Source organism: Vicia villosa, linkage group LG1 (assembly GCF_029867415.1).
Source record: "Vicia villosa cultivar HV-30 ecotype Madison, WI linkage group LG1, Vvil1.0, whole genome shotgun sequence".
NCBI classification, from domain to species: Eukaryota; Viridiplantae; Streptophyta; class Magnoliopsida; order Fabales; family Fabaceae; genus Vicia; species Vicia villosa.
In genome coordinates this window covers 127,456,035-127,528,123 of record NC_081180.1, presented here as the reverse complement: position 1 = coordinate 127,528,123, position 72,089 = coordinate 127,456,035, and the positions used below count along the sequence as shown (strand labels likewise).

Below are 72,089 nucleotides of genomic sequence, written 5' to 3'. Positions count from 1 at the left end.
ATAGCGACCAAGATAAAGCGATGTCCGTTGGAGGCAGTAGGTTTGATTTCTCCAATCATATCAATACCCCACATTGCAAAAGGCCAAGGAGCCGTCAGGACGCTTAATGGAACTGGAGGTACATGTACTTTGTCAGCGTATATCTGGCATTTGTGACATGTTCGGGAGTGACGATGGCAGTCTGTTTCCATGGTAGACCAGTAATAACCTGCTCTCAGGATCTTTTTAGCCATTGTATGTCCACTGGAATGAGTACCGAAGGCACCATTGTGTATTTCTTCCATGATCTGTTCTGCTTCCTTCTTGTTTACACAGCGAAGTAAAGTCGAGTCATGGTTGCGTTTGTATAGGGTTCCATTGCTTAGAAAGAATTTGGCAGCAAATCTCCTTAGAAACTTTCTGTCATTAATGGATGCCCCTTCAGGGTACTCCTGAGCTTCGAGATATCTTTTTACCTCATGGAACCATGGTTTTTCCTCGGTTCCTTCGGTATTGATCTCATTGCAATAGGATGGTTCATCTTGCCTGTAGATGGTGATCATAGGCGCCTCGTTGTCCCACCTGACTTTGAACATGGATGACATGGTAGCTAAAGCATCAGCTAGTTGATTTTCCTCGCGTGGGATGTGTTCGAAAGTGATTTCTTCGAAGTAAAGAATCAAACTCAGCACATATTCTTTGTAAGGAATTAGATTTGGGTGCTTCGTGTCCCATTCCCCTTTGACTTGGTAGATTACCAAGGCCGAGTCTCCGTAGACTTCTAGGAATTTGATTCTTAGATCAATTGCAGCTTTGAGACCCAGAATACATGCTTCGTATTCGGCTATATTGTTAGTGCAATTGAAGCATAACCTGGCAGTGAATGGTGTATGACCTCCTGCGGGGGAAATGATCACAGCTCCGATGCCATTTCCAAGTGCATTAGAAGCTCCGTCAAAAACCATAGTCCACCGGGATCCTGGCCCGGGTCCTTCTTCTGGTCCTGGTTGTTTGTAGTCATTGACTAGCATAATGTCTTCGTCTGGGAAGTCAAAGTTCAATGCTTGATAATCATCCACTGCTTGATGAGCCAGATGATCAGCTACCACACTTCCTTTGATTGCTTTTTGTGAAGTGTATTGAATGTCATATTCTGTTAAGATCATTTGCCATCTCGCTATTCTTCCAGAGAGAGCAGGTTTTTCGAACACGTATTTGATGGGATCCATCTTGGAGATTAGGAAAGTGGTGTGATTTAGCATGTACTGTCTTAGCCGGCGAGCTGCCCAAGCTAAGGCACAACAAGTTTTTTCGAGTAGTGAGTATCTTGTTTCACAATCGGTAAACTTTTTGCTAAGATAGTAGATTGCGTGCTCCTTTCGGCCGGATTCGTCATGTTGTCCTAGCACACACCCCATTGAGTCTTCTAACACAGTTAGGTACATTATCAGAGGTCTGCCTTCCACAGGTGGCAACAAGATTGGAGGTTTTTGGAGATATTCTTTGATTTTGTCAAAGGCTAACTGGCATTTGTCATTCCACCTTTCCACTTGATCTTTCTTCAACAGTTTGAAGATCGGCACACAAGTAGTAGTCATGTGGGCAATAAATCGGGCGATGTAATTCAGACGTCCCAAGAATCCTCTGACTTGTTTCTCAGTACGAGGTATAGGCATTTCTTGAATGGCTTTAACCTTGGCGGGATCAACCTCAATACCTTTGCTGCTGACGATGAAACCTAAGAGTTTGCCGGATCTTACTCCAAAGGTACACTTATTTGGGTTCAGTCGCAACTTGTATTTCTTGAGTCTGTCAAACAACTTGTGTAAATGACCCAAATGTTCTTCCTCGGTGTTGGATTTTGCAATCATGTCATCGACATACACCTCTATTTCTTGATGAATCATATCATGAAATAGCGCTACCATTGCACGTTGGTAGGTTGCTCCTGCGTTTTTCAGACCAAAGGGCATTACTTTGTAACAAAAGGTTCCCCAGGGTGTTGTGAAGGTTGTTTTTTCCATGTCTTCGGGTGCCATCTTGATTTGATTGTACCCTGAGAATCCGTCCATAAAGGAGAATACCTTGCATTGTGCGGTATTGTCAACCAGTACATCGATGTGTGGTAAAGGGAAATCATCTTTGGGACTTGCCCGGTTCAGATCTCTGTAGTCCACGCACATTCTGACTTTCCCGTCTTTTTTAGGTACAGGGACGATGTTAGCTATCCAAGGAGGATAACTTACAACTTTTAGGAATCCGGCATTGAACTGTTTTTCAACCTCGTCTTTGATCTTTTTTGACATATCAGGCCTACTCCTTCGTAGTTTCTGTTTGACTGGAATGCTACCTTCTTTGATTGGTAGGCGATGAACTACAATGTCCGTGTCAAGGCCTGGCATATCCTCATAGGACCAGGCGAATATCTCGACGTAGTCTCGCAGCATTTGAATCAGTCTTTGCTTGACGCTGTGTTCTAAATCAGCCCCTATTTTGACTTCTTTCTTTTCTTCGTTGCTGCCCAAGTTGATGACCTCAATTGGCTCCTCGTGAGGCTGTATGGCCTTGTCTTCTTGTTCTAGCAGCCTTGCAAGTTCTCTTGGCACTTCACAATCTTCCTCACTTTCGTCCTCAGTTTGGTAGATCGGATTTTCAAAGTCATGACGGGCAATAGCAGAATCGTTGTTGACTGGATCCAGAGTGTATGTGAATCTGCAAGTTAATTATGTGAGTATGTGTGAAGAAAAAACATAGCTATTTGAAAGCGAAGAAAGAAGGAAAAAGGATCACAAAATTTAAATATGCAAGCGTCCCATGATTTTATTGAATGCACATGATCATGATATGATAAGCCCTTATAGAAGGACCAGTGTGCTAAGGCACACGGCTTTCAAGCTCATGGTTCGATTGTTCAGGAACCACTTTTATCTTTGCACATTATACACAAAGAAAACAGGAAATGGCATTTACTCCTGGTCAAAGGAGATCACATCCTCAGCTTTCCAGTTGTTCAATCCACTGTTGTGAGCAGGGGGTACCCAGCTGTTCCAGTTGCAGTTGTCTTTTTCATCTTCCACAGCATTGATTTCATTAGTGGGAAAATGAGCCGGTGATCCTTCGGGATAAGGGATATACTCTGCTGGATACGAGAGCCCAGGCTGAGATATCTCTGTTGGCTGAGCGAGATGCTCGATAAGGCCGTCCCATGAAGTCGGGATGATGTCTTGAATAGAGACTTGTGCATCTTGGTGAGGAGTGTATGCTGACAGAAAGCAACCCTCGTTATTTGGTATTTCCCTGGCTTTTTCAAGAGCGAAATTGTCATCGTAATGTTCATCCCATCCAGTTGGGACAATGTCCTCCATGGCAATTTGTGAGCTCGGAGGAGCGGAATATTTCACCATATAGTCATATTTGCCGCTGGGTTCTCCTAGCGTGTCCCATACTTCTTTGGGTGGATTTTGATATTGCTCAGTGGCGGGACTTGTGAAAATTTGATCATTTCCAACTTCATCACCCCATCCAGTCGGGGTAAGGTCCTCCATAGCAATATAAGAATTCTGAGGTTCGGCATACTGATAATTATACCCGCCGTTTGGTTCTCCCACAGCATCCCACATTCCCATGGAAATGGGTGGAATTTCATCTGGATATGGCTGAATGATATGGTTCAAGAACACTCCTTCATCTTCAATAGCGTTTACTTCTTGGCTGACGAAGTGTGACATTAATCCTCCAGAACGAGGACTTTGATCATTCTTTTGATTTTCACTATCATAGCCCAGACCTAGCTTGTCAGACTTGTAGGGTATATCGGGAAGCTGTCCCCATACTGTGCAATCACCCTGTTCAATCATGGCTTTGGCATCTTTGAGAGAAGCCATAGTTGTAGTTGGAGTAGCAGGAATATGCTTGGTGGTAGAGACATCTGGAGAGACCACCTCAAATGATTGGCATGGAGTTTCGATGAATTCGTCCTCCAACTCAACATATTTGGAATTGCTTAGGTGACTAACCACATATTCCTCTTCGCCATAGACTGTGACAATCTTTCCTTTTACTGGATATTTTAACTTCTGATGCAGGGTAGAAGTTACAGCGTTTGCCCCATGTATCCAAGGGCGTCCAAGTAAACAGGAGTAGGCTGGGTGAATTTCCATTACGTAAAAGATAGAATCAAAGATTTGAGAACCCACTCTGATTGGGAGATTCACTTTTCCGTATACTGTTCTGGTTGACCCGTCAAAGGCTCTTACCACAACATCGCTTGGTTGTAACACAATTCCTTCGAAGTCAAGCTTTTCTAGTACTGTTTTCGGTAACACGTTCAGAGAAGAACCGTTATCTACTAGCACATGAGATAGAGTGGTGCCATTACATTCAATGGAGATATGTAAGGCTTTGTTGTGATTTTTTCCAGCAGGGGTTAGATCCACATCAGAGAAACCGAGACCATTGCTCACGGTTAGATTGGCAACACAATTCTCAAATTGGTCGACTGAGATCTCTTGAGGCACATGCGCAGCTTTTAGGAACTTCATCAGAGCTTTGGCATGAGCTTCTGAATATTTTAGCAGAGATAGCATTGAGATTTTTGAAGCGGTGTGCCCCAGTTGCTCAACAATATTGTAATCACTCTTGCAGATGATTTTCAATATTTCCTCCATTTCTTGCTTTGATGGATCCTCAGCAGTGATCTCCACCGGGGTTTGAATTTGTTCAACTTGTGGCTCTTTGCCTCGAGCGTTGACATTTTGATTAGGAACTGGGACTCGGACTGGACCAGCAGCAACATTTGGAGAAATTTCTGGTGAAAAGATTCTTCCACTTCTCGTGATCTTGCTGGTACCCACAATATTACCCACAGTTGGAGTAGATAACTTTGCGGTCTCTTCAGTCGAGGTACTCTGCTTAACTCCATGAATGTAAACATTAGTGTTGTATCCCCATGGGACAGCTTTGTCTGAGGAGTATGGAAATGGAGTTGGACTAGCAATGACTACTGATGCCACTTTGAGTGTAGCAGAAATTTTGAATGGAGCCTTGGCAGAGATTTTGAATGGTAAGCTGGAGATCACTGAGACATCCTCTATTCTTATCCCGTTTGCAAAGACTTCGCACAGTACGTCCATAGAAGGGAGCCTCTCAAACATAATGATACGGCGATCCATCCACTTTTGAATTCCCATCCTCAGATTTTCACAACCATTGGGCAGGCATGAGCAATAAAAGCAGTCGGGGTCACACCCTGGGAAGTAACCAGCTCGGATTAGCTTTCCTTTGACTTCGCAGAGTGGAGTTGATAATTCGTTCACATCATAGATGTAAACAGTGTCCAGGATAGCGTTGACAGTTTTGTCATGCTTTGGCATAGGTGCTGTGATGACATTTGGAGTTTCTGGAGGATCGAACTCAATTTCACCAGCATCTATCATATCTTGTATTTTATTTTTCAGGGCCCAGCAGTGATCTGCGTCATGTCCTGGACAGTTTGAGTGATAGGCACATGTCGCATCAGGGCGATAATTCAGAGAGGAAGTGTTGACATTCTTTGGAGGACCTCTTAAGGTGATCAGATCTGCTTTTAGCAAGTGCTGCAATGCCTGAGAAATTGGCATGTTGATTTTGGTGAAATTTCTTCTTGGTGCATCTGGTCGATGCGTATATTTTGGCTGTTGATCTTTTTGAGGTGCAGATGCGGAGATCAGAACTGCCCCTACAGATTGATGCTGCTCACTTTTGCGACTTTTTTGAATTTGAGTTGCATTGACCTCATTTCTCCCACTGATGGGCCTTTTTGTAGTACCAGAGGTGGAACCTATTTGAATTTTTCCATTTTGAATGCCACTTTCGACACGTTCTCCGGTCAGTATCAGGTCAGTGAAACCTGATGATGAACTTCCCAGCAAATGGCTATAGAAAGGGCCAGTTAAAGTGCCCATGAACATGTCAACTAGTTCGCGATCAGATAAGGGTGGTTGAACCCTTCCAGCCATATCTCTCCACTTTTGTGCATATCCTTTAAAACTTTCTTTTGGTCCCATAGACATGCCCCTTAGTTGAGTACGGGTTGGCGCAAGATCAGCATTGTATTGGTACTGTTTGTAAAAAGCAGCAGCTAATTCTTCCCAAGTATGAACCTTGGTATTTTCCAGCTGGTAGTACCACTCGAGTTGTGTACCCGACAGACTTTCTTGGAAGAAGTGAATCCACAATTTGTTATCCGTTGTATGAGGTTGTATCTTCCTCACATAGGATCTCAGATGTAGTTTCGGGCAAGAAACTCCATCATATTTTGCAAAGACAGGAACTTTGAATTTTGGAGGGATAACAACATCCGAGATGAGCCCCAGATCATTGAAATCTAAGCCAGGTATTTTTTGTATCTCCATAGCTTTCATACGGTCTTCCAGCTGTTGGTATTTTTCATTATCCGGTTCGTCCCCAGAATGATCATTTTCTTCATTTGAAGAGAGAGAGGGTTTAGCAGAACCCTGGTTGCTTTGATTGTCTTCTTGTTCATCATCACCGACTGTTTCAGGGATCGGTGGCTTTGTGAACTTTTTGACTGGAATTTTGATCTTTCTTCTCAGGTGACTCACACCTACAGATCCTTTGGGCTTCTTTTTCTTCTTGATTATCAGGGCTTTCAGTTCTTGCTGCCCCTTTGCCAGTTCCAGAATTGCCACTTGAACTTGGGCATTCTGTGCTTCGAGATTCTTGATGCTCATTTCAGATTCCATCTCTTCTGACTGAAATAAACAGCGAGAAGATGAGAAATCCGTCATGTGAACCTGTTATGCAATGTGTATGACTGGATGCCATGTGTATGCAATGTATGAAATGTATATGCAATGTATATGAATGCAATGTATGAAATGTATATGCAATGCATGAAGTGAAATGTGTGTGCAATGTTTCAAGGATCTTAGAGTTTAGATTTGTTAAAGAAGAAACAAACGTTAGTTAATCAATTTATTTCTTTTTTTTTTTGCTTCTTTTTTCTTTTTTCTTTGCCTCATTTGGGCTTACAAGACAGAAATAAAATAAATGATCCTTCAGGTCTCCCGTGGACGCTTTCTCTTTGCCCCCAGGAATGTGTTGATCTGCTGTTCTTCTTGAAGCTGTCCGGTGAGCTCCAATATCCTTCTCTCATAGTCCTGACAGTATGATTTGAAGGTGTCTCTTTCCTCTTTGAGTTGAACCCAAGATTTTTGCAACTCTTCTAGGTCAGTTGGCATGTCCGGGTGTAGAATAACTTGAGGTTCATATCCTTCGACCTCTGGTTCAATAGTCACAGGTAGAACAGCAGGATATGGCATAAGGAGTTTCTGAGCATGAGTGCGGACCCATCTGAGGTAGGGTTCCATAGGAATAGAATTCCATTGCCCCAGAGTTTTGCTTTCTATTCTATAGACACTGCCCCATGCATGTATGAACCTTCGTCGGTGTCTATGAGAATCATTCTCGTAATCAAACACAATGCCATGGATAATCATGTCATGAGGACCGTTGCTCCTTGCATATCCGAATTGGCGTAGAGCTAAAGAGGGATTGTAAGTGATGCCTCCTTTGATGCCAAGGAGTGGCACATTAGGGTATTCTCCACAATGATCAATGATAGTAATGTCTCTTTGAAAGAAGTTGTTCCACCGGATATCTGAATGAGACAAAGACATAATCCTGCGAGACCAATGCATTCTTTGTTCATTTCTCAACACTGATCGGGGAAGATGAAATGTAAACCACCTAGCCAGTAGTGGTATACAGCACATGAGAGTTCCTCGTTTCTTCATGGTACGAGTGTGTAGAGAATGTAGAATGTCTCCCAGCAATGTTGGTACCGGGTTACGGATTAGGAAAAGGTTGATGATGTGTACACTTATGAACTGGTCGGGATTTGGGAATAAAACCAACCCATAGATCAAAAGTGCCATAACTTCCTCAAAAGCTGGATAACTTTTGTTTTCTAGCAGTAGTCGAGCCTTTTCCAATAAGAACTTGGCAAGTAAACCCTTAACTCCACTCTTTGTTTCCCAATTGGACTCGATTTCTGATTTCCGCAGATGTAAAGCAGCAGCAATGACTTCAGGTTTTGGAATCCTTTCTAAACCAGTGAAAGGTAATTGATTTCGAACAGGCAATCCCATTAGTTCAGAGAATTCTTCCAAAGTGGGTACCAACTGGTAATCAGGAAAGGTAAAGCAATGATGTTCAGGGTCAAAGAACTGGAACAGGACCCGTATCATGTCTTCTTCAAATTTTGAGGTAACCAAATGGAGTAGGTGACCATGCCTTTCAGTGAATTGAACATTCCTGGGGAATTCTGACACTAAGTCTTTTAGTTCAGATGGTACCGTTGAGATGTTGATTCGGATGTAATCTTTGGTGGCGGGAGCCATTACCTGCAAAAACAAAGGTAAACTCTTTGATCCTTGAAGTGTTTGGTGCAAAAATGATATGCTTATGATGCAAACATGTGGCACACAAAAACAAATCAAACAATAGCCTTAGGTTTAAAGGCTTGCATGGAGCTGATAGGTGATACCCTCCCCACTGAAGTTGAGTTGGTTAAAACCTGTCCTAGAATAGCATTCGGGTTCTATGATCCTTGGAAGTAACATCTCAATACGGCGCTCGAGCGGCCGATCAAAATATTCCTCGAGGATAACTAACTTCGATCAATTTCAAAGCTAGCCACTTAATAGGCCACAAGTCAAGTTCAACTAAAAAGGTTCTAAGACAAATTAGTGTTTAATGACATTTCGGAAGCCTAATATACTCCTTGATCGTTTTCAAGGGACATCAGTATAAACCAAAGTATCGCACTAACGATGACTACCAGATCAACCGTATCGGTACATGCCGTACAGTTTCCTTGGTCTATTGTCATATACTTAAGGTATCTCGAGATTCGGGTTAGAATCTTTCACACAAGCAAAATACCCAAACAAACCTTTGAAAAATAGAGCAATCAAGTCAATCAATTGAAAACATCGAAGTGATCTATTCTCTTAAGGTAACCCCTTTTGAAAACATTTTGTTTTTGAAAGTATCTCCCCAGCAGAGTCGCCAGTTCTGTGGACCTCCGATTTTTTTTAATACCGGGCCATACCTCTGATCTGTAGAGATACGTGAACTGACTCTTTTTTGTCGCTTAATGCTTTCGCATTTTTTTGAAAATATCACAGAGTCGCCACCGACCTTTTATTTTATCCAATTAAGGAAAGGTTTATAAAAGAAACAGAAAAAAGACCTTTAAGAAATTCTGGGTAAGGGGGTAGGTTATACAAAGGGAAGGTGTTAGCACCCTTTGTATCCATGGTTATCCATGGGCTCTTAAGTTTGCTTAGCTCACTTGTTTTTCGATCACTTTTCAATTGCTCTGAAATTGCTCATATGTGGTTTCAAATACCTTTGTAAATTGAATTTTGTAATGATCCGTGTGTGGATGTATACAAAATGCTTGTTTATCTTTCGAAAGATGTTTTGAAAAGAACGTTAACTTTGTAATAACCCGTGTTTGGATGTATACAAAGTATTGTCTTTTTTGAAAGTTTTGAAAAATCAACAGTGTATGAGAATTTTGTTTGTTTTGATTTGAGCAAGCAAACTAGGAGGTCTACCCTGAGTTGTAAGGTCTTTATCCTATTTCCTTTAAAAATCTATCCTTTCACCGGATATAAAAGCAAGGTTCGATTTTGTACTCGAAACAGTAGAATTTTGACTTTGATTTTGAAAGGAATGAGAAGGGATTACCTGAAGAGGTGCAAGTGTGATTGTGATTGGATTCAGATATTTATCTTTGAAGTTAGTGATCTAACGGTTCAATTTTATCTTTGACATACACGCAGTTTATATTTGCTGGAAATTAAAGTGCGGAAATGTAAAGTGCGGAAAGTAAATCTACGCTATTACATCGATTGTGCGGGAAATGTAAACTAGCCTATTTACATGAATTTGACATCCTATACATTTATCTAGGAATTTTAAATTGCAAGAAACATAAAAGGCATGTTTTTGGAATTTTTATGATTGGTTTTAATTATAATTAATGCATGATTAATTAAATTAAAATGAAGAAAAAAGATGAAAATAGATTTAAACCTAGAAATTAAGTTTAAAATATGTACAAAATATTTGTTAATTAATTTTAAAACAAAACTAATTTTTTTGGAATTTTTGGAAATTGATTTGAAATTGATTTAAGTTAATTAAAACATAATTATGCAAATAATTATACAAATAATTAAAACTTAAAAAGAAAATTATTCAAAATATGTACAAAATTAGTTTATAATATATAAACAATATTTAACACAAAGAACAATTTTTTTTATGATTTTTTGATTGGTTAGAATAATTAAAAAGCAAATATATAAATATATACTAATTAATTATGCAAAAATATTAAAATTTTGAAGAAAATAAAATATTTTTATTTCAGAAAATAATATATTATTTTAGAAGTCTAAAAATATTTTTTGTGTATTTTTTGGATTTTTAAAACTATTTTTAATTAATTTAACAAAGAAATTAAAATAAAATAGAAAATAAAAATAAAATAGAAAATAAAAGGATACTGATCCTGTGTGGTTGGATTGAGGGAGTATGGTGTGCATGCATGATCTGAAGCGTTGGATGACTCATTAAATGAGATCAGATGGTCCAGAAATTGAGGCACGTGGTAAAAGCTACACCTGCAAAGCACTTGATTAGTGTAAAGTTTAAAAAAGTACGCGCGCTGCTGAACCAATGGGAGGAAGACACGTCTTCGTCTTCAACCTTCAGACAAGGCTTTTAACAGCGCTTTTGTAAAAAAGCGCTATTGTAAGTGAACCCTAAATCTGCAAAATAACGAATAGGGGTAAACAAGCATAAAAATCAGGCGCGATGGCACCATTGAATTCGTCTTGTTCCACTGAATGTAACCATGTCCTTAATTTTGCTTAATTTTGGCCCTAATGAAAAACCCTAATTTTGAACTAAGCAAACCCTAAAATGGTATATGACACAAACAACCATTAAAGTCCAATTGAAGCTCCAGAAACGACCAGAGCTTCAAACCAAACACAATTATGCATCTACATCTTGTTAAATGTGCGTGAATGATGAGATATAAGTTGATTTTAGTTTGAACAAACCGTGGCCTAGGTAGCTCGATTTATGAGGTTTCAAGACTTGGAAATGATTGAGATATGTTCAGTAATGCTTGAGGAAAGTGTTTAAGTGTTTAGTTTGTATTGAAAATGGATTAAACTCAGAATTCGAATTTTGAATTTCCTTGAAATTTTTAAAGTGTTACAAGCATGGTACAAGCATAAGCATAGCTCTGAATTCGTGTCTCTCTTGTTACTGAACTAAGATAGCTTATTTATAAGCTATGTGTGCTTAGAATTGAAGCTAACTTGCAGCTAGTTGCCTTTGTTGAAACTTTGGTTTTTTAATATTAAAAACCTTTGAAAACTTGACCAAGTCTTGCCCTCCTTCAATGCACCTGCCTTGCCCTTCAATTCTCTGCAGAAGATGAAGATTCCTTAGGGGTGAGTCATGCTTGGAAGTTAAGCTACCATTATCCATGCATTTTCCTTTTAATTTTAATCTTAAAGTAAGATAAAATCATGCAAAAAATGGATAAAAAAGGTATGGGCTTAGTCTTGGTCGTGGGAGGCCCATAGTAACATGGAAATGATGTTTGAATGCTGAAAACTTGGCCCCTTTTGGAAAAAATGCAATTTTGAACAATGTTGATTTCATGCATTTTCCCAAAATTTAGCCAACTTCAACAAGGTGTAAATCCTTCAATTTTTGTCATATGAAGGAGATCTTGCACTTTTTAGAAACCTCAAAGAGTCCTCTAACCAATGTCTTTGGTCTCATGTCAAAATGATTTTTGAAGCTCCTTGTGTGTCCTTTTGAAAAAAGTGTCTTTTTGTTGACTTTGAAAATGACCTGTAATGTCTTTGATCATATTTTTCAAATGGTGAATCCAATGACCATGGGATCAATGGCATTTGAAAGATAATTGAATTTCCTTCAAAACAAGCTTTGGTTTGAATTTTTTGGATGAAGGATGAGAGAGTTATGATCAGTCAAAGTTGAGTTGACTTTTCAGGCAAAAACCCTAATTTTGAATCTTAGGGTTTTGTTGGTTTTTGATCTTTCCTTGATGAATTATGATCATCCAATGATCAAATGATGAATCCTTTGACAAAATATGGACTTTGACAAAAAATTTCATTTTTGACTGTCTGTTGACTTTTTTGGTCAAACGGGTCGTCTGTTGACTGTTTGAGCTGCTGACGGTGCGTCTGAGTGAATTGAAGTTTGAAAATTTGTATGATGGTACTTTGAGATATATGGATGTGTATGAAATCCATTTGAGCTCTCAAAAACTTGTTGCTCCTGTAAAAACAAGAAAAACCCTGATTAGGGACTGTTTGTGTAGGAGATAGTTAAGCGTACCTGATTTTTGTGCAGTGTTGAGTCTCTGCTAATCGCTTGATATTCAGAAGACTTCTAGAACAAAAATCTTGGAATTTTGAATTGTGAAAGATTGATTTGATTGATGGTACAAAACACTGAGAATTGTACTGCCAGCAGTTTGGCTGTCGACTGACTGTTCAGGTATTGATGTAGCAGTTAGAGTGAAAAATCAACAGTCAAAGTTAATTTTCTTTTTTTGTTGTTTTTTGTTTTTGTTTTATGTGAAAAATGAAAGTTTATTTACATGACTTGTTAGAAAAACACAGACATAATAAATAACTAATATTTACGGTATGCGGGCAAAATTACCGATAATAACCCTGAAAATCATTTAATGCACAGAAATAGGAATATTTGACTGGCAGAAAACACACAAAATATTATCTTAGTAATTAAGCAATATTATGACAAATAGTACAACATTTAATACTGACAGTACAAATATCACATACTATATTGAACAGTACGACGAATAAACGGTACATTTAAGAAATACGGCAAATTTTAAGAATGACGATTGATAACCCATGCTATGAACAATAACATGTAGATGATTGGGAGTGCAACCATTGCAGGTCCACACTCTTCAGGACTATGTAGGCAGAAGAAAGTCATGATCACCGTAGCAATGGTGATGACTGTAAGAAACAGTGTCTCTATCCACTTTGCCATTCTTGTCAGGGAAGAAGAGAAAATAGATATGAGATAGGAATTTGAAAGATGAGTTGGAATTTGATGTGAGATTTTATGAAAGAAAATGAGGGGTATTTATAGAATGGAAAGAAGGAAAGAGACGTTGGGGAATGATGTGATTCCGTACAAAAGGAAAATTTGAGTGGAAGTAAGATTTGAAAGAAAGTGTATGATAGTGTTGGAAAAAGGAGAGATTTGATTTTTGAAAAAGAGATTTGAAAAGATTTTTGCAAATAATGGAATATAGTACAACAATTAGTGGGAAACAAAAGATAATAATAATCTACTTGTTACCAGTACAGTCTGAGTTTCCTGATTCTGCGCCTGCAAAAAGATTTAACTTTGTACCAATTGTGTCAGTACCATTTATCTGTAAATAAATAAATAGCATGTGTGAAGTAATACACAGTATTTGGCGTTTGCGTAAGAATAAGTTCAACTGCAAGCCAAATTACTGTAAGTATTTCATATGTCAGGATATTTGTTGAAATAAAAAATCCATGATTATATGAGACCCTTAATTTTCAGATTGGAGTTTTCTTGAAAAATATGTGGGCAAATTTTGGGGTATAACACCAACACTTGACATTATGAGTCGAGGTAGATTTACGATCCTATGGACTATCAACACTAAGCCAACACATTACTGCTTGGGGATCAAGATGAACTTATTGACTTTAGCACAACTTTGCATTAAGCACATTAAAATTCTGACGAAAATTGGGCAGAGTAACGACTGTTTTTCGGGTAAAATCCTTATCACGACGCCTTGGAATTAACCATCAAGGGCTTTCGAGGAAATACCTGCACACACAAACAGAGAATAATCCAATGCTAGACAGACAGAATAACAACAGAATAAGGGTCCAGAGGTACTAAGTCCAACAAGTCCAAATCTCCAAAATGCTCGGGATAGTAACCAATAGTCCAAAAGAGCCTTATGTGTTTTTTAGATTTTTTGTTGTTTATTAGTGTTTTAGCACAAAAGTAAAGTATGGTCCAAGTGGACAAAAAGAAAATAGCGGAAACATAAACAAAACGTCCAAATGGACAAAGAGAAAATAACGGAATATAAACGTCCAAATGGACAAAGAGAAAATGGCGGAAACATAAACATGATGAAATGATAAAATAAAGCAATAAAGCGAAGAATATAAAGAGCAATATAATAAAATGCGGAAATTAAAGTCAACTGTTAGATGTTAAAGATAACCATCTTGAAACTTGTCAAGTATGTTATCAAAGTTAGTAATAAAGATCGATGGTGAGTGAAGGATGTTCTCAGATTTAAATTCAATGGACATTTATCAGAAGCTTGATAAAATCATAGCGACTACACGATAAACCTCCATAAGTCTTAAACCAACCGCATACAATTATCTTCCATGTTTGATCTTTTTTGATTCGGGACACGAAATATTGCGCTATGTTAAGCAGATCGCCAAGTGATTTATGTAAAAATCACCCTACAACGAGGCCGGTCAAAACTTTATGTGCTAATGCATGCGAGAGAAGCGATATATAGATCACTCTCCGAAAGCAATACCGCACGAAAAGAAAATAGGTAACGATCTAGTCTTTATCAAGAATCCATAAGAATTCTCAAGGTATTAAGACTTTCATCGATCAAAAGAAAAAGAAATAAAAGATGGAACCACATTCAAAGGCTCATTTCATCCATAATTTCAATCACTTAATATTTCGGATTCGGATTTTCATCCTATCGACGCCCTAAATCCATTGATATTAGAGAGAAATTAGGCCTCTAATTTGTGATTCAAAGAAAATATCAAAAGAATGGAGTAGAAGAAGAGTTAGAACCAAAGACAAGTCAAAAATAGCAAAAACAAGCATTCTGCCTCACTGGAAATCGATTTCCCTATGTAGGAAATCGATTTCCTGCCTGCAGAATTCAAATCTAGTGCAAAAAACAGAGTGGAAATCGATTTCCCTCTGTAGGAAATCGAATTCCTGCGCACAGTTTTCAAAAAACAGCATTAAGGAGCATGAAACTTGATTTAGGCAAACATAAAAACACCTTATGATCACATATCAATTGGAGCACGAAATTTCCATCAATTCACCATCAAATATGACCAATGTAGCATCAAAGATGCATTGAACACATGCAACAAAGATCTACATATTAGAGTTTAGAATTTTACCACTTCTTGAACAAAATGTTGGAGTAGCTTCAAGAACAAGCACCAAATGAGTAGATCCTTCAAAATTGGTGATGAACAAGCAAAGAAAAGAGTGAAATGAAGAAGGTTTAGTTCAAAACTAGCAAGATTCAAGGTGAATCTCACTAATTCTATGAAAATGAACTTTGGGTGAGGGTTTTGGAAAGGATGAGAAGTGAAAATGCAAGAATTTCTTTGGCTCTCAAAGCTTGTAAAATGAAGAGGTAGAGACCTCTATTTATAGGATTGTATCAAGAGTAGTGGCAATTTGGTCATTGTGCACTTGGTAATTAATCTTGTGTTTAATTGATGTCTAATTAGTAAAATGGGGTTAAAATGGGTTTAATGAAGGGAATTAATTTTGGTGAGTTGGAAAATTGGTAAAATGACAAAAATGATCAAAGAAAAATAGGTGCCAAAATGATGTCATGCTTCCCTCTCTATTTTTTTGAATTTGCGCCCTAGGAAATCGATTTCCCATATGGGTAAATCGATTTCCACCTTCAAATTTTCAAAAATTTTCTTCTTGCACTGTTTTGATTTTTGCCCGATCTTTTACCTGTAAAATATAAACAAAAGAGGCAAAATACATATTTTTGGATTTTGGTTAGTATAAAAAAAATTAAAAGCTAGAAGTGCTTGATGATTCCCCTCAGAGATAATCACAGTATCAATAATAGAGCTTCACCATGCTGCTCTTGATTGATGATTAACATGCAATCAATGTATGATCTTAGGGTAAAAAATTGGGGTATGACAATGCGACACACGGTAATACCACTCTAATTATCCATCAACTGTCTCAGAGGGGAATCTGACTGCTGCGGTGTCTCTAACCACATCCGCCACGCTCCGGTCATAACCAATCCACTCCACATAAATGTCATCATCGCTCTGCCGAAGACCAAACTGACGTAAACACGTGTTAGGAAAGTATGGAAAATGTAAGTCACTCCAAACAAGAAAACCTTTGTACAGAGATAGCTCATCAAAAGGACGGTGACGTCTGTGATCCTCGAATGGGCATCATACGACGTCTCTAGGTGTTAGATGGTCCAAAACCAGTCTAAGCTCATCCACTTTCACGGCTTCTTGCTTGTACGACCATCTCATCGCCCGAGGAAGCCCATGATTTTCAGATGGACGCCAGTTCTCTCCTTTCCTTCCAAGTGTGGGAAAATACTCATGAATCTAGCACTATTACCAAATAAATTATATCATATAAATTAATATACATATATTAAAGAATATAAATAAAAATATATGAATTAACATACAATTAATTAAAGGATAGAAATTAAATTACATAAATACTTGTAGAAGAGTAGGATATCCACCTAGCTGCTTGCAACTAAACATAAATGCATCTCCAAGATGTCGATAGAGAGTGACCAATGCAGCAGATGCCCAACTATAAGCACTAAGTCTTTGTAAGTCTTTAAAAAGCAACAAATATCGGGCCTCGACAAGAGTAAAAGTCTTGTCAGCAAAAATCGTACATCCCACCAACATCATAAGATATGCCCTGGTCGCAAATGCCCAGCTACTAGCAGCTCGATACTCCACAAATTTATTATATAACCATTGTAATGTATAATAAGATCCACTGCAGTTACGCACATGTCGAGCCATCTCACCCCTCTCCACTCCCAAGTACTGAATGCCAAGCTCAATTTCCATCTCCTCAGTGACATGCTCTTCTGGATACCTGAACAAACCCCCAATAGGCAAGTGCAGCAGACTGGCAACATCATCCAATGTAATCGTCATCTCACCAAATGGTATGTGAAATGACGATGTCTCTATAAGCCACCGCTCCATAAATGCTGAAACAGGATTTATGTCTATCTTGGTCAGGCTGGTTCTCTAGAGACAATTCAGACCTGACCTAGACATCACATCGTCCACCTCTGATAGGAGCAAATGAGGAACCCTCTCCTTCAGCTTCGTCCCATGTCTTGCGACTTTAAGCTCCTTTTTGGGACCTCTTTCCTGAAAATAAATAAAAATTCACATTATAACATATAAGAATAAATTAATTTAAAAATAATAAAAGTAGAATAAGATAGATAAATTTATTTTACTTACCTCCTCGAACCATAGACGTCGAGCAACGTGGTGCTCGTATCGAACAAGTAATGATCGATCCGAAGGTCCTCCAGGATACCCAGCTGGTTTCTGTGGTGGCTCTAGAACTGGTACAGACGGACCAACTTTATCTATGGTGCGACGTCGTCCTAAAAAGTGGCTAATAGGCCTCTTGTCTGATCCTAGGGTACGCATGTTCCTGATCTTAAAAATAAAAATACAAAACAACATTAAAAAAAATCATAAAAAAATAACAAAACCGAAACAGTTGTAAAATGGGTCCCGGTGTGTAAATAAGAAGAACCGCAACTATGCAAGCCTCTGAACCATAACAATTGACAAAAGCATTCCGGTATGCAAGCCTCTAAACCGGAAGAGTTTTTGGAAGCGTTCCGATATGCATTGCCTCTTAACCGAAACAGTTTTTGAAAGCGTCTCGGTGTGCGTTTTGTGAACCGAATAACTTACCTGAAGCGTTCCGGTTTGTTTGAATTGTGAACCATATCAATTGCAAAATGTGTTCCAGTTTGTGTAGTTATGACTGTCTGAGAGTGTTTTCGGTAACAAAGGATGAAAAAGTGAAAATGAAAAAATTACTTATTTATATGAAGGTAATTTAGTCCAAATTTTTTCACTATATGGATACAAAGATATTTATAAGATTACAAAGTAAAATTTTCCAATGACAACTACCCGGGCTCTAGAGTGTGGCCCAAAATTCTTTTATTCAAAAAATAAGAGAAAAGGAAAAAATTAAAAGGAAAAAGAAAAGAAGAAAAAAAAAGGTCAAAATCAAAAGAAACGCCCCGTGACCACAACTCTGCCCTTCTCTGGTTTCATCCCTTCATTGCACCTTCATCTCCTTCTCCGTGATATAATCTTATCCCTCTGGCGCACCTCTCATCTCCAAGGTTTTTTCTCTTTCTCTATTGAAGTTTTTTTCTTCTAATCTTGGTGACGTTATTTAATGTTTGAGATCTTAGGCTTAATAGGTGTAATTGCTTAAATTAGAGAGATTTTTTTCAATTGTTTTAATCTTCTTGATAACTTTCTTAAATTGATATGAATAAGCCACTGTTTAAATAGGTGTAATTGTGAGGGTTAAAATATTAAAAAATCTAGAGAGAGATGCTCCTCCTTCTCTCTAGAAATTTCTCCCCAAATCCTTTAGGGTTTGGTGGCTCTTTCCCACCCTCATGGTGGCCCTTGCCTTCCACCCCTATGGTGGTCACATCCCTCTCTTTTGAGAGCACCCTCCTTCCCATCCGTTGTCTTTCTCAAGTCTTCACAATAACAACGATTACGTCTCCCTTTCTTCTGTTTCGGCCACCACCGGAGCCACCACCACTAACAAAGAACAAGTTAGTTGTGGGTTTTCTTCACATCCCACACACCTTTTCGGCGGATGCTTCTCGCTCTTAGGCTACTCCTTCTCTCTCGCTGCCCGGAACTACTCGTCCTCCACCGAAGCCGCCATGGGTAAATGTTGTACTATTGGGTTTTGTCAAGATGATTCATAAGAGTTTTGTGTCTTGTAAGGTGTTGGTGTCTCTCTTGTTCTTGTTGTTTCTGGTTTATGTTGTTTTGCTGTGTGAATTGCTCTTAGGCTTAGGGTGTTGTCAACTCGTGCTCAAGGTGTTTGATGATAGGTCTCAAAGAAGCTCGGATGATGGTGCTGTATTTTTGAGGAAGGACTTTTTCAGGGCTGGTGCAAATCAATCTCCTTTTTCCATTCAACATTTGATTCATCCACAAATTGTGAGTTTTTTCAATATTGTGAACCGGTATAATCGACTTGCGCGTGATAAAGCTAGTGTTAAAGCTAACGATATGATCCTTAATTGGATAGATATAAAGATTGTGGTTCCTAAACTCATTTGTATCTTACGGAAGAGTTCTGTTTGGTGGATTGGATTAAGGAATTGGTTTGGTAACTCCTTTTTAGGTTCTTTTTTTGCTAAGTTTATTGAAGTCCATAGCTTGTTTGGCTCAATTATTAGTGTTGTTGTTAAATTGTGGATGGGAAATACCCTAACACAATCTCTTTCACTATGTTTGTATCTTTCATTTTTCATCTATTGAATGAGTTTGTTTTACCGTAAAAAAAAATAGGTGTAATTGTTTAAAATTGTTATGAAGTATGATGAATAAGCTATTGATTCAATTGTTTTCAATTGCTTTAATTGGGAACTATCTAAAATTGAAGGAATAAGCTACGGCTATAAGCTACTGTTTTTCTTCCTCTTGTTACTATTTAAAATTGAAGTTATTTAGTTGTAGTTGTTTAAAATTGCAATGAAGTATGATGAATAAGCTAAGTTATTGCTATAAGCTACTATTTTTCTTTCTCTTGTTACTATTTAAAATTGAAGTTATTTAGTGGTAATTGTTTAAAATTGCTATGAAGTGTGATGAATAAGCTACTGTTTCAATTGTTTTCAATTGTTTTCAATTGCTTTAATTGGGAACATCTAAAATGTGAATTTGCATTCTTTATATTTTGAAACTACAATTTTGTAACTATTTTATCTTTTGTTTAGAGCTGAGAATATTTTTGATTGATAGAGAAAATATTGAGAATGTGAATGTTGTGCAACCAGAAGCTGAATAATTTTGCTCAGTCTTTATAATTTTTCTGGTTACGCCAATATATATATATATATATATATATATATATATATATATATATATATATATATATATATATATATATATATATATATATATATATATATATACCTTCAAGCAACGACCACAGGAATCGGGGCCTTGAGGCCGGACTGGTCCATAGAAAGCAGTCCAACTATATTTGCTACGCCATGACAAAGGCTGGTTTGCATCCCAAGTTGCACAAAATGAACTTACTGCTAGTAAGTCCCAATTATGTTGTTATGGCTCGTATAAATTATATGTAGACGTCACAGTAGCACTTTGTGTTGAGATCAAGGCTACATGATCGACATATCCTGTGTGCACGGTACAGTCATAGGGTCTTCCAGTAAACGCTTTATCAATGTGTACAAACGACTTTGTATCAGTTGTAATAACCATGTATGTAGCAACGCGAGTAGTCGCCCTTATATCAGCCGAAGTAGTTACCTTTGTATTAGCCAATGCATTCCCTTCCACGGTATCAGTCGGAGCCTCTGTCTTAGTATGATCTGTCACCTCTGTCTCAGCCACCAGGTGTCGTCATCCTGGCCCCTAACATCATGAGTTATTATCTCAACATCGTCAACAACCACAACATCGAGCTCATGAGCAAGATCCATGACTCATCCTTCAGCTCTACCTCCTCTTATATGCGAATCCTCGACGTTATCTTCCCTCGCCTGAGAGCTCTCTGCAACTTTGTTAGTTTGTGTAGAAGCAATCGTGATGTCCTTTTCTATACTTCTCACTAAAACAACAAAATATGAACTACCAAGCTTTTTAAATATCCGAAAAAAGTGTAAAAGATTTTCTCGAATTTTTCAAAAAAATTGGTTGCCATCTCAACATTTTCTTCTAACTAACATTTTGAAATATTCGGTATACTTGTATGCATTTTCACTGGACTTTTTAAAATCATCAGTAAAAATGCATGTGATTTTAACCAGTTTTTTCAAAATATCCAGTAAAAATACATAAGAAATATGAGTTTTTACCAAACATTTAAAAAATATCGGTAAAAATACATGTTATTATTGAAAAATTCCAATATAAAATGTGAATTATCGGTAAAAACACAACTTATAAAAAATTTGATAGATGGCTCAAAATTTTCAATAAATTGCACAACTTTTGGAATAATTCAAAATATTACAATAGAGTTGTAAAATTGATTTTTAATATAAAAGAGTAATATAATAAAAACATTGCAATGGGATACCAAGTATGAGTAGAACGTTTCGCAAAACAAAATATCTATTTATAACTCTTATTATCCTTCTAAAATAAAGATTCTTGCTTATCTATCCTTTGTTTGGGGGACTAGACAAGAGCTGTCAAAACGGGTTAGTCCATATGGGCCGACCCACCAGACCCAAAAAATTATAGAGCTTGGGTTTCAAAATTAGAGCTCATATTTTTCAGGGCTTTTTTAGCTCAGCCCTGAAAAGCCCGCTACCCATTAGGGCTAGCGCATATGAGCTGTGGGTAGCCCATTAGACCCGCATAATCATAAATTAAAAAAAATTATATTAAAATTTATGTTATCTTACTCCAAAATAGCATATTGATTTTTCTCACTTCCCTAAATTTTATATCTATTTTATTCAATCTTTCTCTTTTAAATCTTATACATTAATATAATCAACATTTTTCATTGTATTATATTAGTTTTTCTCTTATAATAAATATTCAAGTATTATTTTATACAATTTAGACATATATTGTATTTAGAAACACATTATAGTATTTATAAGAGATAATATAGTACTTAAAAATGTATTATGTTTAAAATAACATAATTTTAATTTTATTTATAATAAATATTATGGAGTTTTTATTTTAATTTTTTTAAATAAAAAAGCGCATTTAGGGCCGGGTAACCCGAAGTCCATCTAGGCCCGGGCTCGGGTAGTAAATCTCGAGCCCATATAACACAGAGCCTTTTTGGTCCAGCCCTAAAAAGTCCAAGGCCCGTCTTGTTTGGTTGACTGGACTTGCTTATTATATAATATAGCTTAATAATTCAAAATAATTTGATTCCAATGGGAATCGAACCCAGGCACACACGGATACAAATCAAACACAAATCAAACAGCCATTTTATTTATTTTATTGTTGGAAATTGTACATTATTTTAATTAAAAATTGATAATTAATATGTTTATCCATAATATATTAATATAATATATATTGTAAGTTATGTAATACTAAAATATGAATTAATACTTATATTTATTTAACGTTTTAACATTAAAGTTACATTTTATTTATTATTATATTAATTTTTTAACATTTTTTATAAACTACATTTTTTTATAAACTGACATTTTATAAACTAACATATACTATATACTTTTAATAAATTAACATTTATATTAACGTTTATTATTTTATAAACTAATATATATTTTTTAATATATAAAATATATATAGTATAACACTTTAGGAGTAACATTATTACAAATGAAAGGAGTTAGTTCAATGGTTGAGTGTTTGATTTGTATCTGGGTGTGCTTGGGTTTGATACCCATTGGAATCCAATTTTTAAAACTATTAAGCTATATTATACAAGACTGATTTGTATCTGGGTGTGCTTGGGTTTGATACCCATTGGAATCCAATTTTTAAAACTATTAAGCTATATTATACAAGACGGGGAATCACAAAAAAATACTTCATTGGGGAAAAACCAAAGTCCCCCTAATGACAGGGGGCAATCGTATATTTAACCCTAATTTTTCAAATTTAATTTTTTTAAACTAAATCGTTTGATATATATCTATGAAAATATTTTATTTAATATATATAGATGAAATAATCTAAAAAATTGAGAAAATAAAATATGATTTTTCGTCTAAATTTAATTTAGTGTTTGAGATAAAATATTTGCGAGTGAAATAGTGAATTTTGTTCATACTTTTAAAAATAATAAAATATTAGATATATGTGTAGAAATGTTTTACTAAAAAATAGATACAAATTAAAATAAAATACTACTATAATACTAAAAGATATGAAAAATGTTAAGAAACTTAAATGAATATTTTTTTTATAAATATTTGAAAAATGATGGAAAGTGATGGAATGGGATAAAATGCATTCCATCCAGTTAGTCATGGCAACAAAACCCGTATCCGCCCCAAAGTTGACGGGGAAGACCCATTTTCACTGGGTTTTGATTTGGGTTTGGGTTTTCCCCGATTACAAAATATGGGGACGGGTCGAATAATGGAGACACTAGTACTTGAAACACCCTAAATCGCCCCACGTAAAAATATAGGAAATTAATGATAGTTAAAATGTAATTTCAAAAACATTTAGGATGCTACCTTCATAAATCCACAAAGAGCTCGTAAAGTAGATACGTAACAAATAGCACAATTTAATCATGTCTAAAATCCTTTTATCTTAATCGCAGCAAAAAATAACAATACAAATCATTCAAGAGTTTCCAACGTCAAACTTAAAACATAACTTGACAACATCGTCTTTAGAATAAGTACCAACATAAAATACTAAAGGAAAATTCAAAAATGGAGTTTATAAAATTTTACTCCCAAAATAACAAAACAAATGCGAAAACCCCCATGTGTTACGTATCAGAGCGACACTGACCCAACTACGTAAAGAAGAAAATTCCTCCACTAAACGCCTCTTCAAGCTACTGCGGATTATCTACACGTTACCAACATAAGGGTAGCATTCAAACAGAAAGGGTGAGATATCATAACATTATAAACGGAAGTATAATAATGAGCAGATCAAAATATAGGTTCACATGATCATACTCCATATCATTCCATTCATTCACTACATTCGTCATAAAATATTGAACATAGTAATACATGTACATCCACGTCAAGAATCACACTTATCAAACAAATAGTAATAACAATTGATGATGCAATGAGATCAACTTTCTAGTATGCATGTGGTACCCAGGGCATCAGCCCACATCACTTTGCCAATTTTGGGCATAATCGAGCCAAGCTCACGTCATTTTGCCAATCTAGGCCACGTCATCATCATAATCAATGCAAAATATGCAATGCCTACATGTGACAACATAATAATGCAACACAAGTAATACATCATATCACTGCTACTTCGGCTAATAACAACTAGTTGTGTCATTGAACAACCTGCAAATCATCCTCATACATCGTTTAATCATCATCGTCAACAACAACCACAACAAAGCAAATACCATATATACATTGTTCAGAAATCTCAGAACACCCTGCGCATCCAACTTGAAGTCGTTATTCTCGGACTGATCAATTCCAACCATTGAATTCACCAATTTCACGTCTAACTTCTGAGATTCTTTAAAGTGATTTTTACCTTGAATACTAGGACTAGTCTAGCTTTTTTCCACAACTGACCGAAAATTAGGGTGCTTTAACCACCCTGAGAAAAATTTGAACGGTTTGGGACCCTATTTTGGATAGTTAGCCCGAATCCAAATTGGACAATGGTCTAAGAATCCCCTGTTACCAATAATATGACCTTTCAAACACCACTTATTAATAAAACTTTTAGACAATAAGAAACGATCTAACCTACTCAACGAAGAATCTGACGAGTTAAAGCAAGCAAACTTGCTAATTGCGGTTGGGTGATCAATCAACTCCAATTCTGAAATAAAAATAAAAAATTCATTTATCTCCGAAAAGTTTGAGTGAGAACTATCACCTTTCCTTTCGAATCTAGACTTGATGAAGTTAAATATCCTTTCAAGCACAATCCACCAATAGGAAATTGAACTTGTAATCTATCTGATTCTCCCATAATTTCCTCCTTTTTATGACATTACATGAAGAAAAGATATTTACCAAATAATTAATTGAAACCTTCAATTCAAATTGAATCCCTACGAACCCCTCTCCTTCAAAAATAAATGACGCGTTGAATAAATATGATTTCCACATAAAGTAAACCTCCTACTCTACCTTCGAAGATTTAACCCGAACAACTGATGTCCTTGCGCTCCTATAGAGAATGAACTAAGGATCCTTGCGCCCGCATTATGTAAAAATTTTGTACTAAGGATTCTTCCGAAGTTATCAGTTTATTCAGTGCTTTATGCTTAAACAAGCTTCCACTTCCCCTAATGTTATAAGAGAGTAAATTCATTGAGCAACCTTTTTCTTTACATCCTTCAATGTGAGCAACTATATATCACAAAATTCCTGCAACTTAATAAACGATCTTCATTTTCTCCCTTATTCCCTAACTCATAAGCTTTCTTCCAAATCTTGGTATCCACCATCACATATTAATTTACCCAAAATATATAGTAACATCTCGATCAAAAATCAAGTCATAAAAGAGTGTCGTTCCCCCGAAATATCTATCATCCGCGGACGAATTGGCCAATGGTTTCTAGATCATTTCTGAAGCCATCAGATTTAAAGATTTAGATCAAACCAAAGAGGCAAAAAAGACTGCTTAACTAACAAGGGTGACAACGAGGGAGAGGTATATGTGGGCTTCTTCGAGGGTGAACCCAATTCCCCCCAAAGGTTTGTACTTTCTCTTGGGTTGGGCCAAAATAGTTGGTGAGTCCAGCGACCCATTTACCCAAGTTCCCTTGTGGGGCCAAAGGATTAGGATTAACACGTTCCAAAATGGAGAATTCTTATCTACCCAACACAAAAAGTTGGGTAGAGTTACCCTTAGTGTAAAATACTTTGGAAACAACAAAAAAGTATACCATTTAATAATTAATTAAGTAGGATAAAATTAAATGTTGCAGTGTGATTGGTGGAAGGTACACTACCCAACTTTTTGTGATGGGTAGAGAAGTTGTCCTCTTCCAAAATACGTAGATTGAGGAATCCCAAAATAGTTTACTCAGGGATACCAACCTCCTTTCCAACTGCCAACTAAGCATTTAGAGGCATATCTCTAGGACCAGAATGATTTGATCTCACAGGGATAACCTTTAGTTGATGAGATAAAAATGTAGAAATTTTGTCATTCCTTTTGACAACTAGCTGCGCCTGATTTGATTGACAACTATTTGACTTTTCACAAAGGAATGCCCCCTTCTAGGTAACTTCCACCTTCCCCAATAATATAATCAACTCTAGCATCCACTCCGGCCTCCTCTTCATCTACTTCAACTCCGACAAGATCTTTATCATCTTCAAACCAGGACTCCCCTGATTGATCACTCGAGGAAACTTCCAAATTTGAGGAACTCTTTATTCTCAAAGGGCTTTTAGTGTCTTCCATAAGCTTAAACTTGAAACTCAAGCCACTAATTGAGACATATATATATATATATATATATATATATATATATATATCATATTTTATTGCATTCAAACATTTCGTTTCGATTAGAAGACAAGCCACATCGAGCTTCACAAGCTGCCTTGTGTTACCGGTAACACACAAAAAATCAACCCAAGAAGCCACCAGCATTTCGAAGAAGGTCAAATTCCACGCTTGACATGGAGTTCCATAGCATCAGATTCATGTGACTCTATCATCATCAACCACAAAAGAATTCCAAGGGAGAACTTCCCTGAACCACCTTTTTAGCCACTCCATTTTATCTTGTAGTTGTTAACTCCTTCAACACGCTCCTCCAACAAGCACCAAGTGGAGTAGCACGAATGGAAAAGTAACCATCTGAGTTAAAAGCTTTCCAACAAAAGCTTTCCTAAAGCTAGCCATCACTTCTTCTTCAACATTGAACTGCCCACTCTTACTATTAGGGAATGACTTAGATTTCAAAACTTCAGTATACGAGTTTCTTCCCCTTCAATTTAACCGAATAAATTTTCCTCCATTCTTCACCAAATAGGTTTTCTTGGAGTAAGATTACCCGCCCATTACCAACTTCTCTCAATGGCTTACATCTTGAAAACCTTGGCAAGTTAACAAAAATCTTCATGCTGCCTAAGAAGATGTTGTCTAACTTCATGGCCAATCGCTCTTAATCATTGATATTAAAGAATCTGACAAATTCGTAGCTTCTTCCTCTTATATCTCTTTTTTGAATGGATGACAACTTCATAGATGCCTCCAAATTATTGAAACTTCTCATACATTTTCTTAGCTACAAATGATTATGAAACAACCGTGAAGAAGAAAGAGGAGCGACTTTTCCCATATTTTCCTACCAATCCCTACTCCTGCAAATATTACCCCACCTCGTCTTCCTCTGGGCTTCTCCTTTACGCCTCCTAACCTGTTTCAATTCCCCCTATTCCGCCTTAGCAGAAGAATAAGCATGTCAGAATGAAAATTTTGTTTGTGAAGAATATGGAACTATGATGAATGTTAGAGAGAAGGAGGGGTCTCTCTAGTTTTTTTTTCAAGTTCGCCAAATAAAATTAATATAATAATTTAGTAAAACGACCACCCGATTCATTTCCTTTGGCGAAGACTTTTCTAGATGACTCGTTGTATCATTTTGTATCTTAAAATAGGATAAGTTAAGTATTTTAGATTTTTGTTTAATGAGTAACTTTAAAAAACCCCACAGTACTCTCTCAACGAATAACCAAATTAATATATATGAGTAATTTTTAATCAGAGCATACCCATATACTAGCAAGGGTTTGATGCATTTATGGCGCCAAAGGCACCGCCTTGGGGTCATTTTACTCATTTTTGATGAAAGAGAAAGTGAAGAAAAAATGAAAAGTAGGATGAGGGAGAATATGATGTAAAGAGAGCTAGATGCCTAAACCCAAAGGCGTGGTGTCTTTGGCGTGGTGCCTTTGACGCCTTAAAGGTAGCAAAATCGATCCTCATATATATACCGTCTAGGATGGATCATATAATTTATGTTAGCGGGGTTAATATATATATATATATATATATATATATATATATATATATATATATATATATATATATATATATATATATATATATATATATATATATATTTCAATTTTGTAGAAAAATAAAATAGAGAAACAAATTAAAGAAACACAAAAGCATTGTTCTCTATTTGACAACGAATTTGTTTTCCTTTTTTTCAAAAATATAAAATTAAAACATCGTCTACAAATTTTTAATAGAGTAATACTACCTTGACACCATCTTTGACATCAAATATTTACACCATATACAGTGTATTTATATTAAAATAGTATTATTTAAAAAATATTTATTTTTAAAATTTATTTTATAGCACAAATATATGGTTGTATCATTTACTAACTTCTCAATTGTATTAATTAACCACAAAAATTTATGTCATTAACCAAATATTTTACTTATAATTCATTAACCACATTCACTACATTAATCAATAAAATACATAATATTAAGCATGTTCTGACACTAAATTATAAATGTATTAACCAATTTTTAAATTCTATTAACCAACTTTATTTTACTATTTAATATTTTTTTATGTTTGAAAATTCATTAATCAAGTTATGAACTTTATTAACTAATTTTATACAAATTATTAACCAAAGTCTAAACGTTATACATATTATCTTTTTGGCTTAATTGCAACTTTAGTCCTCCTATTTTGTCTTTTTCTTGATTTTGATCCCTCCATTTTAAAAATCACTATTTTAGTCTCCTTTTTAAGTTTTCTGTACAATTTTCGTCCCTCTATTTTGCTTTTTTCTGCAAAATTAGTTCTGATTCCTGTCTCTTTTTCAATAGAAAACTGAAAAGGGAACCAAAATCGTGGTTTTAATAATGGAGGGACTAAAATCGAGAAAAAGATAAAATAGGGGGACCAAAGTTACAATTAAGCCTAACTTTTTTTATGTTAGAATATATATTAACTAAACTTTATACTGTATTAATCAAATTTTAACATTTTATTTTAATTTAAAAAAAAAAAGAAAATAGATAAAAAGATTAAAATAATAATAAAAAACAATGTTCACCTATTTGTGAAAATTGTATTGACTATTGACTATAGATGTAAGAAAATTGTCTCATGATATCATTTCTTGATCTAATGCAACTAGATCCGCCTCTGATTACGGTCCATTTTCTAGAAATTATTTACGTAAGTGTATGGTCATGTCAGGCGGCTTTCTAAGAAAAGTGATAATTACGTTTACATGTCTTCTCATATATCATCAGTTTAGCACTCAAAAGCAAGAGAGCACAATAGACTTAAAAAAGTCGTCATAATATGCCTAACTTGGAATTAACTTCTTTCTAAGATCCCTGTTATGTGTGAGAATAAAAATGAAATCAAAATATCAAGTTATTATATATAAAGTAAACCACGAGAGAAGAAAAATTATTGAATTATCATTTATTTTTCATTCAATTAAGTATACATACATGCATGTATAGCACCGTTTGTCTTATTTATGGTTTTATTAGGAAGAAGCAGTGCTAGAACTTCTTATTATTACAAAGAGTTACTCTTTGACCTTAGCAATTAACAAAGACATAGTTAACTGTAAGGTGACCCGCCTGGCGACCAGCTCCATTAGTATCAAGTTGGTTGAAGACATTCACATCCAAGTCCAGTCCACCATTAGAGCACTGATCAACTATTCTCACTGTTACCTGAGTACCAGTTGCAGTATTTGTCACCTGCATAATCCATCACCACAATATTATTAATTCTCTTTGAATATAACTAATTGAAAATAATAAAAAAAGCCACAAATAACATTAGAGAAGTGGTCATAGTCATACACTTAAGCATTTGCCGCAAGAGTCTCTGCCTGTAGGTCCGGCGGGTCCGCAAAAGGCGGTCCAACCGTATTGGCTACGCCATGACAAAGGCTGGTTAGCATCCCAGGTAGCACAGTAAACACTTGCTCTGTTGTAATCATAGTTTATATCCTGAGGGTTGTAGTTATTGTATGTTGCTCTAACGTTGTTTGCACTCTGACCACTCACTAACATTGTTGTTCCCATCATCAGGAAACAAAGTACCAACAAGGTTAAGCTTCTGTGTGTGCTCTCCATTTTCTAGTTATGTGATAGTTTGGTTGTGTGTTTCATAATAGAGACTGGTGTATGCATTTATAGACTTGGAGAAAGATGGAGGTCCCGCGATACTACTATATTTTATTTGTAATTAATCTTAAGTCCAATTATGCATTTGAACCGTTACCATGCATTTGATTTTTATTTTGCGTGTAATATATGATTTTGTGTGTTTGATTTTTCTTAGTCTAGTTTCTCCGCAAGTGTTTGATTAATTGGGAACACTTGCTAATATTCTTCGACTTTAGGACGACTTCTTGCTTCGTATTAGAAATGAAATTTTGGGACCCAGATTCTCTCCATTCAAAAAATACTGCTTTCACATATTCAAACATCCAATGAAGATAAAAAAAAAAAAATCAAACGACTCTAAAACTCATACTTTTAAAAAAATAATATTTAATCTTTCTGAGCCGTGCGATTAAGATCAAATTATTAATAACACCTTAATAGCGTGAATGCGACAAAAACACAAATGCACGAGATTCAATTTCGAAATATTGTCATCTAAATTAAAAACTTATAACTTTATAATGTTAAAAGAATTTCTCATTACATCCATATAGGGTGAAAAACACCAATGAAAATCTTAAAATACCCTTCGAATATGCATATTCAAAGACACTCTTTGCACATTTTAAGATGTTTCAGATATGCATATCCGAAAACACCATTCTCCAAACGTTTTTTATTTAAACGTTGGATTTAAAATGTCAGATATGAAAAAACCCTTCCTATTTTCTCACCTTCACTATTTCATTCATTTTCTTCCACTCAAAACCAAAACCCTCTCAAAACCTTAATCATTTTCAATCAATTTTTCGTCTCCAAACCAAGTTTCAAGTGGTTGATCATAGTAAAGAGATCATAGAAAGCTACAATTTAAGATAAAGTTTCCTTATTCCATCTCTCATTTCCTTGCATTGGTGCTGATTTACGGAAGAAAAAACTGTGTCACTTCGGATATGCATTTTCGAAAACCACCATACTTATTTCGGATGTGCATGTCTGAAATAAGCTCTGTTACAGAATTAAAAAACCAGTTTTGATAGAAAGTATGTTTTATGCACATGTTAGGTATGGTGCATCCGACAACATTGTCAGAGATGCGGTAGAAGTTCCAGAGGAGGTCAACGAAGATGCTAAGCCAAAAGAGGTGAATGACGATGTTAAAACGCTTGTAGTTGCGGTAGATGTTCGACCATAATTTACAAATGAAATGACTTTCACTTCTCGTCAACATTTTCTTGAGTGGATCCGAATTGAAGCTGGTAAACTTGGATTTGACGTTGTGATAGCAAGGTCCAATAATGACATTAGTAGAAGGCAAACATTTATTCTGATGAAATGCGAGAGGGGTGGGAAATATGTTCCAATAAATCCGAAGTTAAAACATGATGACATGGGATCGAGAAAGTGTGCGTGTTCGTTTAAGTTGCGCGTATCTTGTAGGGTTGATGGTTTGTGGCATTTTAGCGTCGTTTGGGGACTTCATAATCACACATCATTAGGCACAATCAGATTTCTTGGGTTCATATTATTCCAAAAAGTCTAAAAATAATGTTTCTATAGATTTTCATCAACATCTCAAGCCACAATCAGAAATGACACAAACCTACCCTCACCTTGCTTTTGTCTACTTCAATAGTGGTTACTCGATGCCGCTACAATTTAGGTTCTCGCACGACATACTGTTCGCCGAGTGGATTCCGACACTGAACTCTTTCTTGCAATATCCAGACAATCGGAAGGTGGTCAAGCTTGAGTATCGTTCACCTGCACTTGACACTGAAGGAAACGTCAAGTTCACCTCATTTGAGCTCAAGAACGAAGAAAATTTAGAGGTTATGTGGACAACTTTTCAACAATATTCTTCGAAGGGCCCGATCGAGTTGGATGCGAAACTTCAAAGATCGGGAGAAGATGATATCAAAATGTTATGCCGTCCCTAACTATCCATTTATAACAATATGTAACTTTAAATTTCTGTTGAACTATCTATGTAATTTCGATTATTTGTGGTAAATCTATGCTTGAGGTGTATAGGGTGCAATGATCTCATGCTCTACACCTTCATCGTTGTAGAATGTAGTAAATTCTCTAAAGGTGTATTCACCACCACCATTAATTTTTAGTTTCTTTAACTTACATCAACTTTATTTCTCGACATACAATTTAAACTTCTTGAACATACAATTTAAACTTCTTGAACTGTGTGAATACCTCACTCTTCATTTCAATAAGATATGTCCATATATATCTGGTGAATTCATCTATGAAAGTTAGGAAATAGAAGTTACCTTAATTCGACCTTACTTCAAAAGATCCACACACATTAGAGTCAACTAGCTTCAGCTTTTCCTTTGACCTTATAGACAAGTCATGCTTGTATGCTTCCCTAGTCTATTTTGCTTTACAATATTCCTCACACATCTGACTTGGTTCCTTCACCTAAGATAAGTCATATACCATCTTCTTCAAGGTATGCATACCTAAACTTCTGAAGTTTAGATGTCCATACCTGTGATGTCATAGCCGATTCTTGTCTTCTTCCACAGGCAAAGTAAGACACTTTTGATCAACCGGGTTGATCTCTACTTTGAAGATCTTGTTTTCTGCCAATGGTGCTTTCAGAATCAACCTTTCATCACCATTATAAACCTTCATCTGACTTTTTTTCTAGTTTCATGTTGTACCCTTTTGCAAGTAATTGTTATATGCTTATCAAATTACTTGTCATCAAAGTTACATAGAGCACATCAATGATACTGGCTTTTCGACCATTCTTTCTAACCACAAATACGTCTCCTTTTTCACCCGATGTGATGTGTATGTAATTTACAAACTTGATCACTTTCTTGACTGATTGATCTGACTTGGTGAATCAGGTTTTATTTCTAGTCATGTGATTGTTGCATCTTGAATTCAGGTACCGCATGTTGTTCTACTCACTGTTCATCTGAGTGTTGGCCATGAGTAGCATATCATCGGAATCACTATGGGCCTGTTTGTTTTGGCTTTTTTTAAAAATGATTTTTATAAGTTTCATAATTTTGTGTAAAATATATTTACAAAGAAACTTTTCATAAAAGTTTCAAATGAAAATTTGGTTTGAATAGCTATTCTTAAAATGTAATTTTATGTATTTCATCTTTTTATTGAAACTTTTTTGGATATACAAAATTTTAAAAAATCACTTAATTTTGAAGCTATTTTAAATAAATTTTTATAAAAATCATTTTTGAAATATCACTTTTTGAAAAACAATTGCGATTTTGACTATGTTTTGGTCTTCAATAATATTTGTTTATGTTATAAGATGTCAAAAGTAATGTTTCAATTTAGAAAAAACGAACATAAAATAATTTGTAATATTTTAAAAAACGGTTTTGTAAAATCTATTTTACAAAATACAAAGAAAAAATCCATTTTTTTAAAGCTGAAACAAACAGGCCCTATCTCCAGCATGTGCATACTACGGTTCATCATTAATTTCTTCTCTTGCTTCTTTCTTTCTTCAACAATATCGAGCCTAATGACCAAATCCTTGACAGTTGTAACACTGCGCCTCCTTCATGTCAACTTTCTTCCTCGAATACTTGTTGCCCATGTCTTTCGTGGTTGAATCAGAGTGATTCTTTGAATTCTTGTTTGAATTCTCATCATTAGCATAATTTTTTTCTCTATTTCGACTTCTCTTTTCCAGACTTAATTATGAATCTTGCTTGCAGTGCCTGTTCAGCCACCTTCTCCCTTTCTGAGTTCCTCTACTTCAGCCTTATCCCATGAGCCTCTAATGAATCTTGAAGGTCATCCAACTTCATCTCAGCTAGGTTCTTGGACTCTTCAATATACACTACAATGTAATCAAAACTTATAGCTAGAGATCTCAACACTTTCTCAATCTTCTGCAAAAAGTTGATTGATTCACCACACGCCTTCATCTGGTCTGTTAACATCACCACATATGAAAATAATTCTGAGATTGATTCATCTTCCTTCATCTAAGTCATCTCAAATTTTTTTCTCAACGACTGCAATTTCACTCTCTTTAGCTTTTCATTTCACTCTCTAAAAATCTAAAGATAACCTTCATTTGCGCAACCCAACTCTCGTAGTTCTCACCTTTGAAAACCGATAGATTCTTTGGAAATTGTGTTGATGTTTTTGTTCTATTTGCCATCAAAGATTCTCTCTGAATCGCAACCGGGCTTGTTGATATCAGTTTGTTTGAACAATTAGGATTTTCAAGAAAGATGAAGAAGAATAAGAGAGAAAAGAGAGATTAAGAATGAGAGAAAAACTATATTTTAAAACTTGTGAAGTTGTTAAACTATTAAGTGTATAAAATTATACAATGTCATTCCTATTTATAGGCAATCAAGACCCAAGTCTAAAATATACAATCAAGTCTAAAACGTACAAAGTTATATTTTAGCTTCGACACAACAATTATATGTTGTATTCGGCTCTGTCGAATACAAATGACTTCCACTACTTCGACTAGACTGAACACACCTATGTCAAATACATATTTTCTACAAAACAATGAATTACAACTACCAACAATAATGGATGATGCATGTTACAAATTCTGCAACCTGTACTCATGAAATGGTGACAATGGTGGATCATTGCACTAATGGTGGACTCGACTGAATGTCTTGACTCAACTTGATATCAGACGGGCCACCTTACCTACCGCGCTAACTATTTTTTATTACCTGTGGTGATTAATTCAATTGTGTGAAAGAAATATGAATCACTATCACTATTTAATAAGTACTAGAAACGGTCATAGTTGCGTAAAGATTTTCGCCATTTCGGTTGATACAAGTGTCACGACATTGATTGTGGGCGTCATAGTGAAAATCAACCACAATTTATTCTTTAATATAAAAAACGGTGATACGGTATCGATATCGGCATCTCCCGGTACCATTTTGTCGCGACCGTTTTCGCAGTCGCGGTCTGTTTTTTAAAATCCTAACTAGAACTAGAACTGCTTCCTAATAAAACCATTAATAAGTACATGTAAGATCTATACTTAATTGTACGAAATTAATGACGAATCAAGTTCTATATATACCTTGGTATTTTGATTTTATATTCTCTCTCACACATATCACTAAATTCTTGGAAAGCATGACAAGGGCTGGTTAGCATCCCAGGTAGCACAGTACACACCGGCAGTGTTGTAATCCCAATTAATATTACGAGGGTTGTAGTTACTGTATGTTGCTCTTACGTTGTTTGCACTCTGACCACTCACCAACATCGTTCCCATAAGCAGGAAACAAAGTACCAACAAGCTTAAACTTCTCTGCGTGAACTCCATTTTCTAGTTATTTGATAGTTTTCGTGTGTTTCATAATCAAGACTGGTGTACAGATTTATAGACTTGGAGAAAGATACGTCACATACGTACATTATACGCCTAATTAACACCAGGTCCACAATGCATTTGAACCGTTACCATATTGTATGTATTGTTTTTATTTTTATTTAGCTTATAGTTTTTGATTTTGTGTTCTGATTTTTCTTAGTCTAGTTTCTCCGTATTCTACAGGAATATATAGACGCGTTGTTTGATTTGTCTTTCCTTATGACCATCCTATATTGACATGCATGTTTAGCTAAATATTTGGAGAAGCTGCAAAATGCATGTGACATAAAACAAAAATAAAAGTGTTATCAAAGCTGCAAACCAGAAAAGATGTTGCAATGATTACATATTTTATCTGAAACAAATTGGGAACACGGCTAAATATCTATATATATAATTTTAAAATATTTGAAATTTTGGCACTTGTAATATAGATGTTAAGACTGATATCTCAGCACCAATACAATGTCAAGATAGATGTTATGACATCACCTGTTGATAGAAAATACTTTTATCATAATAGAAACTATGCAGAATAAAATGCAGAAGATAAAAGAACACAATCAATTATTAATTCAGTTTGGTGTAACGTCACCTACTATGGGGACTACCAATTCATGAAGGAAATCCAATATGATAATTTTAGTTCAAAGTCTAAACTGTCTCAGTTTACTAACTTCTCCTCTAATCACTACCTTATGCGACTTCTACTTAGAACTCTCTAGATATGAGATCCCCCTCTCACTTCCTACAACCAATCACCTCAGTGATAAAAAGCAGAAGATTACACTTCCAATAAGCAATACTTAGTTTTTCTTAAAAGCTTCAACTAAGAACAATACTCAACTCTTTGCTTAAAAGCTCATGAGTAAAAACAATCATTCTACCTCAATGTATCAGAAGATACATGAGTGACATACAAAGTAAACACATAGATCTTAAAAGACTCCCAAAATACTAAACCCTTATTTAGCACCCACTATTTTTTTTGTTATGAATGCGTGCTGGTTTCATCAAATCTCAAACCTACTCCTCGTATCTTACACAAGATGTCCATTCACAACATCATTCCACGAGCTGGAAGTTTAGAAAAAAATCTCTAGGTATGACATTCTTGTGATCTTTCATCGGCTAAATCGTCATCCCCTTCACTTAGGTTACCTCATTCTCAATTTCATGAAACACACTTGTAAAAAGGGTAGAACTGATCCCTATGGAAGGTTTTTAACACTTGTGTTTAAATACTTTCACATCCCTACTGATGATGTAACATCCTTCAAGGGTGCAAGATCTATTCTTGGGTCTAGGCTATCCAAAATGAACATTCCTGTGATTTAAATCCCACAAAAACAAACGTTTGGTCAAAACAACTGATGTGAAGAAAAGAGTCAAAACCTTCAAAACTGAATCTCAAGCTGAACCTGAAAATGTTGTTTCTGTAAAGTCCATACCAACAACTGCTGAAGCTTCTAAAAATAACTCTCCACCCATTGAACAAATTGTGTCCCCCACTAAAGAACATGTCTCAACTTCTTATCAACCCTCCGAACCACTTATCCCACAAGAAATCACCTCACCAACTCCATCATTCATAACACCCCATGATCAAACTCTACCAACTGAGGATATTATGTTTACCTCATCACCTAAAGATGTAGCTGAACACACTATTGTCCAAACACCAAGCTCTTAAGATCCTCCAATTTCTCAAACTCCTGTTTTTGACCCTTCTCCCTTACAATCTCATGGATCCTCATCCATTCCGGACAATGACCTAAATATCGCATCCAACATACCTCCACCAGAAATGAATGATGATCTTGATGTTTTACTCTTTCAGCATCAAGTTCTTACTCGATCTCAGTGTTTGTCCTACTCAAGTGGATTTGATCCCAATGCTGAAACTTTGTATTCCCTAATACCACCCGTCCCTCAAAACACTTACTCCACCCCTCCTACTGTTGTGACCAACATTGAGTTAGACTTCACAGAATATCCTTTTGCTCATGCTTCATCTCCTCTGATCAACAATCCACCTTTTGAGAGCAACTTCAATGACTTCCTAAGCCAAGCTCCAATCTATGACTCCTATAACTCTCCTCCAAAATTCTCACACCAAGAAACCTCTCATCAGGAACCTTTTGGCTCACTTAATCTGTTATGGTTTAACAATACTTCTGCTGATCAAGATCAAAACTCTTTCAAACTTTTCACAGTTGATCACAAAGCTAACTCAAGTTCCTCCCAGGATGACTTATTTGCTCTTCAAAGAGCCATTGTTAGCATTGGCAGACAGAACCAGGCATTCTTTGATTGTCATTTTAAAGTGTTCCTTCCACAAGCATTTCCTCTTATCCCGCCTCCAATCATTCTAGAATTTGACTTTCCCTTCCTTCAAGCCCCACCCCACAACACTGGTAATGAGGAGTAGCTGCTAGGCTCTTTTACCCCCTTTCTTTTTGTGGATGTCCAAAGGGGGGAGTATGTTTATGTTTAAATGTTTCTAGCTAGTTTATGTTTTAATGTTTTAAACATCTAAAAAGTTTAGCAGTAGTAACTGTCTAGCTTATGTTTGAATTTCCTTATTTTAAAGTTGTATGCTTATGTTGTTTAAAACTTGGTTAAGATCCATGTTTTCATATTGTGCTAAAAATATATATGCTATTTTTTTTAAAAAAAAACTTTTATGTTTGGTTCAAATATTTGTAAAGCATGTGTCACAATATTTTAGTCTCAACCAGACTTTTCAAAATTCCAACATTTCCAAAAATAGACAACATATTTTCAGGGGGGGCTAAAACTAAAAACATCAGATCCTTGAATAAAATAGTATAATATGTTTGCAGGGGGAGCTTAAACTAAAACAAAATCTAGAATAAGTTTGTCATCCTCAAAAAGGGGGAGAATGTTGAAACAATTCTAAGTTTTGAGAACAACAAGTGTTTATCCTAACTCCTCTAACAAGTGAACTTACAGGTCCTCTTATTGTAAGATCTCATATATTTTGTTTTAGCTTTAACATGACCTTATCAAAACATTGGCAAAAGCATTTGGTTAAAATGACAATAGATTCTTTCAAATCAAAATAAACAAACGTGCATATATTCAAAAAGAATGATTATCTACTCAAAGGACTATCTTATGGTATCCTCAAAGTACACATCCAACTAAGACAGATTGCTCATCTACTCAAAGGACTATCTTCAAATATCCTCAAAGTACACATCCAGCTAAGAAAGATATTTCTAAACCTTACAAGTACAAAGAGAACACAACGGCTATATTCCTACAAGCATTTATATAACCAGCACCTCTAGCAAAGAAAGAAAACAACTTTCACACTCAAGCATAACATCATTCAAACAAAGTCAAAAACTCATCTTATTACAAAAGAAAAAGAAGGGTTCTTATCACTACTATATAATGAATCAACTTCAAATCATTTATTCAATATCTTGTATATTCTCAAGAGAGATAAAATCTTGGTTGTAACAAAGAAGAAGAAAAATCTAAAGTGAAACTTTAGTGATTGTAAAAGCCTTTTGAGGTTGTGTAAAGCATAACATTTTTATCCCTCTTTAAAGGATAAAAGTGTAAGATATAAGAAAATCTCACTGTGTGTGAGGACTGGACTAACCCTTTTGGTGAACCAGTATAAACCTTTGTGTGTTCTTTAATACTAGTCCTCATATATCTTTTTATCTTACTCATATAAACTAAATTTTAAAAGAGGTCACTATTCAACCCCCCCCCCCCTTTCTAGTGACAATTATTAACAACAAGGGTGAGCAGGAATTGTTGATGTTTACTTCTCAAAGGATGAGGATCAATGTAGCGATTGGTGTTGTGCAAGCGTGGTTCAAGTTATGGATGTTTCTGAAGGTAACTGTTCAGTAACAAGAATAAATTCTAGAAGATGGAATTTAGAAGTTGTGATGTTCCAACGCTAATGATCGACTGTGAAGTTGTTGGTTGAGTAGCCTTGCGTAAGATGACGATGTTGGTTCAGTGATTAAATAAGGTACTGTTGTAGACCTTGCTGTAGGATTATTGTAAGTGATTGAGACAGTAGTAGAAGCTGTTGAAAACTTTCTGAAGCGCGAGTAAGAACTGGAAGTGCGAAGAGATGAGTATGATTTCAATAATAAGAAGTGTTGATAATGGCGTACATGAATTTTTTTCTGATGTATCGTTAGAGGTGTTTAAGAAGATAACTGCAAGACGTCGGTGTTAGCTTTTTCGGATGATTCTGGAAGATTAGTGAATTATGGAATTATAGTGCTTCTGGTGATATGAGTACAAGTTGGAAAAGAACATTATTAATGTTGGTAATGATGGTTTATACTCCATTATGGTTGTCGGCTATCTATTGACAAATTGAGGACTTGATCACCCTTAATCTCTTGTTGATAGTAGACGAAATCGTGATTGGATGGCATAGACGTATCTTGCTAGCTTGATAGTGCGTAAAGGGATGAATGTTATGTTGTGAAGATAGTTGCTCTCTAGTTGGTGGGAATTAATGGAAAAGTATCCATGAATAGTTGAGAAGTAATGAACAGGTCGGAGGAGCTGGTTTATAGGCGAGATAACATCGCAGAGTGGAGGATTGAGAATTGGCAAGTGAACCACGATTTTGTGGTGGATGTTAGAAGAAGTCCGAACTAGATTAAGACTTGTAAACCATATAGTAGATGGAAAATTTAATGTGGACGGTGACTTAAAATGGATTATCAGAGTTGCGCAGCTGAAGCGTAATGAGGTGCAGTTGCTATACGTGTGTTTGTTAGAGGTGAAGAACTAGGTATCGGAAGCCCAGGAGAATAATATGTCTTGTTCTGCATGTTTGAATTGGCGGGTGTTGAGATAAGAATGATGTACTGGAAATATGGTATTTTCTCGTGAATACTTGCCAAGTTTATAAGAATGATATAAGGGTTGTCAGTCGATGGTGAAGTTGGGTGTATTCGTCAAGTAATCTTGTTAAGTTGACGTTATAGTGATTTTATTTCTGTTGTGGTGATATTGTTGTTGGTTACTATAATTAAGAAGTGATATTTCATGCTATGACTGAGTTGATTATGCTGGCTATGTTGATGTCACTATAAGAGTGACATGACGAGGCAGAGATAGAGTTGTTGGTATTTGTTGAAGATTGGCATGCATAATTATGGGAATGAAAGTACGTATGTGTTCTGGTGTTGAGAATGTTGTTAACACAATAATAGTATGGCGTTGAACACCCAAGTATATGAGGGTTATGAGTGTTACTACCTTAAGAATCATATGTCAAGGTATTGTTGAGCAGTGATGACTCTGTTGCTAAGTTAATGAAGTGAGATTGTATCTCCACGTTTAAGCGTGTTATAGTTGTTTCTACCATAAGTATTGATAAGTCGGGAGATTCTTGAGGTAGTTAGTAAGTTGTTAATGAGTAATTCATAGAGATGTCGAATAATTGACACTGAATTTAAGTCAAATTGAGTTATTTTGGCAGTCGAAGTGTTGTCAAACGCAACTGGGAATCAGAGAGTTGGAAGCGAAGTTGAGGATGGTTATGTCAGATAGATTTTTTAGGACGGAAATATTCTAAGTGGGGGAGAGTTGTAATGCCCCGAATTTAATTAATTATTTAATTAAATTGGTCAAGGATTTATTCGTTGGAATTAGTCGAAGTCGGGATTTATCGGTAATATTCTAAAGGCGTAATTGGATTAATGTGTTGATTTGAGCACTTAAGTTGTGGTCGGATTAGTCGGAGAAATACAATTGCGAGTTGGTATTATTTGCGTTATGGATCATTTATAGCTGTGGAATAATATTAGAAATAATATTTGTTATATTATGTGATTATTTATTTATGTGTGTTATTTGGCTTAATTGAGTAATTAGAGGAATATTATGAATTGGGCCTAAGTGGAAGGAATATAACACAATGAATGAGTTATGGGTTAATTCCATTAGTGAGATAGTAAAGATTAGGGTTTTAGAGGTTGAGTCTCATAACTTATTTTGGTGGAAAGAAGAGAAAGAAGAGAAGAAGGGAGGAAAGCTAGGGCATAAATAGGAAGAACTCCATTGGAGAAGATGAAGCTTTTGCTAAGGTAAGAATGGGGTTCTTACTCTCTAAGGGTTGAAATGATGATTGGTATGGTATATTATAGGTTTCATAATTGAAATCCATGAATGTGTGAAGAATTGTATGTTGTAGAATCTTAGGGTTTGTGATGATTTTCCATGAATTTGTGATTGAAATCATGTTTTGATTGATGATTGATGATGAATGACGTTAGATACAGTGATTATATGTGTCTAATTGCTATTTGGAATGAGTTTTAGGTGGTGGGTGTGTGATTTCGCAGTTCTGTGTTTGCTGTTATTTTTCTGCAGAATCACACGTCTGCTAAGCGGGCTCGAGGCCGCTAAGCGGATGCTGTTTGTTTTTGAAACGTTAAGTAAGCCCGCTAAGCGGAGCTGGTCCGCTAAGTGGAGCTGCGAAAACTGAAAGTTGTTGTTTTTAGTCTGCATAAGCTCGCTTCAAGATGGGTTATTGAATTTGAGTTTCCATAAGCCCGCTGGAAGGTCGCTAAGTGGACCCTGCTATATGGAACTTTTTCCAAACTTCGAAATGATGTATCTTTTGATCTGTAACTCCTTTTTAAGTGCTGTTTGAACCTCTGTAAAGCTTAAATCAATGCCTATATGATGATATTGACTTGAATAAAGTATTGAGAACTTTTATTGGTTTGTATTTTCCAATTTAATGATGCTTTGCCAAGACAAATGTTTAGTGTATGTTTGTGTACCGTAAAGACGTGAATTAAGAAGTATTAGAAGATTATTTAATATGACTTATACTTTTTGTATGTGTTTGATATGTATGAATTAATAATGATGTTGTATGCTATATGCAATTATTTGTGCGTATTTGATATGTATGAGCCAATAATGATGCCATGTGATGAATTAATAATAAATATGTTTTATTATGAAGTTGAATCTAACGTGTTATGATATCACTTGATTCGCGTAATGTGATGTTTATTGTTGTAATATGATGGATTTGTTGTTGTTGTTGTAATATGATAGATTTGCTGTTGTTGTTGTGATATTATGGATTGTGGTTGTTGTTGTAATATGATGAATTGTTGTTGTTGTAGACCATATGGTCAATGTTGATAAGTTGTATTGTGATGAATTGTGAAGTGAACTAATGTTGTATGATGATAGAACATAGCGACGTGATTGTGAAGTGAGATATTGTTATATAATGATGCAACATAGTGACGTGATTGTGAAGTGATGCATTCTTATGAGTGATGATGATTTTGATGTTGTTGAATGTTCGACATTATATTGATAATGTTCGATGGTGATTTAGACGATGTTGCAACGCATTGTTTATGTGTGTTGTGTTTGTGTGGATGTTACATTTATTGAGTAACATTCATTGCATAAAGAGACGGTGGCCTTATTGGCAAAAAGCGACGGTGGCCTTAATGGCAAATAGTAGCGGTGTGCCCAATTGCAAATTTTGAGACGGTGGGAGTTTTACTCCAAATGGTACCACATGCATTTGCATAAGTCGAGTCACATGTGAATTTAATTTGAGTCTTATTTGATTATGTTGTTGTGACTTGAAGAAGATATGTTTGTTGTGATGTGATGACTTGGTGATGAGATGTTTGTTGTAATGTGTTGGAATCTTGTGAACTGCATATATTGTCATGGTTGATTGTTGACATTGTTGCCATTTCATAAGTTGATTATGTGATTTGAACTGTTGAGACGATGATATGTTTCTTGTGACGTGATGATAGTATAATTGTGAATTTGAATATGTTGTCTTAATTGATTAATGATATTGTTGTCGTTTGAGAGTTGTATTATATTGGTAAGTTATTTTGCGATGAAAATTGTTGTAAGATGTTATGTGATGCGAAGTGGTGAAATTATGTATGATCTATATCTCCTATATTATTTATCATGCATTCCTTTATATTGTTAGATATCTCACCCCTTTGCTGATATTTCCCCTACCATGGGAAATGGGTAGGTATTCAAGATTAGTTATGGATTTTCGAAGTGACTTTATGAAGTCCTTATGTTGTTTTATGGAAATTCAAGTTGGTGCCTATTGCTCTGATACGTAGCACTCGGGGGAAATAGTCGTTATTATTTTAATTGTTGTATTCCATGATGATATTTGTTTTAAGTTGAATTGAAAGATATTGATAAGTTAAAATTGTAAGTGGTGACTAAAGTTTTGTTCTGAATGCTATTTATAAGTATGTTTGTTTGGTTAAGTCGAAATGTGACATCCCATCATTTGATGAATATTTTTAAATGCACTCTGATTTTCGCTTATAATTGCAGGGTAGAATTGAGGTGTTACAAAGTGTAATCCTAAAGGGTAAGTAACTCGACACAAGGCAAGGCTTGTGGCGAAAGGATTTCTTTAGAAGTAAGGAATTGACTTCGATGAAGTATTTGCACCTGTTGCCAGGATCAAAACAATCAGGTTGGTTGTTGGTCTGGAGAACATGAATAATTGGCACGTGTGTTAGATGGATGTTAAATATGTATTCCTGAATGAACCCTTAGACGAAGAAGACTATGTTGCACAACCAGTTGAATTTGTGAAACATGGCGAAGAGAGAAAGGTGTAGAGCTGCATAAAGCCTTGTATGGACTGAAGCAAGCTCTAAGATCTTGGAATAAGAAAATCGACAGTTTCTTAAGGGAAAAGGAATTTTTGAAGTGCACAATTAAGCATGAAGTATATGTAAGAAGAAGCAAGACTGAAATGCTTATACTATGTCTCTATGTTAATGACTTGTTGATAACAAGTAGATGTAAGAAAGTGATCAAAGACTTAAGGTGATCTCAGCAAGGAATTTGGAATTCTGGATTCGGGTGACATTTTATATTTCCTCTTCATCGAATTCTACAAGAGCAGTAGAGGTTTGATGATGCATTAAAGAAGATATGGAGGAGAAATTCTCAAGAGTTTGAGATGAAAGAATGCAACTTGACTTCGACACATGCAAAACCAAGACTGCAACTATCAAAAGATGCACATGAAGATGATGTCGACCCAACCCAATACAGAAGACTTATTGGGTCAGTAAGATACCTTTGTCATATGAGGTCTCACTTAGCATACAGTGTAGGTAGGGTAAGTAAATTCATTCAGAAACCAAAGGTATCACACCTAGCAGCGGTGAAGAGGATATTGAGGTATCTAAAAGGAACGCTCAACTATGGCCTTTTTTTTGCAGCTGATAAAGGAAAAGAATGCAAGTTAAAGGGGTACACTGATTCAAATTAGTGTAGTTAGCTAAGGATAAAAAATTCACAGCAATTGCTTGGAGTTCGAGAAAGGAACCAGTGGTGGCATTATCATCGTGCGAAACAGAGTACATAATTGCTTCTCTTTGTCAATGTCAAGCAACATGGATAGTGAACTTGTTCGAAGAGATAACAAGTAAAGATCATGGAGGAATTACCATGAAAAATGACAACATATCAGCTATCAACCTGACAAAGAACCCTATAGCACATGGTCGAAGCAAGCACATCGAAATGAGGTTTCATTATCTTCGAGAGCAGGTAACAGATGTGAAGATGAACTTAGAACACTGCAGAACTGAGAATCAGATTGCATATATCATGACGAAGGGAGTGTAGGTCGAAATATTCAGAAGACTAAGATCTATGATGAATGTAGATAGCTTAGACACAATGAATTAGGTAGTGTGTTAAATTGTAATTCATAGTGTCGAATAATGTGTGTGTCAAACTAGATTTGATTTAGTTACACACAGATTTGATTTAGTTCCAAAATAGGTATTTTGGGCTTTTATAATTTTGGGCTTTTAGCTTATAGAGCAAGCTATCCTAAATCTATAAATAGAGGGGGTAACCCCTATTTTAGTAATCAAGTTGTATTCACAGAATTTGCAGTTGCAAGTGAATAAGAAGTTTTTCACAGTTTGTGGGCAGAGAAAAACTCTGCAGAAAATCATTGTCTTTCTTTTTTCATATTTTTTAATTATCATTGTGATAGTAATACTTGTACATCAAGATTGATAGAAACTCATCATAGATATTAGTGAATTTTAAACAATTTTCAGCTCGGTGTTACTTTGGTACTTGCAAGCCTTGTTATTTTGATGATTTTTGGCCTCCTTTGTGGTGTTGTTCTCTCCTTGCTTTTTAGCTTATAGTTTTTATGTTTTGGGTTTCTCCTTGTGCCTCCTCTTTATATTTTTGTATTTTGTAAAGTTTTTCTCCCTTTGTCCTCGTTGTGGTTGTGGTTGTTATATATATATATATATATATAAGGAGGGATATATTTACTCCAAGAGTAAGTTATTATAACTTACTCCACATCTTGACCATTTATTATTTTCAATCACTACAACACGGAAGGGCTTCTAAAGCGCTTTTTTGGCCTTTAACAGCGCTTTAAAGCGCTCTCATAGCCAGCGCTGGCGTAGGTAACGAAAGCGCTTTTAAAAGCGCTCTGGTAGACCCCCCTATAAGAGCGTTTTTTACAGAAAAAGCGCTCTGGTAGACCCCCCTATAAGAGCGCTTTTTCTGGAAAAAGCGCTCTGGTAGACCCCCTATAAGAGCGCTTTTGCTGGAAAAAGCGCTCTGGTAGCCCCCCTACTAGAGCGCTTTTCCAAAAGTGCTTTGGTAGGTTGCGTATTTTTTTCTTCTTATTTTTAATCTTTGGCAGCGCTTTTTGTAAAAAAGCGCTTTCGTATGTGGACCTTTAAGAGCGCTTTTTAAAAGCGCTGTCGTTGCTAAATGAGATATTTTAAAGTGCAGCCTATAATTTCAGCCTCCCAGATCGACTTGTAATATTTTCGACCTGTAATATATTTTCAACCTGTAATATTTTCGACCTGTAATATATTTTTGACGATATATTTTCAACCATAGGTAGGTCTATATATATACTAATATAATACCATTATAATAATATCCAAAATTATATATATACATCATTATGTCAATCAAACTAAATCTCTAACATCAACAATATTATACTTCAAATATTAATTGGCAACAATATGAACAAAGTTAGTAACCATATATCCTAGAGTACTATAATATTCTCTTCAAATCGACACAAATCCTACTACATGAATAGCTGATGAATATAAAATTGACACAATTCCTCTTTGATTTCTTCCAACTTAAGTCTCGTGTAAGTAGCAACACGGAATTCGTCAAAGTACTACAGAATAAAAACATAATATGAATGATTTAGTTAAATGTAATAAATTATAAGAAGTTATCTAATTAAGTTATAAATCCATACCGTGGTTGGAATCTCTAATTGATTCATTTGAAGGATTTCTTTCATAAACCTCAAAACAAAGTATCCGCAGTCTGAACTGTTCCGCTGTATCGGACACTACATAGAAAAACAAATAAGATTTTATAGTTGTCTTATTTTATCAAGTAGCATAAATATTATAAGCAAAATTGTGAAAAATAATGTACCTGCACTTTGATCCAAGTAATGTTGTTTGATTTAGTCCGGGATACCTGTGCGTCTCGTTGACTTCGGAACACTTGTATTGATCTAACAAATATATAAAAGCATATGTTTAGATCAATCTCACAAATAATTAAATATACACGAATATTTAGAACGATCCCACTTACAAATCAATGATTTCCTTCGTAGCCGGATAATTGGTCCAGTCACCATTTACCGAATTCAGATAATACACCACTTCTCTTATAGGGTTGATAGCAAGCAACAACTAGTGTGCTCTATAAATTAAAACAATATGTTATATGAAAATTTTGCTATACACAAAAGAAACAGAGATTAGATGAACCAAGAATGAGAAACTAACCCTACTGGTCGGGTATTATACGCCCAAAGAATCAGACTTTCTGTATTGCCGGATGACATGAATCTATCGACTAAGCGCTGTCTAACTGATTCCGGTTCCGAAGCAATTGTCATTCCGCTGCAATGGGCGGAAGACACAAAACGGAATCTGTTTGACAATGCAGTCCCGCGCAACACTCTGTCATGCAACAACCTTAAATAAAAACATTATAAACATATTAGCGGATGAGTGAATAACCGGATGTATGAGTGCATATTAGTGTATATTACCGGATGAGTGAAAAACATAATAAACATAATGTGTAAATAAATTGTTTGACTAATTAAATAATATATCGGATGAGTGAATATTACCGGATGTACGAGTGCATATTAGCGACGCCTAGTTGTTCTTGCGTAAAAATCTCTTCCAAGTCATCTATTGCAATATGTGACATGAATTCAACACCAAAGATACCTTCCTCCATATTGATTTGACGGAGAGCACCTTCCTTCAAATCGGACATATCAACAAGTGTTCCGAGAGTCGTCCGGTATCGAGCCACAAAAGCACCACCTTTTTTTGCTGCTTGCTTCGGAGGACCCTTAAGTGGTACGCTACGAACTTCCTGTGTCACTTGTTGTGACCCCCGAGCAGATGCCTAAAAATCATATAAAGATCGATAAAATATAAAATCATGCAATTTAGATTCAAATTATATATTAACTCCTTAAATGTACCTCTTTTAGTGATGCAACAGACTCCTCCTCCTGTAAAATCCCTTTGCCCTTAATTGTGGGTTTTGTAGGAGCAGTCTAAAATTAAAATGTAAAAAATAATTAACGTAACGGTGCAGAATTGACATTCGAAAACTAAATGATTCATAATGGTTTTGAATATACCATAAGACTTTAGCAGGAGACAACTTTTTCTTATATCGAGGGGCACCACATTTAGGACACCCATTCAACGCTGCATACTCGTTTCGAAACAAAACGCAATCGTTTGGACATGCATGTATCTTATCATAGCTCATGCCAATAGAGGACAACATATTTTTGGCTTCATACGTTCGATTAGGAATAACATTATCCTTTGGTAGCATATCTTTCATAAGGGCTAATAACTCTGTGAAACTTTTATCCGACCATCCATTGTCCGCCTTTAAGTTGTACAACTTTAACACCGCAGAGAATCTTGTGAATATTGAACAACCATCATACAACGGTTTCTCTGCATCGCTTACCAACCTCTCAAACATTTTGGGACAATCCTCAAGATCTTCTTCAAGCGCTTCTGCAATCTCTTCGACTCGATCGCAATCGTATGTGTCTGTGCAATCGTCGTTTGAAGCATACTTCCTATTACACCTCGACTCAGCATTCCCGTTACTTTTCTCACCATGCATTGTCCAACATGTATAACTTCTATCAATTCCAAACCGTAGTAAATGGGATGCCAACTTATTCCCGTCAACCTTACCCCCATAACAGCAACCCAAGCAAGGACACGGCATTCGAAGCGGGTCTTCGGAGTGCGCAACCGCAAACTCAACGCATTCCCATACCCCTTTCTCGTACTCTTTCGACAATCGGTTTGAATTCATCCATGTCTTATCCATGTCTTAATTAAGCTAAACAAAAACGGTCAAACTTTCACTCTTCACAAGTAACCCCTATGGCAAATTCAATTCACAAAGTTAGTAAGTTCATCACTTAACGATTAACGAAATTGACATCAAGAATATTCCACATGTCGGAATAATGGGTATTACTTAATATAATCTAAAAGTTACAAAGTTAGTAAGTTCATCACTTAAAAATCAGAGAATATTCCACATGTCGGAATAATGAGTATTACACTCATGTCTTAATTAATTAAGCTAAACAAAAACAACTAATTATTAAGGAACAGAACGGTATAATGCGTTTCTGTCAAAACGCAAAGGATACACGGAATGAATCAGAAGCAATAAAACGCAACATATTACTTTGGCGAGAGAGAACAATTAATTACCTGTATAGTAGTAAGCAACTTCTAGACCCACACAATGTAAGATTCTTGAATGAGATCAAACTTTCACTCTTCACAAGTAACCCCTATCTAGCAAAGATATTCCTAAAAAATATAAAATAAAAAACTTAATTGAAGAGTATAAAAATTAGGTCATAATCCATAGCTTAAAAAAATCAGCATTGTATCATTATGTCAAATGCATTCAAATTCAAGTAAACTCACAAACTAACACAATTTTCAAACCAAAAATGAAACAAGATGCAAGAAGTCACATTGTACCATGAGAAATTGGGTTCAAAACAAGTTCTAAATCCCTAAACCAACATCCCGGACAGCCATGATATACGTATAAATTGGCTCTCAAAATTCACTTCAAACAAGTTCAAGATGAAAGAAAGTAAACTCAACCATAGCCAAAAGATCTATCGATCAACCAAAATCATGCATATTCAAATATCAAAGCTCAACGATGTCTTTAGAATCAAAATCAAATAATATCAATACAAAATATGACTTAATTCCACCTCAAAACATGAGATCAATTCCAACCACCTTTGAATCAATTAACTTAGAAACCGGGAAGCCACTACACCAACCTATTAACGCATACTTAAGTTCACTTCAAACATGTCTTACACAACGAACTCGGGCAGCCATGAACATGAACCAAAACCAAAACTCAAAGAGAAGCACAATATCATTCAAACCCAATCTAATACAATATATGGATTATCAAACACTTAGCAAAAAGAACCACCAATAGTTATACTCAAACCCGACACATAACTATGCTAATGTGAGTATTAGCATAGAAAACGATTGCATTCATCTTTCAAATGTCAAAAACAGTGCCATTATCCAATGCCCAGTTACAACATAGAAGCAGAAGAGAACACCTAATATAATACACAACCAAATTCTTTACAGTTACACATTCCTAGAGAAAACTACAAAATCACAAGAAAACATATTGGCGATATCGCGAATAACCAATAAATCGTGTACCTTCGTCTTCGTTTTCTGGGCAAGTGTTGTTCTTCGTTCTAGCTTCGTCTTCTCTTCGTATTTGTTTTTTTGAGTGGTTTTGAGGATGAGATACGGTCTTCTCGAATTCGTTCTAGCTTCGTCTTCGTCTTCTCTTAATAGATGGTAGCGTTTCTATGGAGTTTCTATGGAGTTCTTCGTAGATGGCAGTGTTTCTTCGTTATGGGCAGCAATGGCAGTGAAAGAAAATTAGGGATTATGAAACAACTATTATTTGGATTTTAAAAATTTTAATTGACGAAACAGCTATGAAAGCGCTTTTAGAAAGCGCTCTGGTAGCCCTGCCTTTACCAGCGCTTTTTAGGGTAAAAGCGCTTTCGTACCCCCCTTTAAGAGCGCTTCTGAAAGCGCTTTCATAAGCCACCTATAAGATCGCTTTTTGAAAGCGCTTTCGTACCCCCCTATAAGAGCGCTTTTAGAAAGCGCTTTCGTACCCCCTCCCCTTTAAGAGCGCTTTTTTTGCGTGTTTTTTTATTTTGTTTTTAGCGAAACCTATGCCAGCGCTTTCTCCAAAAAGCGCTTTAGTAGGGGTGCTGCTAAAAGACAAATTTGGCATAGTGAATCTAATGGTTAAAAATAATAATAATAATTTTCTCTTTTCACATTTAATTACTTATTATTTTTAACCATTAGATTGAAAATAATAAATGGTCAAAATATGGAGTAAGTTATAATAACGTACTATTGGAGTAAATATACCCCTTTCTGAGCCACATATATCCTTATGTGGGCTCATGCCCCCACTAATGTTTCAATTATATAATATGTTTATAGTATTCACACTAAGTGTTGTTTTCAATTGTAAGAAGTAAAGTTCAAATTCTAGTGAATTCTCAAAACAAAAATAATTAATACATGCATACTATGTATATACTAACACTTAATTAAATATTTTAAGGCAATGCAAACTCTTGTTTTTTTTTCTTTCTTTTCTGTTTTGATTTAGTACAATTAAACTCTTCCTGAAACAACTAATCTTTTATATTTATAATTCAATAGATTATGAATATATTTTAATTTGTAATAATATTTATTTTTTTAATATAGATTTTATAATATTAATATTATTTTTATTTTAAATAATATATATTTAATATTTAGAGTAATATATTGTATTTTAAATAGAATTTAATTAATATGTATATTATTAATATATACAAAAATAACATGTGTATTCAAATGTATTTTCTTTGTGATTTTTTTTAAAAAAGGATATAATAAAATTAAATAATAATAAAAGATAATTTAATATACATGAAATTACTTTTTTTTACATTTAAATAATTTAATATAAATTTATATTAAATATATATATATATATATATATATATATATATATATATATATATATATATATATATATATATATATATATATATATATATATATATATATATATATATATATATATATATAGAGTAAGTCTCTTGGAGTAAATTCGAATTAACTTCTTTCTAATATCCTTGTTATGTGTGACAATGAAAATTAAATAAAAATATCAAGTTATAAAAAGTTAACCACGAAAGAAGAACAAGTATAGACTTACCATTTATTTATCATCCAATTAAGCAGGGCCGTCTTTGAGGGCGTGCAAGGCGGACTACCGCACAGGGCCTCAAATTTTTCACACTTAACACGTGGTTAAATAGGGCCTCATAAAATGTTTATATTGATAAAATTATAGTCAGATAGGGCCTCTATTTGTTTTTCCTTGACTAAACTACGACTAATCTACACAGGGCCTCCGAAAAAGTTGAGACGGCCCTGCAATTAAGTATACATGCATGTATATAACACGGTTTGTTTTATTTATGATCTTATTAGGAAGCAGTACAACTGCGTATTATTTCTTATTATTACTGACAGTGATTCATTCACATAACCGAATGAATTAATCACCGCAATTCACAAAGGTATAATTAACTGTAAGGTGACCCGCCTGGTAGCCAGCTCCATTGGTATCAATTCTATTGAAGACATTCACATCCAAATCCAGTCCACCATTAGAGCACTGATCAACTATTCTCACTGTTATCTGAGCACCGGTTGCAGTATTTGTCACCTGCATCATCACCCCACCAACACAATATGATTACTAATCAACAAACACTAAAAATAAAAAGCTATAATCTGAGAAATTATCATACCCTCAAGCATTTGCCGCAAGAATCTCTGCCACGAGGCCCCTGTGGTCCACAAAAGGCAGTCCAACCGTATTTGCTACGAAATGCATATGACTTATTAGCATCATATGTAGCACAGTAAACACTTGCTTTGTTATAATCATAGCCTATATTCTGAGGGTTGTAGTTATGGTATGTTGCTCTTACGTTGTTTGCACTCTGACCACTCACTAGCATCGTTCCCATTAGCAGGAAACAGAAACACAGTACCAACACGCTTAAACTTCTCTGGGTGCTCTCCATTTTCTAGTTATGTTATAGTTTGTTTGTGTGTGTTTCATAGTAGAGGCTGGTGTACTAATTTATAGACTTGAAGATAAGCCACATACGGCAGTAATAGTGTTAATAGTATACGCTAATTAATATCAGGTCCACAAAGCATTTTAAGAGTTACCATGTTTGCATTTATTTTGCTTTAATTTTTATTTAGCGTGTAGTATTTGATTTTGTGTGAGTTGATCTTTCTTAGTCTAGTGCAATTATGTGTGTATAGAAAACAACAACAAAATTGTTAAAGAAGAGGTCAACGGATATGCTTTGACAATGGAAAATAGTTTTACACTAAAATAGTCTTACACTGTCATTCAATGAAAACATAATAAATTGGTAAATCATTGAAGTATTCTTATAATATAAATTAGGGTCATGCTAACGACTGCCCCAGGGGCACTCTTTAAACATTCTAAATAAAGAAAATATTCTTTCAAAAGTTTACCATTTCAATTTTCGATGCATTAATTACGCATATTTCCAAGAAAAACTTACTTTTTAAAGCTATTAAAGAGTGCCCCGGGGCACTTGTTAGTATTTCCCTATAAATTATAAGTATAACTTGGTTGAATACACGTTGATTAATTATTAGTGTAAAATAATTTATATTGACTATGTATATCCCTTTTTCTTTTCAAAGAATTTAAATATAAATCTCTCATATTACTTTTGTCATCAATATAATTTTTGTAAAGAATTAGTAGAAGATTCGTGCGTCCGCACGGGTAAATTCATTCTTATCTTAGATCATTCCATAAAAGTTTGATTGTTAGTGATATATTATTATAAAATTACTAATAACTGAAAATATACAAATATCTTGTTGATTAAAATAAAAAAGATATTGTGGTGATAATGATATGTGAAAAAAGTGAGTTTCAGTAGTAAAATTCATAGGAATTGATAAAATTTATAAATATCACTCTCATTCTTTCCTTAGAACTCAATTATAAATTAATATATATAAGTTTTATCTGTTGAGGAATCGTACTATGAACAAACTTATGTGGCAGTAGTTTGGGTTTGTTTTTTGGCCCAACTTGCATGGCGAGCCTTGTAGTTGGATCCAGAATTATGTGAAACCATCAAATGCATTGGTGCTCAAAGTAGACATGTCATTTTCAGTGTTACTGGTACATTTGGATTCAGAGAAACCATCAAAAAAATTGAATAGAAATTTCTTCTCCCCTCTTCCTCCTTAAACCATATCTTAAAACTCTGCATCAACATCTGATCGGTCACCATTTCTATTAAGTTTTGCCTTTCATCCGGCACAAATTTATCATCTCGGTAACACATTCGGTTGTTTTATTGCTTTTTAAGTTAAGTTTATCATATTTACTAATTTATAGTATTGCATTGCAGTTGGTTTAAAGTTTATGTCAAAAGATATTCTTTATGCCTTTGTTTGGTAGTGTTAGTGTTATAGGTTGATGCGTGTGATCGGAGGAGCTAATGACAGGAATTGAGGGACTCCGGAAGGCTGAATGATGGGATTTGGTGAAAAATCAGGAGGTCAACACGGGCACCCGCGTACAGCAACACGGCCCGTGTTGAAAGCATCAGGAAAGGATTGGATGAGCAGAAAACAGAGGATCTACACGGGCACCCGTGTTCACAGACACGACCCGTGTGAGAAAGTGCCTGGAAGTGTGTCTTTTGAGCCAAGGAACAGAAGATCAACACGGGCACCCGTGTGCAGCAACACGGCCCGTGTTGATGAGCGCGTGCTGAATATTTGTTTCTATGTTTCCTCACTCAAATGGGATCATTAAGGGTATTTTTGGTATTTGGTTTCAACCTGAATGGAAGACACAATATAAAAACAACTTTAGTGCAAGAGAGAAGGGGACTTTTGACAGATTAGAGAAAAGAATACAAGAGAAGATTGGAGGAAGCAAGGGTTTGGGAGAGAAGAAGATCTTCATGAACGGAAGCAATTGAAGATTCAATCTCCTCCAATTTCTTGTAATGTCTTTATTCAATATTGTGTTTTCTTTGAATACTATGAGTAGCTAAACCCCCCAATGCTAGGGGGTGGCTCTGATTTAACTTTGTAATGACTCTGAGTTTGCAATTGCAATAACAATCATGTTTTTAATTGTTGATTTATTCTCTTGATGTTTCTAATGCTTTTCCTTTCGGACAAATTGGAATTGATCTATGATTATCATTTAGGCGGACCACCATTGATAATGCTTTCATGAGAATATGCTATAATAGATATTACCTAGGACTAGGAATACCTTATAGCAATCGGATATTCTTGATAAATAATTGCTTGATTTCATCGTAAATTTCTAAGGACTTAGGGTTTAGGATGAAGGATCAAAGGTTTTTTCACTAAGGACTTAGGATCAAACAACCTTAAGAACCGGTAATTGATTATTGAAAATAAGTTGTTGCAATAGAAATTTCAGAGTTGTTACATTGTCAATCATCCACTATCCCTAGCATGTTACTCATATTTGTTACAAAGTCAATTTCATTTACTGCTTATTCTATTTTTCGTTAAGTTATAATTACCAAACAAAACCCCATTGAAGTTTTTGTTTAATTGAACCTTGAATTGAACTCATTATTCCTGCGCAGTCCCTGAGATCGACATTCGGGGAATTTTCCCTATTATTACAAGAGGCAAAATAGTACACTTGCTATTTTACCGATCAAGTTTTTGGCGCCGTTGCCGGGGACTGCCATAATATTGAGTTTAAGTTGAGTTCAATTAGAATTTTGTTGCTCTGCGACTAAAATTTTATTTTCTGCACTTTTTATTTTTTTTTAATTCTAATATTTGTCTAATCTGTGTATGCGAGGTAAGGTCTCAGCTGAATTTCTTTTTGACGCAGAAATTGAAAGAACCTTGCACGCAAGGCGCAGACAAGCTCGTCAAGAGAAACTGGAATCTGAAGAAGAAGTTGTGACAGTTCAATCAGATTCTGAAAGTGAAGAGGAAGTTATGGGCGAGAATCCACCTCCACCTGAGAGACTTCTCGAAGACTATGGTGCTACGAACACACCGGGTGGTAGACTAACAATTGTCAACCAACTGGTAAATGTGGCAAATTTTCAATTGCATCCGAGCACAATAAATTAGTTGGAAAGAAAACCTTTCACCGGGAAGGTTAATGAAGATGCAAACAAGCACCTGCAGAGATTTCTTACCATGAGTACGACTTTAAAAATTGAAGGGCATACCGAAGAGGCAAAGAAACTGAGAATGTTCCCGTTCACCTTGGCCGAAGAAGCAGAAGAATGGTTCTATTCTCTTCCAGCAGGCAGTATCACGTCATGGGAAGAGATGGAGAAGGCTTTCTTGAATGAGTATTTTCCCGCCTCGGTCTTTATAAGGAAGAGGTATGATATTCTGAATTTCAAGCAACAGGAGGGTGAACTCTTAGGAGATGCTTATAAAAGATTCAAAAGGACCCTAGTGGCATGTCCCACTCACAACATGGACAAAACTGACCAAATGCAGATATTTGTGAATGGGCTCAAAATGAAAACAAAGCAGTTGATCGATACAGCAACTGGAGGCTCAACAAATGTCACAACAGCCTCCGGAATTACCAAGATCATTGAAGCGATAGCTGCAAATGAGCATTTGGAGTTGTATGACAGGTGTACCAATAAACCTGAAAGAGTTATTGATCTGAAGTTGGAAACCTCAAAAATTCGGGTTGAAGATGCTATAGCTGCAGAGGTAGAAAAGAGATTAAAGGCTATGAATATAGGTACTCAACAGGTTGCTCAAGTCCAACAAGCTCAACCTGTAATTTGTGAAATTTTCCAAGGTCCTCACCAAACTGTATACTGTGTTGCTACTCCCAAGCAGATTGAAGAAATCAAATTCCTGAGGCAAAACAATTCGTATTCTAACACCTACAATCCAGGGTGGAAGAATCATCCAAATTTTGCTTGGAAAGATAACCAACAACAAGGCCCTCAGAAGGCGGAATGGGAAGTGGCTATCGAGAGATTGGCTGGACAATGCCTGCAGTTTCAAGAAGAAACCAGAAACAACCACAGGAACACTACAGCTTCAATAAAAAATCTAGAAGTTCAAGTGGGTCAAACAGCACAGCATCTCACTCTACAGACACAAGGTGCCCTTCCGAGCGCAACTATGAAAAATCCAAAAGACCAAGAGAAGATTAATGCTGTTACTACAAGAAGTAAGAAAGTGGCAGAATCGGAAAAAGAAAAAGAGGAAATAGATTACCCCATGGTAATAGAGGTGGATTTCGAAATAAGAGAAAATCCAAAAGAGCCAGAAGTTGTGATACCACCGGTTAAACCAGTTGAAGAAAAAAATAAGAAAAAGGCTGAACCGGCGATCAAACTACCTTTCCCTTCCAGAGTGACAAAGAAGAATTCAAAAGAGAAAGACTTTGAGAAGTTCACGAAATTGTTCAAAAAGCTAGAGGTAAATCTACCATTCTTTGAAGCACTTGAGCACATGCCCTTGTATAAGAAATTTATGAAGGAGGTGTTGGCGAAATAGAGATCACTGGGAGGAGAATCAAAAACTGAAATTGAGAAGTGTGGAATAGTCTCGTCAGAAAGAAAGATCCCAATAAAGAGGAAAGATCCGGGAGCGGTGGCGATACCATGCACTATCAAGAATATAACATTTAAAAAGGTACTCCTCGATTCTGGTTCTAGTGTGAGTTTAATGCCGTTGTCCATTTTCAAAAAGCTTGAATTGGAAAAGATTAGTGAAAGTAAGACACAATTAAGGTTCGCCGATCACACTGTTAAGAAATCATATGGCGTAGCTGAAGATGTACTAGTGGAAGTTGATAAGTTTGTATTCCCTGTTGACTTCCACATCATGGACATTCCGGAAGACGAAGAAACTCCTATCCTTCTTGGGAGACCATTTTTGTCGACAGGCCGCTGCAACCTCGACATTGAAAAAGGGACACTAACACTGAGATCTTTTGATGAAGAAGTAACCTTGAAGATGTTAGGAGTTAAGAAACATAGGGCGGTTGTAAATGATCAAACTTCTGGTGGTATGACAGAAAGTGAGGAAAATACAAAAAGCCTAAACAGCTCCAAGAAAACGTTTCAAGCATAGCCTCTCGGGTGGAACCAACTTATGTAGCTGTCAAAAGTCCTAAGAAAGCTAAGGAAGTCAAGAAGAATTTGGGAAGTAAATTGAAGAGAAAAGTTATCCATGCTTTTCATCTTCATGAGTTCGTGGTTGCGGAAGTGAAAAGCGACAAGGTTTGGAAAAGGAAATACCTTCCATAATAAAGGGTAATGGACCGTCGAGCCATGCGACGTTAAACGAAGCGCTTTGTGGGAGGCAACCCACACTTTTAATAATTAATTTGTCTTTTTGTTTTGTTTTATTTCAGGTAATAAAGAGGGGATTTCTCTGGTGAAGGCTTGAAAGCGGCAGCTGGAGTTGATGTACCCTACGTGAGTCCTTTCCGCAGTGGGCTAAAACATTGAGGTCAATGTTTAGTTCAAGTGTGGGGGGGGGGGGGTTTCTTGCATTTCTTTTGTTTCTGTTTTTATTATGTTTTTAGCATTTCTATTCGTCTTTGGTATACCATTGTGTTACAGAGTGAGAGATAGTTGTTGGATGAACCCGAGATTGATAGCTAGTGGATGAAAGATACTCCCCATACTTGATCTCCTGAGGCACCCCGGAAGTTGATGCAGCCATGAAATGATAAAATTAAAGGTTGGACGCAATTTGGTAACACCGGACCGAAATGGTTATATGGTATACCCGAGTCGGAAAAGAAACCACATGACACGAGGAGGCTTCAGAGCTTGTAAGCATAACCAACATGGTGAGAGTACAAAGGCCAAACACTAAAATATCATCATGAGAGTTCAGTCAGGGATGACCTTATCACTCTGATTTTGCGTATGTTCTTTTGACACAGCACAACATGAGGACACACACTGAGGCATGTTGTTTGTTTAACCCTTAGCCTTTCTATCCATCCTTTACTTTATGTTTATCCTTTGTGAACCCCATTGAGCCTTAGCCTTTTTGTTTGAATTAAACCCCTGTTCATCCGTAACTATACACTTCTTACCATTGTTCGGCATGATTGTTGTAAATTATAAAGTGTGCAAAAAGCTAAGTTTGGGGTGACAATTCGTAGAAAGAGAGAACGTGCGTAAAAAAAATAATGATAATAATAAAGAAAAAAGAAGAGAAAAGCACTTGCCGTGACTAAAGACTCGAACATGCTCATAGAAAAAATTGAGTGAAGAATCAAAGTGAACCCCCAGGTTATTAGTGAAAAAAAAGAAGAGAAAATAACATGAATGCTGAATCCGAACCCTTTGTTTTTCATCCGTTTGTCTATCCTACCGCACCTAAGCCCCGTTACAACCCAAAAGACCTCATAAAGTGTGTGGAATCTGTTTGTGTAGTGAAGATAGAGTAAATTCAAAATTAAGAGTTGATATTGCATACTTCGGTACTGTGAGTGCAAACACTTTAACCCCGAGAGATCTGGTGAGAGTGTGAAAATGCTTGCAGGTAAAGAAGCCCTCTGATGTGAAAGTGTGGTAGATAGTTCGATTCAGGAAACCGGAAGCTTGATCAGGGAAGGAAAAATCCAAGTTGCGAAAGACACAAGCTGTATTGTGGAGAAGAGAAATTCGTGGGTGACCTCTGTTTAGTCTCAATACATTACTTGAGGACAAGCAATGAGATAAGTTTGGGGTTGTGATCGGTCACCATTTCTATTAAGTTTTGCCTTTCATCCGGCACAAATTTATCATCTCGGTAACACATTCGGTTGTTTTATTGCTTTTTAAGTTAAGTTTATCATATTTACTAATTTATAGTATTGCATTGCAGTTGGTTTAAAGTTTATGTCAAAAGATCTTCTTTATACCTTTTTTTTGGTAGTGTTAGTGTTATAGGTTGATGTGTGTGATCGGAGGAGCTAATGACAGGACTTGAGGGACTCCGGAAGGCTGAATGATGGGATTTGGTGAAAAATCAGGAGGTCAACACGGGCACCCGTGTACAGCAACACGGCCCGTGTTGAAAGCATCTAGAAAGGATTGGATGAGCAGAAAACAGAGGATCTACACGGGCACCCGTGTTCACAGACACGGCTCGTGTGAGAAAGTGCCTGGAAGTGTGTCTTTTGAGCCAAGGAACAGAAGATCAACACGGGCACCCGTGTGCAGCAACACGGCCCGTGTTGATGAGCGCGTGCTGAATATTTGTTTCTATGTTTCCTCACTTAAATGGGATCATTAAGGGTATTTTTGGTATTTGGTTTTAACCTGAATGGAAGACACAATATAAAAAAAACTTTAGGGCAAGAGAGAAGGGGACTTTTGACAGATTAGAGAAAAGAATACAAGAGAAGATTGGAGGAAGCAAGGGTTTGGGAGAGAAGAAGATCTTCATGAACGGAAGCAATTGAAGATTCAATCTCCTCCAATTTCTTGTAATGTCTTTATTTAATATTGTGTTTTCTTTGAACACTATGAGTAGCTAAACCCCCCAATGCTAGGGGGGTGGCTCTGATTTAACTTTGTAATGAATCTGAGTTTGCAATTGCAATAAAAATCATGTTTTTAATTTTTGATTTATTCTCTTGATGTTTCTAATGCTTTTCCTTTCGGACAAATTGGAATTGATCTATGATTATCATTTAGGCGGACCACCATTGATAATGCTTTCATGAGAATATGCTATAATAGATACTACCTAGGACTAGGAATACCTTATAGCAACCGGATATTCTTGATAACTAATTGCTTTATTTCATCATAAATTTCTAAGGACTTAGGGTTTAGGATGAAGGATCAAAGGTTTTTTCACTAAGGACTTAGGATCAAACAACCTTAAGAACCGGTAATTGATTATTGAAAATAAGTTGTTGCAATAGAAATTTCAGAGTTGTTACATTGTCAATCATCCACTATCCCTAGCATGTTACTCATATTTGTTACAAAGTCAATTTCATTTACTGCTTATTCTATTTTTCGTTAAGTTATAATTACCAAACAAAACCCCATTGAAGTTTTTGTTTAATTGAACCTTGAATTGAACTCATTATTCCTGCGCAGTCCCTGAGATCGACGTTAGGGGAATTTTCCCTATTATTACAAGAGGCAAAATAGTACACTTGCTATTTTACCGATCAACATCATTAGTCCCTATGATATTTTCAGGAATCTTCCTTCCTTTTTCCTTTGATCCTCGTTCGACTAAGCTATTTGGAGTATCTGGAATATATATTCCTCCAACAATTATCAAAAGAGTCGGTATTGCAGCAAGTCCAAGTGACAACCTCCATCCCCATGGTTTGATATTGTTTATTCTGAAATTGATCATATTTGCTGTAAGACTAACTAATTGAATCATTAACCGTTTCATTACACTTTTCATACCTATTTTTCTATTACCAATGTCTTACATAATAAAGTTTGTATTTGTCAATAATCATAAAGGTTATAGGAAAAATTTCACCACCTGTTCTCCAAAACCAATGCCAACGTCAAGCATAATTTGACCTACGATAAGCATAGCTAGATAAACTGCAACATCATTCAGAACTAATCCGATGAGAAAACCGATATCGCCCGCTATGATACTTGTCCTCCATCTGTACTTTCTTGTAGCAAGCATCGCCACCAAGGATGCAACTAAACCAGAAAATTTAAAACAGAAGTACATATAGCAAGGACCTGATTATTCTACTTGCAGTAGTTATTTTCATTTGTGTGCTTTTTTTGTTCGTACACTGAGGGGAAAAACTTAAGACCAAAGACATTCATAGAAGTAACTCCTCCTGTTAACCATATCACATGCATCAATTTTCTATAAAAAATTTCGCAGAACATAAAAGTGAAGGTGGAAGAGAATGAAAATTGCAGAAGCTGAAATTCCAACATCATAGCCAAAGAGACAGCTGCTAGTGGCAACAACAAAGGCAATCAATCAGCCCCTCAAAGCTTCAAATGATGCCACAACTTTTAGTTAGAAAGATCAGGAGCTTACCAAATAACAAAGCACAACTGTTGTACTCCTTCCACGCCCAGCTTTACAGTGAACATAAGTTATTTTATCACAAGTCGCATTATCTATAATTAAATACAAAAAGTAAGATAACTATTCTCGAGAACACAAAACATAACTAAGAACCACATTTATAGATGGATTTACCCCCTTCCCAAAGTTAAATAAAATTGAAAAAACCCACAATGAATGAACTGCACAGCCTGGTTGATATCCACAAATGAAGGAACAAAGAGATAATCTCTTGTGGGAATTACTAAATGATCGATACCGTGAGCCTGAAGCAAATCAAGCAAATAAATAAAGCAATCAAATATGTTCATAAACAAAAATAAACATAGCAAAGACATCAAAGTATCCTTAAAAGAAAAAGTATCCTTAAAAGAAATTCATATCTACAATAGCAGACTCACAAGCCCCCAACTTGATAGCCTCTTTACTCACTCTTATGAATCTCAAAACAACTCCTGTCACATAATCATGAGCTTCCTTAATATTCATCTTCTTACTCATTTCATTCGAGAATCTGCTCTAGAAGTGGTCTCCATTTAGAACAGCTGCCAACTGAACCACCTCACTCTGAAACTCAGAGAGGCTGCCATTTTCTTTCTCTTTAATGCTCCTTAAAGGTGTCGCGTCCGACAAAGTCACTGAAATACAGACATAGCCAGCTTAGTAGAGAAGTAGCATAGTCCAAGATGATAATTGATATTCACCCTTGATTTATGTTTTTCATGTTGTAATTCATGTTCAATATATATGATTGTCGAAGAATTCATACCTGGACAATCTGTTCTGGGTAAAGTTAACTCGCCAACAACATCCTCAAACGTCCCAACCCATGCATTTCTGTTAGTCAAAAAGTTAGACGAAAGTGTGAACATCTTCTTTATGGTGGAGGGAATTGATGAGTGCTTGAACTCAGAGTTCGGAGCTGATCCTTTGGGGCTTCTTACCACTAAAAATCCAGTACGCATTTCTGACTCAATATGCGCTTGCAAAGCCTCCAATTCTATATGTGCTTCCCTGCAAAAGCTTCTTCACATGTGGCTCAACACTGCCATGCAACCCTCTTTATTCTGCAAGCACCTCAGCTGGAGGTTCTTTTCCATGCACCATTAGACCATCAGTATAAATGTGCTTAACAAAATCAGTATCCCTGAAAAGTAAATATTAAAATCAGTCTAAAAATCACAACTTCACAATTTTATAAAAATCACATCTTTATGAAACTATATCAAAATCACTAAAGATAACACTATAAAAACCACAACTTTACAAATTTACAAATGATAATCAAGTCTTTTTCCAAATCACTACTTTATAAAAATGACAAGTTTATGAATCTATATAAACTTCACTATAAATGTGCTCTGCAAAATCAATATCCTGAAAAGTAAATATTAAAATCAGTCTAAAAATCACAACTTCACAATTTTATAAAAATCACATCTTTATGAAACTTTATCAAAATCACTAAAGATAACACTATAAAAACTACAACTTTACAAATTTATAGCTGATAATCAAGTCTTTTTCCAAATCACTACTTTATAAAAATGACAAGTTTATGAATCTTTATAAACTTCACTATAAATGTGCTTTGCAAAATCAGTATCCTGAAAAGTAAATATTAAAATCAATATAAAAATCACAAATTCCTAACTTTATAGAAATCAAAACTTTATGAAACTTTAGCTAAATCACTAAAGATATCACTATAAAAACCACAACTTTACAACTTTGCAGATGATAATTTGTATGAAAGTTGAACATCAGTACACCATATTTCGGAAAACAAACTCAGTATAACTAGATTTGAAACATACACGAAGAACTCACTAAGAACCCTAAAATCGCGTGAAGAACCCCCAAATCGCAATAAAAATGAGAATCAGAATGATGAAGAACCTAAGAATCGCAATAAAAATCAAAATGAAGACAAATCATAATGAAGAATAGAGAAAGGAGAAACATGAGATGTTATAAAAATCAAAATGAGAAGAAAACATGATGAAGAAGAGAGAAGGGAAAAACGTTTTTGTGTTACCGGTGGAATTCGGAGGAGCTTGAAGAATCTGTCGAGGGCTTTGTGTGGAGAGAGAAGAGAGGAAGTAGAATGAATCTAAAAGTGAGAATGAGAGGGAAGTAGGAATGTAAACATGTGTATGGTTATGTCTACCGGGTCATGGAAAAATTCAAACAATATTATTACACAATGGTAAATTTGGTGTAGGAAAGAACCAATAGTAAAAATGAGGAAAGGGTGCCACTTGGACTAATGGTGAAATATGATTGTTGGAAGTGAATTTTGATTTAGAAAATTACCAAAATGAACATATCTTATTGCAAAATAAATATTAAAAAAGGGTAATTATGGGTGTTAATAGGCATATTTTATTCTTAGTTAGGTAGTTGATTTTCGTTGTTGTCTATTTTATCAACTTATTCCTATTTCTTTTATATTATTTTTATAATCAACTATAAATATTATCATAAAAATATAAACTAACTTTTTTCCTAAAAATAAATTTGAAATTCTATTCGGCGTAGGAGATAGTTGTCGACCATCATATAGGTCACCAACTTCACTTGCCTATATGGATGACTTGCTTCGGGCAAGTTCATATCACAATACACGACTCTACAAAAGAAAGGCTTGGTGGGTAGCAGTCCCGACCCGAGTCAAGCTTCACCCTTGGAAAAAGACCTTCCAACACGATGACTTCAGCTTCATGGTTGTACCATGAATAGGAAGAATCATAGAACAAAATGTCAGAATTAAGTTATCTCACACAATTTTGATATAATATGGGTGATAAGATGATATAAATCAAGCAGTGAACATTATAAGCAAATAGCAAATAAAGAACACTACTAATTGATAATCAGTTCCGTGTAATGTTACTTACATCTGTTCGACTTAAAGTAAATGAAATTCATTCATTTAAGTAATCAATAGTGCATGACGGTCTAATCTGAACTATCAAAGTTCAGTGTCTTTTTATTAAACTACCCGTAAATTTTAACTCCGGCTCCCCTGAATCCGATATCTCCTAATTTTCACTCAAACACGCTATTAAGTGTTTGCAAGAACCAATAATTTATAGTGTGACTAAAATCACAATTACACATTAAATATTATATCTTTCTAGAATATGAAATACTCTTTGAGTTAGAGTATTTCATAAGAAACATTAACAAAAACTCAATTAAAAAACTATTATGCAACACCTAAAGTTTTCTGTAAAAACTCGAGTCTTCAAATAAGAATAACCTTGTTATTATATAAAAAACACGCTTCATCCAAAAGTCCAATAGGGTTCAACCAAAAATCACCCAAATAAATATTCAACAAGTCCATTTGAGTAATTGAAATAGTGAGAATGATCCTAATAAGGATATTGTTGTACCCCAATTTTTGACCATTGAGATCCCACCATGTTCCAAATAGTAGGATCATCATCATTATCATTATCATTATGCATATATCATTTATTAACCCAAAAAATACAAAAAAATTGTTGTTTGTTGCTTGTATCCTAAGACAAGAGATTGATCAAAGAGGAGACTGGGCAAATTAGGGTTTTGAGGCCCACAAGGATTTTCAAACACTCTCCTATGTTCAAAAGGTTTTCTCATCAACATCTAAGACCAAAGGTAACCCAATTCAAGATCAACAACTCTCAAGATCACCTAAGGCTCCAAATTAGGGTTTTGACCTAATTACACTAGAGGGTTGACTTTTAATCAGGACATGGCTCCAAGACTCAAACCATGATTCAAGGGCATCCAAATCAACATTATAGTACATTCATATCATTCATTTGAAGAGGAGACCTTGATTCATTTGGAAATCACAAAACTGCAGTTCATCTAGAAAAAGTCAACTATGTGGGTCAACCATTGACTTTTGAGAAAAAGGGTCAACTATGAACTTTTAAGGATTCAAATCATCATCATATGATTATTGAAGACATTTGGCCAAAGAAAATCAAGAAAATTCATCAAGAATCAAAAAGTCAACAAAAGTCAAAATTAGGGTTTTAAGTGAATTTTGGCCTAATTTTGGGAACTCCAAATTTTGCCTACAAACTCAAAAATCTCCAAACATGAGAGTTGTAGATCTTGATCAAAAAAACAACTCATCACAATGAACATTTCTTCAAAAAATGATTATTTTGAGAGATATGGAATTTTGAAGATTATGTTCAAAAAAACTTTGAATTTTTTCAAGTGTTTTCACTTAGATTTTTCTCAACTTTATGGCTACTTTTCTCCATGATCCCAAAGGAGTTTGGGAAAACTTTTAACAAGTGGATTGAAGTATGTAGCAAGGGCTTTCCAAAGAGATTAATAGTATGAAAATCCATGGCTTGAGCTAAGAGATATGATTTTGTGAAGAAGGCTCCATGAACACTTGGAAAATGAAGATGAACATGAAGAACAAGTTTGAATTTTGTTCAAATATGCAAGAATCTTCAAATTACAGCCCCTATAACTTGTTTAAGAGGCCATAATCAAAAGACTACACACTCTTTAGAGCTATGATCCAAGTGCTTAAGCCATTATCCAAGTGATCATTCCATTAATGGCATAAAGGTCACACTTCCATTCTAGAAAAGCATTGCTTTGCAAAGTCCACTCTCCTTGAGCCTCCCCCATGTCTCCTCTGCACCAAAAGCAATTTAAATCCAACAAGCAAGCTCCTAATATGCAGAATAAAGTCTCACAAGCATGCTTGGTCCTTGTACTTCACCATTGAAACCATAACTTTCTCATTTCTTCACAAACAAGTAAAGAGGTACAAGTATCACATGTGAACTTAAAACTCTGAGATTTTTCCCTCCACAAACCCTAAATTGTTCCTATAAATAGAGGCCATTGCCTCTTGCATCAAATACACCATAATTCTCCAAGTCACCTATCACTTGAAATTCTCCTTTTCTTACCTCTTGCATTTTCTAAGTGATTTTGTGTTCCACAAGTTCTGGGTGTCAACTAAAGTTTTAGACAACTTCTAAACATCATTTAGAAGCTGCCTATAACTTCCACAACCTCTCAAAAGCTCCCTAACCAAAAATCACCATTTTCACTCCATTCAAGGTCTTGACTTGCCAAAGTCCAAACCAAACACAAACATACCAAGTTATCCTTTCCAACAGCTTCTATTTATCATATGAAAGCTATCCATAACCTCTAAACACTCACCAAAGGCCTCAAACCAAAAATAACTCTTCAAACCTCCATTAAAGAACCTCTTTGAACCAAAGTTGCTATTTTCAAATTGGCTCGTGCATTTTCAGAATTTTTGTGTTAGATACCTTCTATATCACATATAGAAGCTATCCAAACACCTATTTCAGATCGGTAACACTAAGAATCCATAGTTTCAACCATAACTTTTCTTGTTTGTAGGTGAAATAGAGCTAGAGGAAGGAGAGGTGATCAGTCCATTCTAATTGCCCAAAAAGCTTCCTTAGAGGTCATTAGAGCTATTCAAATAAAGAGAGCCCTTCTGAAACATCTCCAGGAACGAATTGAAACTCCATTTTTAGAGATATGTAACTCAAATTCGAGCACACTCATTTAAGCATTATTTGATGTGTTTCTTGATACCATTCTGCTTAGAATCATGTAGGGAACAAAAGCCCTAAGCTTTTAGGGCCTGATTGTTTGATTTGAGCATTTAATTTGAAATTGAATTTTTAGGGTTCATATGTATTTTTGAGAAATTCATGAGTTAGGTTTAGAATTAATTGTTACAAGTTCCATGGTTTGATTCGTGGCAAAATTCTGAACACTTTGATGTTTTACTTTTTGAAATTTGATGGAGAATTGAAGGAACACGAATTCAACCATGATGGTTGTTGTTGTTTTCTTTCTGAGGAAGAAGATGAAGACCTTGGCTCCATCCATCCATTTTTAAAATATCAGTTTCAAATATAATGTTTTAGAAGTATGTATATATTTGAAGACATCGTTAGCACAATTGGCAAGCACACGTACACTAGTCCTCTCCTCTCAAAGGGCGCGGGTTCGATCCCCCCTTTTGCTACTTTGTTTTATTTTTTCATTTATCACTTATTTTGACTTATGTTCAACTGTGATCCATCCTTAGTCACCATGTGCGCGCTGGTTGAATGTTTCTTCAAAGTAGCTTTGTATCTTTTTGTATATATTTTTTTAGAGTTAGGATTTAATGTCATTGACTTTCCCATGTACCCTTAGACCAATTCTCTTAAAGAATTTGGTATTTAATCATTAAAATTAATTAGGTTTAGGTGTTTACTTCAAAACCCTAATTTCAAACCCTAATTTCAAAACCCTAGGTTTAAAACCCTAACCAAAAAGCATGTTGATCTTTGTTATCCATGAACTTGTTACCTTGTACATGCTTGTTGATTTTAATCCATGATTTTGCACTTATATGATTATCTTAAACATTATCTTTTGTACATATACTTGTTGATTTTTTATCCGTGTGTTTTGTACTTGTTATTATCATACTTTGTTTATCTAACCATTGTGCATAAGTTAAACATTCATCATCCACCATTCATTCATATATGAATCCATCCAAAGGTACAAATATCCTTGTTCATTATCATTGATGATTATCATACTTACTTGTTTGTCCTTTTGTGACACATGTTATCACACACACACACACACACACACACACACACACACACACACACACACACTTGAGGTATCCATTGATTGTTTGCTTAAGTTGTTTGTTGAAAATCCAAAGGAATGGGAATGGTATTGACTAAAATTGTCAAGTTACTCAAACTCTTTTCCAATCTATTTTATTTTTGTGTTAAAGTATTTTTAAAGCTTTTCACTTGTTTTATGATTTTGTATTGTTAAAGCTTAACCAAACCCTTATGTTTTTAAACCTTGGTACTAAGAGGATAATTATTCCCGGTGAAACTACTCTTAGTCCATTGACCCTGAATTGTTAAAACTTGGTCTATTTTATTTGGTTTTGTATTGTTAAAACTCAACCACCCCTTTGTTTTAAAACCTTGTTACTAAGAGAAGAATTATTCCCAGTGAAACTACTCTTAGTCCATTGACCCTGTATTTTAAAGCTTGGTCCCTTTTATTAAAAACTCGTTGAGTATTTTTAAAGCTCATACCCAAAAATATTTTGGCCACTTTGGCCCCCTTTTATTTTCCTTTTTAAGGGGAACTACAAAAGCTCTAACTTCCCTTTTCTTTAAAAGGGGTATGTAGGTCTAAGATGCAATGTCTTATCGAGCTCACTTTCAAAAACTTCTTTTCCCATCCCCACCCTCTATTTTAAACAAATTCACATATGATTTTCAAAATACATGTATACAAAAACAATAACATTTTCAAAGAGGTTCCCATGGAGTACCATGGATATGAGGGGTGCTTAAAACCTTCCCATTGTATAACAAACCCACTTACCCAAATCTCTGATAGTTTTATTAGTTTTGATTTTAAAAACTTCTGTGGGTTTTATTCGCTCTTTCTCCCATTTCTTTTGGAAACAATAAAGCACAGTGGAGACTCTGTTAAAAAAAAATGAGCTAAGTCTTTCCCATGGCTTTAGTCTCACCAATTTCACTGCTACAGATATGTTTACCCACAAGTCAGAATGTCTCATCAAAATCAAATCCATGCCTTTGCTCAAACCCCTTGACAACAAGCCTAGCCTTGTATTTGTTAACATTGCCATCAAAATTTTCCTTGACACTAAAGACTCATTTGCAACCAATGGCTTGTTTATTATAGGAAAGAGGAAAAATGGTCTAGGTATTATTAGGAATGGGGGCATCATATTCTAATTCCATAGATGAATTCTACTACAAGTCAACAAGAGCATGCTTGATGGACTTAGGTTCAACATGAGTGAACAAAAATCTTAGTTCTAACCTTAGTTGTGTGAAACCAGACTTTGCTCTCATTTGCATATTATGAGAATTAACAAGTTTATGAGAAACTCTGATAACATTAGGAGGTATAGGCACATGATTATCTGGTTAAGAAGATGTATTTTCCTTACTAGATTGAGATGAATTGGTAGGAATAGATCAGGGTGAGGCAGTGTCTAGAGGAAAGGCATTTGGGATACTAGATGAGATAGACTCAAATTAAGAGTTTTTAGATATAGATGCCTCATATGTGACTGAGTTATGTTTAGGAATAGAAGAAGATACATTAGGAGATGACTCTGGACTAAGAGTGGATGACTGGTTTGGAGAGAAAAAAATGCCAAAACTTGAGGAGGAATGCAGGATAGGAGAGCTAAAACAAAGAGGAAATAGAGTAACACTTGTGTTGAGAGGTTGAGATGTAGGTTTAGGAAAAGAGCGAGATATGGAAACCTAGACTCATTATATAACACATCTTTAGAAATATAGAGCCTACCACGGTAAGAAAGGCATATGTAGCCTTTATGAGATGTAGAACACCTAATAAATTGGCACTTTTGGGGTCCTAAAATTAAGTTAACTGGCATTGAAAGGCCCATGAAGGGGAAAGCAAGCTCAACCAAAGAAATTTTAAAATTTGTAGTCAGGCTGAACTTTAAACAAAAAAATGTAGGGAACTTAAAATTTTATGGAGGAAGATGAGTATATTAATGAGGCAGACAACTGTGGATAAAGCATAATCCTAGTATGTGAGGAGCAATGAGGTCTGACTTAATAGTGTAAGACCAAGTTCCATTATATGTCTATGCTTCCTTTTAACTACACCATTTTGTGGTGTGTGTAAGGGCATATTCGTTTATGCATAATGCCTAGGTCAGTAAGGAATTTTCTAAAAGTTCTGAACTCCCCCAAAGATTTAGATTAAATAGGTTTAATGGGAAGCCCAACTTCAAGTTTAACCATGGTCATGAATTGTTTAAAGGTGTTTAGAGCTTCAACTATGGATTTGAGAAGGTAGATCTAAGTAAACTTGGAATAAGCATAAAAAAAAGACATATAGTAAGTAAGCCCTAATGTAGAGGGATTGGGAGATGGCCCCATAGTTCAAAATATAAAAGTTATAATGGTTGACTATAAGTGGTGTGAGGCATGTGAGTGAATTATATGAGCTTTGCCAATGACACGAGCTGAACAAGACACAATGTTTTCTTTATTATTAAAAGGATATCACAACTATGTAAGATCAGTTTAAAAGATTGAACATTAGGGTGACATAATCTTAGATGCCACACATTGGAAAAATTAGAGGATGAAGGTAGAGAAAAACACAAGAAGGGGGGGTTTGAATTGGGTTTTCAAAACTCTTCCCTTCTTAGAAAAATAACTGTTTAGATAAACATTAGCGCATTCAATAAATATAAATATGACACATTCACTTATCCAGGTTCCCCTTAGAAAACGTTAGTCATGTCCACCCGCCAAGGTGATTTTGCCTTAGAAAAGGACTTATTCCACTAATGATAAAAATTATTACAATTGCACGGGCCAACTTCCAGTGACTTACAAAAAAACATTGACCAGCCTGTTAGTGATCCCTTAAAAATTCTGACCCACCTGGTCCCTTAAGAGATATAATGATCAACGAATCCTTTAAGAATTTTGATTCAACTGTTCCCTTAAAGAAGATTTCCCACGATGACCATCAATCACCGTCTTCTTGAGTATACAAACTAAGACTAGTCACTCAAATAACAATCAATAAAAATTAATTAACACTGTGTTTACATGATTACCTCTTTTGAGCAAATTTACACAAATGTTTAACACATATTTTTTAACACAATTCTGAGCAGCAACTCTCGTGTTAAAACAATTTACATGAAGAATCCTAGAACTAAAACACAACATGAGCAATAACTCTTGTGTTCGTTACATTGTTCTACAAAGATGTATTTGATCGAGCCCTGGATAACATCTTGTAGTGTTATTCTTCTTCTTCTTCTTCTTCTTCTTCTTCATCTTTTGCCTCTCTTCTTTTTAGCTTCAGCTTCTTGCATTAGCTTTCGCTTGCATTTAATACTTGGGCTTTGGCTTGGCTCTTAAATAAGAAATTAGCAACTTTGGCCGTTGGCATTGAGCAACCAGCAGTGGCTATGTTCCAGGAACTTTTCTCCGGAAGTCTTGGTCTTCATTTATAATCTTAAGAGAAAGAGACGTTGAGAGGATAGAAAAGTATTTTCTTCATAATCCAACAGTTACTTTACAACGGATATAACTGTAGATGTTGGATATAGGAACACATTATTTCCTTAGCCTCGTAGCTTACAGATTTGACGTGATGGCATGGAAGACAACTTTTGAATAGTATGAACGTCTT

The 72,089-nt window shown here is 35.5% G+C and overlaps 3 protein-coding genes across 3 annotated transcripts; all 3 read right to left on the bottom strand.

Moving 5' to 3' along the window:
- Window positions 1-16,127: 16,127 nt before the first annotated feature.
- Window positions 16,128-17,624, bottom strand: LOC131653594 (protein MAIN-LIKE 1-like). Its single transcript, XM_058923829.1, has 5 exons — window positions 17,430-17,624; window positions 17,225-17,333; window positions 16,656-17,143; window positions 16,404-16,532; window positions 16,128-16,250 (listed from the first exon to the last, which is right to left on the bottom strand). The coding sequence occupies exons 1-5, from the start codon at window positions 17,622-17,624 to the stop codon at window positions 16,128-16,130; spliced, it is 1,044 nt and encodes a 347-aa protein (XP_058779812.1).
- An 11,689-nt stretch (window positions 17,625-29,313) lies between these two features.
- LOC131616557 (pathogenesis-related protein PR-4-like) lies at window positions 29,314-30,052 on the bottom strand. Its single transcript, XM_058887921.1, has 2 exons — window positions 29,730-30,052; window positions 29,314-29,624 (listed from the first exon to the last, which is right to left on the bottom strand). Exons 1-2 carry the CDS (start codon window positions 30,003-30,005, stop codon window positions 29,460-29,462), a joined length of 441 nt encoding a protein of 146 aa, XP_058743904.1. The 5' UTR covers window positions 30,006-30,052; the 3' UTR covers window positions 29,314-29,459.
- Window positions 30,053-52,064: 22,012 nt separating this feature from the next.
- Window positions 52,065-52,775, bottom strand: LOC131616546 (pathogenesis-related protein PR-4-like). Its single transcript, XM_058887912.1, has 2 exons — window positions 52,478-52,775; window positions 52,065-52,392 (listed from the first exon to the last, which is right to left on the bottom strand). The coding sequence occupies exons 1-2, from the start codon at window positions 52,754-52,756 to the stop codon at window positions 52,222-52,224; spliced, it is 450 nt and encodes a 149-aa protein (XP_058743895.1). The 5' UTR covers window positions 52,757-52,775; the 3' UTR covers window positions 52,065-52,221.
- Between the last annotated feature and the right edge of the window lie 19,314 nt (window positions 52,776-72,089).

What these genes read in the sequence shown, in the direction of transcription:
- LOC131653594 (XM_058923829.1), bottom strand. Translation starts at nt 17,624, where the DNA reads ATGCGTACCCTAGGATCAGACAAGAGGCCTATTAGCCACTTTTTAGGA. An exon ending in GATATCCTACTCTTCTACAA is followed by an intron (nt 16,533 to 16,655) that starts GTATTTATGTAA and finishes TAATAGTGCTAG; the next exon opens with ATTCATGAGTATTTTCCCAC. An exon ending in AAGTGGATGAGCTTAGACTG is followed by an intron (nt 16,251 to 16,403) that starts GTTTTGGACCAT and finishes TGTTTACGTCAG; the next exon opens with TTTGGTCTTCGGCAGAGCGA.
- LOC131616557 (XM_058887921.1), bottom strand. Translation starts at nt 30,005, where the DNA reads ATGGAGAGCACACACAGAAGCTTAACCTTGTTGGTACTTTGTTTCCTG. An exon ending in CTTGCGGCAAATGCTTAAGT is followed by an intron (nt 29,625 to 29,729) that starts GTATGACTATGA and finishes TGGATTATGCAG; the next exon opens with GTGACAAATACTGCAACTGG.
- LOC131616546 (XM_058887912.1), bottom strand. Translation starts at nt 52,756, where the DNA reads ATGGAGAGCACCCAGAGAAGTTTAAGCGTGTTGGTACTGTGTTTCTGT. An exon ending in CTTGCGGCAAATGCTTGAGG is followed by an intron (nt 52,393 to 52,477) that starts GTATGATAATTT and finishes GTGATGATGCAG; the next exon opens with GTGACAAATACTGCAACCGG.